General features: G+C 39.7%; 2 protein-coding genes across 3 annotated transcripts; one reads left to right on the top strand and one right to left on the bottom strand.

The window, feature by feature from the left end:
- Positions 1 to 30,917: 30,917 nt before the first annotated feature.
- On the bottom strand, positions 30,918 to 35,314 carry LOC105045529 (putative disease resistance protein RGA3). The gene is made up of 2 exons (XM_010923840.4): positions 31,684 to 35,314; positions 30,918 to 31,408 (listed from the first exon to the last, which is right to left on the bottom strand). The coding sequence occupies exon 1, from the start codon at positions 35,074 to 35,076 to the stop codon at positions 31,729 to 31,731; it is 3,348 nt and encodes a 1,115-aa protein (XP_010922142.1). The 5' UTR covers positions 35,077 to 35,314; the 3' UTR covers positions 30,918 to 31,408; positions 31,684 to 31,728.
- Positions 35,315 to 37,641: 2,327 nt separating this feature from the next.
- LOC105045484 (peptidyl-prolyl cis-trans isomerase CYP22) lies at positions 37,642 to 49,276 on the top strand. 2 transcript variants are annotated; one of them, XM_010923779.4, is made up of 7 exons: positions 37,642 to 37,998; positions 38,149 to 38,172; positions 42,070 to 42,157; positions 43,311 to 43,403; positions 48,040 to 48,072; positions 48,350 to 48,406; positions 48,913 to 49,276. In XM_010923779.4, exons 1-7 carry the CDS (start codon positions 37,787 to 37,789, stop codon positions 49,021 to 49,023), a joined length of 618 nt encoding a protein of 205 aa, XP_010922081.1. In that variant the 5' UTR covers positions 37,642 to 37,786; the 3' UTR covers positions 49,024 to 49,276. The 2 variants fall into 2 exon arrangements, with proteins under 2 accessions (XP_010922081.1, XP_019705911.1); XM_019850352.3 differs by lacking the exons at positions 37,642 to 37,998; positions 38,149 to 38,172 and adding an exon at positions 38,932 to 39,192.
- The last annotated feature ends 22,813 nt before the right edge of the window (positions 49,277 to 72,089 follow it).

Here is a 72,089-nt window from a genome sequence, read left to right as displayed (position 1 = left end):
GCTCCTACAACAGTGGTGTTGGTATCTCATCTTGAGCATGAGGTCGTAGGGGCAATAATGTCCAAAACCATGTAACAACATGAAAATGGCACATGCAAACGCCCTAATTCCGTGGGAAAGGGATCTATGAGGAATTTTCTTGTAATTTGTCCTTAACAAAGGAATGAATTTAAAAAAAAAAAAAAAGGAATAGAATTGTGAAATATGTCGATAAGTCCACCAAAATAACAGAAAGCAATCTGACGCATTATAGGAACAGAAAAGTGGCTTCCAATTAAAATAGAAATTTGGAACACTTGATGCAAAAACAATAATTGCTATGAATCTAATGAGAATTTAATAAGAGGTTTTATCTTAAATGGAGATCTAAGGATATATGTTTTTGATTCAAATGGAGTTCTTCAAATAAATAAATTGCCTCGAGTTTACTAAAATTTATTTCTGCAAACTTAAATTAACCTGGTAGAGGAGTATTGGAGAAATAATAATGAAGAAAGAAAAAAAGAATAATAATATAAGAGGTTAAGAAAATAGATAAACTGGTGCAGAGAACAGTGAACTGGCTCTTTAGCTCAACAAGATTCCGATCAGTTCATGTGTTATCACCTAAATCCTAGGTACCAAATTCCAACAAGAATAAAAATAGATTTTTTTTTTTTTAATTGCATACACGTTCGTCCTTTCCCATCCATGTACCTTTATTGCTCCTTCCATCTAGTCTCTCACAAGAACGCCATACTGGTATCCCTCATTATGGTAATCACTCCCTTATTACTCCTTATGGAATTTCCAACATTACAGGCAAAGAATCCAATCTAATATTAAATTAAGTTATAAAGCTCTAATTTACCTCATGTTGCAGCCAATCCCCTCATCGTCCGATCGTCGGGGTCGTGCACTTGTAAGAAAAGTCCTCACTGACCGGAGATGCCTCCGACGGAGACCCTCCGACGGTCAAGTCAGAGAGGAGACTAGGCAATAGTGGAACTCAGCGAGATGGAGAGAGAGAGAGAGCTCAAGAGCATAAAGACACTTCAGAGAGCTTGAGAAAGCTTGCTCAAAACTTCAGAAAGCTTACCAAGACTGTTGCCTTACCCTGTTTTATAGTAAAATGCGGTATGGTCCTGCCATTAATGGTGCAGACAACTGGAGAGTTGTCAAATCGCCGGAGGCTGTCAAATCACTGGGATTAATCCATGTCCTTGACAGGACAATGCCCCAGGACGGCTATACCGCATGTCTTTGATAGGACAACTGCCCATAGCGGTTGTACGGCGTTTGGGCGGGCTAGCCGACTATATGTCAGTATTCGGCTGTCGGGACATCGGGTGATGACTCGGAGACACCGTCGGCTGATCTGATGCCTTGCGGAAGTCGGACGTCGGCTGCCACCCCCAACAGTAAGTCGGTGGTACGGATTCGGCCGCTCGGTCGGTAGGAAACAGCATGGGTCTGTTCGGCTGACACACCTTCGATCGAATATTGTCGGTAGCTATTGTCGGCAGTCGTCCGTCGGAGTCGTTGTCGGAGTCATCCATCGGTCCGGTCGATACAGTCGAACGTCGGTCAGATCGGTCTGAGGATAAGTCGGCGTACAGGGGTCAGTCGGTATATCCCAACAGTTGCCCCCCCACTCCTGAGTCGGATGTTGTGTTGGCCAGCGTTTTCACATGGGCGACGGCTTCAGGCGAAAGGAGTGGTTTTCCATCACGTCATGCTCCGACTCTGGTGACCGTACCAACGAACGATCTGGTGTTAGATGTCCCATTGGGAACGCGAACCGTCGTCTCTTTGGGAATGCGAACCGCCATCTCCTTGGGAATGCGAACCGCCGTCGGTTAATGAGTTCTAAGACGTGGTTTTTTCGCCACGTGTCAGAGGGCTATTGGGCCGGAACTGTTCACGCGGATGGAGGCGATGTGGCTTGATCTGGGGGCAGGTGCGTCGAACCGTCGGATCGAGGAAGGACCCAAATGCCGCCACATATCGACATCCGAGAAACCCTCGTTCGGCATGCTTTCATCTCGACCGTCGAAGGGCCTTATATATATGTGGTCACTTACATCCAAAACTTCACTTTTTGCTGCAAATCTGTTCCTGGCGTTGAGGTCCTGTCGAGTTGTCCCCCAGTTCCAGGTAGTTGTCTCCGTCCTCTTCCTTTGAAAGCTCTTCTCGAAGTTTTTTCCGTGCCTGTTTCCTTGCATCCTTTCTCCTTTGCCATTTTTCTTTTTTGTTCTCTTTTTTGGGGCTAGCGTTATGACTAGAACCTCTCCACGAGGAAGTCAGTCGGGGAACCCGGCCGACGATTCTCGGTTGACCCCAGAGGTGAAGGTTTCTTCACTTTCGGGGCAGAACGTCGAACGGCTCAGGGAGCAGTACGGTATCCCGGAGTAGTTCGAACTCTTCGCCCCTGGGGCTGAGGGTCTGGTTAACAACCCGCCTCCGGGCCAGGTGGCCTTTTATGTCGAGGATCTTCGGGCAGGTCTTCGCTTTTCGATTTCGGAGTTTGTCCGGAATGTCTTGAATTATTATGGGCTTTGCCTGGCGCAACTGGCGCCGAATTCAGTCCGGTTGATAATCAGTTTTGCTTTGTTGTGTCGGCTTTTGCCGACCTTTCCCCGCATCTCTCTCTTTCGGGCGTTCTTCGTCCTCCGACCCCATCCGAAGGCCCGAGGGTGGTGGTTCTTTAATCCCCGGAAGGATCTTTCGTTCATCACCGATCTTCCATCGTCGATCCATGGGTGGAAGAACTAATTTTTCTTTGCTTCTTCTCCGCTATCTTGGGGGTTCCCTTCTCGCTGGGGCGACCCTCGGACTCAGCCGAACAAAAACAGTCGGGTGGAGGCTGGAGACCGAGAGGACTTTCACCGATTGAAGGATGTGTCGGTGCCAAAGCAGAGGGAGCTCGTCACAGAGCAAGCTCTGTACGACGCCAGCCTCAGTTTGGTTCTCCATTTAGGTACAGTTCGGTCTGTCGGTCGTCCTTTGACTTTTTCATCCATCTTCGGACTTGTGCTAACCCTTTGTTGAAATTGCAGGCATACCGCCGAGAGTGAGATTGACAGATGCCGACATTCGGCAACATGCGGTGAGGAAGAGACCGGCACCTGGGGCCGGGCCTTCACGGCCTCCCAAGAGGCTTCAGATATCATCCCCGACCGACATTGCGACGGCGGCAGCACAACCCGACCCCGAACGTGCATCGGGCTTTGAGTCGGTCATCGCCCTGTCAGCGTCGGTGGTGCCACCTGAGGCACCGTCCGAGGAAGGGGTGGCAGAGGGGGCAGCCAAAGGATCGTCGGTGCCACCGCCTGTGGAGGAGGTTCGGGCCGAAGCAAGTGATCCTGAACGACCTATGGCGGCTCCCGTCGCACCCTCGAGAGGGACCCAGTCGAGTTCGAGCTTCTTATCCCTCTCCGATCTTTGGGTCTAGGCGACTGATCGGGGGAAGGCTTCGATGGCGCCGACGGACGACACAAGGTCGGCGGACCGCATCGCGTCGTCCGACGTTTGGGTTTCCGAAGGAGTGTCGGCCCTAGCCAACCATAATTTTGCTCGGAGGTTGTGCCAGGCAACCATTCTCCCGGCCGATCAGGAGCTCTTGAAGAGCCGGTCGATGATCGAGATGCTCTCTTCCTTTTACCCAACCATGATCCAGGTGAGCTCTTCTTCTTCTTCTTCCTTCTTCATTATTATTTTTGTCATTTCATTTTTCTGACGACCAGCCTTCTACTTGCAGCTGATCTACAATATGTCCAAGCTGGAGGTCAGGTACCGGAGGTTTGGCGACATCCGAGTGGCCTGGAAGAATAGGATCGAAACCGTCGAGGCTGAGAAGGTGACGCTGGTGGACCAGCTGAAGTTGTTGGTCGACCGCGAGGCTAGGCTCGAGGAGGAGATCTCCCGACTCACCAACGGCCTAGCCATCTCGGAGGCCGAACTTCAGTCATCTCGCGAGCAGGTCCAGCGCAAGACCCGCTCCATTCACCGACTGCGGCATGAGCGGGATGGCTGCGTCAGGGAGCTCGAGGTCGAGCGCGAACAACTTTGGGCTAGCCTGGAGAATCTGGCTAAGGCCGAGGAGAACTTGTCCTCCGCCCAAGCCAATGCTGACATAGCGAAGGCGGAGGCGGAGTCGGCCAAGGAGGCACTGAGCTGGGCGGTGGAGGACTTTCATAGCTCGGACGGGTACCGGGAGGAGCTTCTCGAGAGCGGCTTCGCCTCCTACCAGGTGGGGTACGAGGACGCCCGAGATGCGATCTAGAGTCTGCACCTAGAGCTCGACCTGAGCAGCATCGTCCCTCCGAGGTCGGAAGACCAGGCCGCAGAGGAGGAGGCCGACCCACTGCCGACGGGATGAATTGCCGAAGGTGAGGCAGCTCCAACCTCTGATCCCTCCCCGACCCGAACGAGCACGCCGGTTGCTCCCGAACTCTCTCCGGTGCAAGAAGTCGACTCCGACAAATAGTCGGAGTGTCTGCTCCATTATCTTTGTATTCTTTTGTTTTTGTTTTGTCTTTGATATTTGTAATCGGGCTTCGTCCCAATTTTGTAACCGGACTTCCGCCCAATTTTGTAAGTCATTTCAACTAAATGAAATCAAAGATTTTTCAAACTTTTTCCTGCGTGCGGTTCAAAGTATTTGATTTACCGAGCCATCCCCAAGAGTATAGGTCGTAGCTCCGACATACCTCGTTAGGACGTTCGGTAGGATCAAAGTAGTCAGTGGTGTGCGCCGTGCTAAGGGCAGTGTAAGCCCCGACCACAGGCCGGCATCCCGATCGTCATACAGATAGCGTAGGATCCGATGGTCGAAAGTCATGCCGATTGTAAGTCGAGTGTCCACCGCCCGGACTTTGGTCGGGCGTGCACGTTAGACCGAGTGTCGGCCAATCTCCGAACGTAGCTCGTTGACATGATCATTCCGTAGAGTCTGATAGTCGAGTAGTGTCCAACGTATTCAGACAGGATAACGATGATAAGTCGAATATCCGTTGTCCGGCCCCTGATCGGACGTGCACGTCGGGACGTATGATAAATGGTAGCAAGCCGAATATCCTTCGATCGGTCATGATCAAGTCAGTATGTCGCAAGTCGAATATCCATTGCTCGGTCCTTGATCGAGCGGATACATCGCGGTGCATGATAAACGATGGCAAGCCGAATATTCTTCGATCGGTCGTAATCAAGTCGGTATGTCACGAATGCGACTGCGGTCGTCTTGGCATTTTGCCGTTCTTAGTCGAAGCTAAGTCGGCAAGTTAGCCAGCCGCATTGGTCGAAGCCCTTGGCCTTCAGAGGCGGAGACCGTCGTAGATATTTCGCCCCTTCGATCTCCATCGTAGAATCCGATAGTCGAGTAGTGTCCAACGTATTCGGATAGGATAACGATGATAAGTCGAATATCCATTGTCCGACCCTTGGTCGGGCATGCACGTCGGGACGTATGATAAACGGTGGCAATCCGAATATCCTTCGACCGATCGTGACCAAGTCGATATGTCGCAAGTCGAATATCCGTTGCTCGGCCCTTGGTCGGGTGGATGCATCGCGATGCATGATAAACGGTGGCAAGCTGAATATCCTTCGACCGATCGTGACCAAGTCGGTATGTCGTGAATGCGACTGCGGTCGTCTTGACGTTTTGCCCTTCTTAGTCGAAGCTAAGTTAGTAAGTTAGCCAGCCACATTGGTCGAAGCCCTTTGCCTTCAGAGGCGGAGGCCGTCGTAGATATTTCGCCCATTCGATCTCCATCGTAGAATCCGATAGTTGAGTAGTGTCCGACGTATTCGGATAGGATAACGATGATAAGTCAAATATCTGTTGTCCGGCCCTTGGTCGGGCATGCACGTCGGGACGCATGATAAATGGTGGCAAGCTGAATATCCTTCGATCGATCGTGACCGAGTCAGTATGTCGCAAGTCGAATATCCGTTGTCCGACCCTTGGTCGGGCAGATGCATCGTGGTGCATGATAAACGGTGGCAAGTCGAATATCCTTTGATCGATCGTGACCAAGTCGGTATGTCGCGAATGCAACTACGATCGTCTTGGCGTTTTGCCCTTCTTAGTCGAAACTAAGTCGGCAAGTTAGCCAGCCGCATTGGTCGAAGCCCTTTACCTTCAGAGGCGGAGGCCGTCGTAGATATTTTGCCCCTTCGATTTCCATCGTAGAATCCAATAGTCGAGTAGTGTTCGACGTATTCGGATAGGATAACGATGATAAGTCGAATATCCGTTGTCCAGCCCTTGGTCGGGCATGCACGTCGGGATGCATGATAAATGGGGGCAAGCTAAATATCCTTCGATCGATCGTGACCGAGTCAGTATGTCGTAAGTCGAATACCCGTTGCCCGGATCTTGGTCGAGCAGGTACGTCATGATTGTCTTGGCATTTTGCCCTTCTTAGTCAAAGCTAAGTCGGTAAGTTAGCCAGCTGCGTTGCTCGAGAGTCGACTGTGGAAGGAGTGCAGCTTCAACTTAGAGAGGTTTTATCGCTAGTGCTGACCTTCCGTTAGTGTAGACAGAATAGTTCTCGTAAGAGTCATGCATCATCGGTGATCGAGCTATAGATTCAACGATGATCGAGCCGTAGATTCGATGATCGAGTCGTAGATTCCCAACGAGATGTTGGGCCCAAATCGGGACGTCGAGGCTCGTACTTCTGGCGAGGGCTGACCCTCGGTGAAGAGCCAAACTTTGTAGACTCCGGAGATTTGAAATTGAATTGTATTCTGAGTAAGGACATACAAAATTCATTGATGATACAACTTCAGGTTGTCGGCATTCCAAATCTGGGGAATGGCCATCCCTTCTAGGGTCTCAAGTCGGTAGGCACCCGGCCTGCAGATGTCTGCTACCTTGTAGGGTCCTTCCCAGTTTGGGGACAGTTTTCCTTGATCCTGAGGCTTCGAGACTTCCGCCTTCCTTAAAACCAGGTCTCCGGGTCTGAAGGACTTTGGCCTAACTTTAGTGTTGTAGTATCGGGCCACTCTTTGTCGGTAGGAGGCCATGCGGAGTTGAGCCTCGTGTCGGAGCTCGGGTAGGAGGTCCAAGTCAGCTCTCCGACACTCGAAGTTGCCCGGTTCACAGTATTGCTCAACTCTAGTCGATGGTAGCCCGATCTCTAGTGGGATCATTGCCTCCGTCCCATAAGCCAAATTGAAAGAAGATTCTCCGATCGAGACCTGGAGTGTCGTTCGGTATGCCCACAGGACCGAGTGCAACTCTTCGACCCAGAGGCCTCTGGCTTCATTCAGTCGAGTCTTTAACCCATGCAGAATGGTCGGGTTGGTTACTTCGACTTTTTCGTTGGACTGTGGATGCCCGACCGAAGTCAGCTTGTACGTGATATGAAATCTCACACAGAACTCTTTGAAATCATTGTTGTCGAACTGTCGTCCATTGTCGGTGATGATGGTGTGCGGCAATCCGAATCTAAAGATGATGGACTTCTGGATGAAGTCTTCCATCTTGCGCTCGGTGATTTGTGCCAGGGGTTCGACCTCCACCCACTTGGTGAAGTAGTCGATTGCGATAACTATAAACTTTCTTTGGCCAGATGCTGGAGGGAAAGCGCCGAGTATGTCGATCCCCCATTGGGCAAAGGGCCATGGGGCGACGATGAAAGTCAGTTGGTTGGCGGGCCGGTGTTGCAAGTTGGCATACTTTTGACATGGCTCACACCTCTGAACCAAGTCAGCCGCATCTTTCTTCATGGTGGGCCAGTAGTAACCTTGCCGCAGGACTTTGTAGGTCAAAGATTTGCCCCCCAGGTGACTCCCGCAGATCCCTTCATGCACCTCTCTGAGTGCGTAGTCTGCATCCATCGGTCTCAGGCACCGCAGCAAGGGAAGGGAAAACGACCTTTTGTAGAGTCGTCCGTCCATCATTACATATTGGGAGGCCGTCCATCGGAGTCGCTTGGCTTCCGTGAGATTTTTAGGGCTGGTTTCGTCAGTTAGATACCGAACGATTGGGTCCATCCAGCTTGGCTCCGTCGTCAGTTGTAGCACCTCCTCAGCCCTCTCGATGCTCGGTTGCTCGAGACTCTCCATGAGTGTCCGACTCAAGGTGTCGTAGGCGGACGTCGCAAGCTTGGAGAGTGCGTCGGCCCAAGCATTCTCCGACTTGGGAATGTGGGAGATCTCGAAATACTTGAAGTGTACCATGAGATCTCTCACCGTCCGAAAATATTTTGCCATGGTCGGATCCCGTGCCTCGAATTCGCCTTTGACTTGCCCCACAATCAGCTGGGAGTCGGAGAAGACTCTGAGGCTGTCGATCCCGAGCTCCTTCACCACTCTCAAGCCAGCGAGAAGCGCTTCATACTCGACTTGATTATTGAAAGCTTTGAAGTTGAATCGGAGGGCATACTCGATAACCACTCTCTCCGAGTTGGTGAGCAGGAACCCGGCCCCGCTCCCTTGGGCATTGGAAGCTCCATCTATGTGTAACACCCAGGTCGACCCGGGATCATATTCAGAGGTCACAGCTTCTTTGGAGCTCCCGTCTTCCGACATTTGGTCGGCTGTCGGACATTCCACAACAAAGTCGGCCAGGACCTGAACTTTCAAAGCAGGTCGCGATCGGTATTGGATGTCGACCTCGCTCAGCTTCACTGCTCATTTCGCCAGTCGTCCTGATGTGTCGGGGCGATTGAGGATCGCCCTTAGGGGCTGGTCGGTGAGGACCACGATGGCGTATGCTTGAAAGTATGGATGGAGTCATTGTGCGAATATGACCAGGGCAAATATCATCTTCTCCGTCCTTGAGTACCGAGTTTTGGCCCCGTAGAGCACTTCATTGGTACAATATACGGGCTGGTGAGTTCAGCTCTCATCCTCCCGGATGAGTACCGAACTAACCGTCTCTGGGGCGGTAGCCAAATAAAGGTACAATATTTCTCTGACCTTTGGCTTTACAAGCAGGGGTGGAGAAGTCAGGTACTTCTTCAAGTCTTTGAAGGCTTGCCGGCACTCATTCGGCCAAGAAAAATCCTTCGTCTGCATCAGGGTTTTAAAGAACGAGAGGCACCTCTCAGCCGACCGAGAGATGAATCGACTGAGCGCGATGATCTTTCCATTGAGCTACTGCACCTCTTTTTTGGTGTTCGGATGCCGCATGTCGATGATCGCCTTGATCTTCTCAGGGTCGGCCTCGATTCCGTGTTAAGAAATGAGGAACCCGAGGAACTTCTCCGAAGCTACCCCGAAGGTGCACTTAGTCGGATTCAGCTTCATCCAATATCGCGAAAGAGTGCGAAAGGTTTCTTCCAAATCTTGGACATGACCTAAAGCATGTGCGCTCTTCACTAGCATGTCGTCCACGTACACCTCCATGTTACGCCCGATTTGGGCTTTGAAGACCTTATTAATGAGGTGTTGGTGTAGGAACCAGATCTAGAGTTTCAGGGTTAGATCTTGAAACTTTTTCAAGATCATGTAGCGGAAGACTAAAATAAATCAAAATTTATTTTCTAAAACCAGAGAATCCCTAGATCTAAGATCCTATTACATGATTATTACATAGCATTAAATCAGAAATTAAAATATATAGAGCATGAACTACATGTTGATCATATCAACATATTTCTATACTACATCTAATGTATGTATTAAACAATAGATCAGATCTATTACCTTGCAAGTTAAACGTTCTAACCTCGCTGATCCGAGCTTGAGGATAATGTTGCAAGTTGTACATGCATCCGACCTCTAGGAGTCGTCCACATGAGCCCATGAATCTCGACCAGAAGTCCTGCTTTAGAAAATCAGCACAGTATGCTAGTACTGCGCTGATCCTTCTTTGATGGTTGATCAGGTGCCTTCTTCTTCTTGATTTGGGCTCTTCCAAAGATGAGAAGTAGGAGGAGGAGTTTCAGATCTGAGACGCTCTCAGAAAACTCAAGATGGAGGAAGGAAAGAGATGAAAACAAACAACCCTAGAAGAAGACCCTCTTCTTTTTCTCGTTTCTCTCTCTAAACACCCTATCTTGTGTCTATTATATCTCCACGACCCAAAGATCTTTCTCTCTGATTTTTGGATGGCCCAAAGGTATCTCAAATCTCTGTCTTCATCAAAAATTTCATGAAGAAACTCATTTTATAGAGAGAGATATGATAGAGTCCTTGTCTAGGTCAAATACCTAGTCAAGGCTTATCCAAACATGGCAAGATAAGGGGTGCCCAACTCTTGAGCACCTCCTCCTTATTTTTGTGCATGGACCATCAGAAAAGGATGCACAATATGTACCCTAAAAGCAACAAAAATTTTAAAAAATTTGGATAAATTCGATGCAAAATTGAAAGAGTTTTGGATTTCTAAAACTCTATCTCATAGAATTCGAAATCCAAACTTATTCCTCTTTGATTTGATCCAAACCACCTTCCATGTAAGAAAGAAGAGAGAATACCTTTTGTGGACGTGGGAGAGACCTGGGAGAGGGCTTTTGTCGCACAAAATAAGAGGGGATTGGCATGGAATAAGAGAGAGGATGTGGGGGGGCTTATGTGGCGCAAGGTGGAATCCTAGTCTTACTAGGATTCTAACTCATTACTTGTTTTAATTTGGTTTCTCAAACCAAATCAAACCAAAATTAGATCAACCCAATTAAAATAGATCTTAACCTAATTAAGAACCTAATTTAATCAGATTAAATTAGATTTAAATCTGATTTAATTTTCTAATCAAATTAGAAATTAGGTTGACCCAATCCTAATTAAACTAAAACTAATTTTTTTCTTGCACTTGGCTTATCCAATAAACCAATTGGACTTGATCCAATTAAGTCCAAACTAAATCTAATTAAATTATATTTAATTAGACTTAATTTCAACTCATTGACTTAATCAAATTAAGCCAATTAGCAATCAAATTGCTAATCGATCCTCCTGCAACACTTGCACTGGGTTAAATGTCCATCGTATTGATCATTTAACCCTAGAACGATTCTTAATCGTTGATCAACCATCTGATTGGATCATGAACTCTAATGTGTGTGATCTCATAGGTCCGAACCTAAGTTGGTAGCACAAGAATAAATTTCTGTACCAATCGAAGTGACCATCTAGCAATGGTACCCAACGATCGGATAGGTCGAATGTGTAGAACAACATCCTTAGAACCCGTGATATAGTTTTCATATAATTCATTCCCATGACCAAAATGATCATAGGACATCTCAGAGTTCAACTGTCAACTCTGATCAGATTGTCCACATTGTATTTCAAAATATCAAATCCATCTGATGGATTACCGTGGCCAAGGTTTTGCTAAATTGAAATACAGTGACTCATTCTTCTCCAACTCTTGGAGTGGTCAATCCCATCTCGATCACACTCTGACTTTGCAAGTACTTGACTGTGCCCAGAAGCCTTCCGTTGCTGAATTAAAAATTCAGTTAGTCCAGTACCAAAGCACAGTGAATTGCTTGCAAGTCACTGAGGCGATCTCAGGTCTAAGGGATACTTATACCTATATCCCATCAGAGACATTCTCGACAGCAGAATACTCTGGAGTTGGTCACGTTCAATGATGATGTACATTTACATCTCACCTGTATGCCATACCAGTGTCTCTACACTCCTTGGTTAAGAGGACAACCAACCCATATAGCCTACAGTGACTTATGCTCGATAGAAGCTGTCGTCCTTATTAACAGCTTATCATTTGATCGTGAACAGTTTTAAGGACTAATCGATAAATCCTCTCTTTATCGAACTTAAATAGCCCTAAGGACTTCATCATAACAACGGAGTTCATTAGAAGATAAAGACTTATGATGAAAATATCAAAAATATATTTTATTTATTAACAAATCAATTACAATACTTGGTTGCTCAACCGTCAACAGCTTGACGATTGGCTTTTGAGACACATTTCCCAACAACTCTCACTTGTCCTAAAGCCACTCGGCACAGTATCTAATACCCATCTTCAACTTGTGGTTGTCGAACTCCTTTATCGTCAAGGCTTTAGTGAAGGGGTCGGCCAGATTCTCCTTTCCGTTGATCTTCTGAAGATCGACGTCACCTCGATCCACGATCTCTCAGACCAGGTAGAAGCGGTGCAAGATGTGCTTCGTCTGCTGGTGTGCTTTGGGTTCCTTCGCCTGAGCTATGGCATCAGTGCTGTCGCAGTAGAGCAGGACCGAACCATCGAGGGAGGGTGCTACTCCGAGCTCGTTGATGAATTTCTTCAGCCACACAGTTTTCTTTGCAGCATTCGATGCTGCGATGTACTCCGCTTCACAAACAGAGTCTGCCACAGTATGCTGCTTGAAACTCTTCCAGCAGATAGCTCCACCATTCAGAGTAAAGATATAACCCGACATGCTTCTGCTGTCATCATGGTCAGATTGAAAGCTGGAGTCTGTGAACCCCACAAGTTTCAGATCTAACTCGTCATAAACCAACCATTGGTCCTTAGTATTTCTCAAATACTTAAGGATGGCTTTAACCACTTTCCAGTGATTTTCTCCAGGATCAGATTGGTATCTACTCACTACTCCTAGTAAGTATGCCACATCTGGTCTTGTACATGTCATGACGTATATGATAGATCCCACGGTCGAAGCATATGGGACTCTACTCATACGCTCTCTCTCTTCAGGACTTGTCAGACAATCCTTCTTAGAGAGAGAAATTTCATGGCCTATCAGTAGATAGTCCTTCTTGAAATTCTCCATGCTGAACCTCTTCAGCACAGTATCTATGAACATGGACTGGGATAACCCAAGCATTTTTTTAGATCTATCCCTATAGATCTTCATCTCTAGGATGTAGGATGCTTCACCCAAGTTCTTCTTGGAGAACTGTGATGACAACTAAACTTTTATTCCCTGTAGTGCAGAGATGTCATTCCCGATTAAGAGAATGTCATCCACGTACAAGACAAGGAATACCACAACTAGACCATTTGCCCATTTATAGATGCAGGGCTCTTCTTCATTCTTAATGAAGCAATACGTTTTGATCATCTAATCAAAACGCATGTTCCAACTCCGAGAAGCTTGCTTCAATCCATAAATGGATCTCTGAAGCATGCATACCTTGGACTCATCTGTGGATGTAAATCCCTCAGGTTGTATCATATACACCTCTTCGGTCAGCTCTCCATTCAGGAAAGCTATCTTTACATCCATCTGTCAGATCTCATAATCCAGATGGACAGCTATTGCAAGCATTATCCGAATGGATTTGAGCATTGCCACAGAAAAAAACGTCTAGTCATAGTCAATACCATAACGTTGATGATATCCCTTGGCAACCAGACGGGCTTTATAGGTCTCCACCTTTCCGTCTGCGTCCCTCTTCCTTTTGAAGACCCATTTACACCCAATGGGTTTAACCCCTTCAGGTGGGTCAACCAATGTCCATACATCGTTGACCTTCATGGACTCCATTTCAAATTTTATGGCTTCAAGCCATTTCTTAGAATCAGGTCTCTGCATTGCATCCATATAGGTGATCGGATCCTCACCGTTCTCATCGAGTTCAATAGGATCACCGTCCCGAACCAAGAAATCGTAGTATCTGTCCGGCTGACGCGATACTCTACCGGATCGTCTTAATGGTGCAGGTATATTGGACTCCGAATCTGATCCAATCAAATCCGACTTAGGTTCAGCTATTGGTGTCGATCCTTCTACCTATTGAACTTCATCAAGTTCAACCTTAGAGGCAATGGTTCCTTCACCAAGGAACTCCTTTTCTAAAAAGATTGTTTTAAGGCTGACGAACACCTTTTGTTCATCAGCATGGTAGAAAAAATATCTTTTCGTCTCTTTGGGGTACCCAATGAATGTGCATTTGTCAGACCTAGGTCCAAGTTTGTCTGTGACTAATCGTTTGACATAGGTCGGGCACCCCCAGACATTAAGGTGTGAAAGTGCTGGCTTACGCCCTATCCATATCTCATATGGAGTCTTAATTACAGACTTACTTGAAACCCTATTTAACAGATAACAGGCCGATTCGAATGCATATCCCCAGAAGGATATCGGCAAGCTAGCAAAACCCATCATGGATCGGACCATATCTAACAGAGTCCAATTCCTCCTTTCAGACACACCATTATGCTGTGGTGTTCCTGAAGGAGTCCATTGGGAGAGAATCCCATTTTCTTCTAGATATGTGAGAAACTCATTAGAAAGGTATTCTCCTCCTTGATCAGATCGAAGAGTTTTAATACTCTTCCCAGTTTGTTTTTCTACTTCACTTCAGAATCATTTGAACATTTCAAATGAATCCAACTTATGTTTCATCAAATAGACATATCTATATGTGGATAGGTCATCTGTGAAAGTTAAGAAGTAGAAATATCCACCTCTAGTACTTGTGCTCATGGGCCCGCATACATCAGTATGTACTAGGCTCAAGAGCTTAGTAGCTCTCTCACCTTTTTCAGTAAAAGGTGACTTGGTCATTTTACCAAGAAGACAGGAGTCACAGGTTGGAAGTGATTCACAATCACTGATTTTGAGGATTCTCTCTTGAGTTAACCTGTTTATTCTGTTCTTGTTTATATGACCTAGCCTACAGTGCCATAAGTAGATATCTGACACACACTATCTAATCTAGGGTGCTTGCCAGTAGAATAGACTCTTATCGGGCTTGATCTTTCTGGTCTGGCCCTGCACTGATGTCCCAGCCTGAACTTGCACCTTCTTCACTTTCTTCTTCTTGTTCTTCTTCCCTTTCTTAAAAGGTCGAGAACCAGAAGACGAACCTCCCACTAAGTTCACCAACTCCTTGTGAAGTTGGTGATCCATCTCAAAGTTCTGAAGCAACCCCAGTAACCCGTGGTAGTTTACTTCAGGCTTTGTCATTCTATAATGAGTGAGGAATGGGAGATAAGACATGGGCAGTGAGTTCAGTATTGCATCTTTCCCAAGCTGCTCATGCAAGGAAAAGCTGAGCTTGCTCAATCATTCCATCAGCTCGATCATGTACAATACATGATCAGTGACAGAGGCACCATCCCGCATTTTGGCGTTGAAGATAGCATAACTAGTCTTGTACCTCTCCATGTCATCGGATGTACTAAAGGCATCCTCCAACACTTGAAGCATGTCCTTTGGCTGAGCCATCTTGAATCTGCGACTAAACTCGTCGCTCATGGCAGCCAGCATGATACAATGCACCATGGTCCGATCACTGAGCCACTTCTGGTAAGTATCTCTGACTGTTCCGTGCATTGGCAGCTGGCTCCTCAGGTGCAGGATCCATTATCACATATAGGATCCGTTCATGCTCCAGGACTATCTTCAACTTTTGGTACCAGCTATCGAAGTTGGGTCTCACCAACTTATCATTGTCCAACAATGATCGGAGCGATAGGGAAGTGGCTATATTTGGACAAAGGAGAACCATAACCTAATTAGTAATTGATTCATTAAACCTAAAGATTTGGACTTTAATCAAAAGGTTTCTCCTACTATTTTATTCAAATTGGTAGCCTCTACCTTCAATTTGAGGAATTACCCTAATTCCTTAGTGGGTACTAGAATCCACTTAGACTACACACAAGCCTAACTTTGGTTGGCCAACTCCTGTATATCTAAGGGTAGGTTCATAACCAATTGTTTCTCTAAATAATTTCTAGTAATTTTAATTTTACCCCAGAAACCTAATCAGTAGGCTCTGGCCTCCACTGTAAGGATCCGGTTAGGTCCAACTATTAACATGACCATACTTGATGCATCTAACCAACGAATGATTAAGCCCAACTTTGGTTGGCTCACCTAACCACCATTAGAGAGACCCTTCCAAGTCGTCATATGATGAGTGAAAATTCCATTAGTCAACAATCACCAGGCCTTTGGGTCTGCAATGATTATTGAGTTAATGGACTCATTATCAAACACCTTAATGAGAGGCTATGACTCAGTTATCTCCATAACTTTATCATTTTAAGGACTTAATAATTTTAGAGGATTTAAATGATTTAGAGGATGAGGTCAGATGAATCAATGTATCATGATCCTCCCACTGGCTTCACCAAGTCAGCTTAAAGGAGACCATTAAAAGGGCTGGTCTAGGAGCACCTAAATCAGTCACACTGATTTACCTAGCTGACATGGGTCAGCTCGAATAATCAATTGATCCGATCAAAATATAATTTCATCAAGAAGCCAGGTAAGTTCGATCAGTGGGAGGGTCGGCCAAAGCTTGCCTTAGACACCATCAGAAATGACCAGGTAAGCAGGCTCCCAATTAAAAATCATCGGTCTGGTTTACCTTAGACACCAACTGATTTAATTAGTTTCGATTAGATCAACCTAACAGTTCGTGCTAGACCGCTTAGCCAAGAATCAAGTCCATTTGGTTCTCATTAAAGACATGGTCTTGACCAACTACAACTATTGTAATTGATCTAGAAAATCCTTGACCTAATCTAAGACAACAATTGATTAGATTTAGTCAATTCTCTAATTAAGTCCATCTTTAATCTAACCATAGGTCTAACCCAATTAATGGACCTAATTCTCACTAACCCATTAACCCAATGTGTTATGGTTTGTGTCTTAGGTTCTTCAATTCACAATCCTAGAACCTAATCAAAACAACTTTTTAATTCTTAATTAAGTTTTGGGCTGAGGGTTGGGTTCGGCTTTTCAAAAAATAATTTTCATGTTTGTAAAATAATTTTACAATATGATTCTACCAACCATATTGCATGTTTGATTCATAATCAAGATGCAAGTGAAATAAACATGAAACTACTTTAGATCTAATCTAAACAGATTCATGTAATTGAAATAATTTTAATTTTAAATAATTTATTTACACAAAAATTATTAACAAAAAGATTTTATTTCAGATTTAAATATCTTTTAAATCTAATAAATTATAAATTTAATCTAGATCATATCTAACAAATTTATGATTAAAGACAGATCTACACGAACTAGGACAACCTTTGCACTGTAAGGAGTAAACCTTATAGCAAGACAACTTTGCAGTTCGTGATTGATCTAAAATTTTAATTTTAGATTTAATAATCAGATTATAAATTAGATCTAATCTAAGAAATAATCTAAGTATGTATAAATAATCATGTAATGAAGAACCTAGGCTCTGATACTAATTGTAAGAATCAGATCTAGGGTTTCAGGGTTAGATCTTGAAACTTTTTCAAGATCATGCAGCGGAAGACTAAAATAAATCAAAATTTATTTTCTAAAACTAAAGAATCCCTAGATCTAAGATCCTATTATATGATTATTACATAGTATTAAATCAGAAATTAAAATATATAGAGCATGAACTACATGTTGATCATATCAACATGTTTCTATACTATATCTAATGTATGTATTAAACAATAGATCAGATCTATTACCTTGCAAGTTAGACGTTCTAACCTCGTTGATCCGAGCTTGAGGATGATGTTGCAAACCGTACACGTGTCCGGCCTCTAGGAGTCATCCACACGAACCCACGAATCTCGACCAAAAGTTCTGCTTCAGAAAATCAGCACAGTATGCTAGTACTGCGCTGATCCTTCTTTGATGGTTGATCAGGTGCCTCTTTCTTCTTGATTTGGGCTCTTCCAAAGATGACAAGTAGGAGGAGGAGTTTCAGATCTGAGACGCTCTCAGAAAACTCAAGATGGAGGAAGGGAAGAGATGAAAACAAACAACTCTAGAAGAAGACCCTCTTCTTCTTCTCGTTTCTCTCTCTAAACACCCTATCTTGTGTCTATTATATCTCCATGATCCAAATATCTTTTTCTCTGATTTTTGGATGGCCCAAAGGTATCTCAAATCTCTATCTTCACCAAAAATTTTATGAAGAAACTCATTTTATAGAGAGAGATATGATAGAGTCCTTGTCTAGGTCAAATACCTAGTCAAGGCTTATCCAAATATGGCAAGATAAGGGGCGCCCAACTCTTGAGCACCTCCTCCTTATTTTTATGCATGGACCATCAGAAAAGGGTGCACAATGTGTACCCTAAAAGTCACAAAAATTTCAAAAAAATTTGGAAAATTCAGTGCAAAATTGAAAGAGTTTTGGATTTCTAAAACTCTATCTCATAGAATTCGAAATCCAAACTTATTCCTCTTTGATTTTATCCAAACCACCTTCCATGTAAGAAAGAAGAGAGAAAATCTTTTGTGGACATGGGAGAGACCTGGGAGAGGGCTTTTGTCGCACAAAATAAGAGGTGATTGACGTGGAATAAGAAAGAGGACGTGGGGGGGCTTATGTGGTGCAAGGTGGAATCCTAGTCTTACTAGGATTCTAACTCATTACTTGTTTTAATTTGGTTTCTCAAACCAAATCAAATCAAAATTAGATCAACCCAATTAAAATAGGTCTTAACCTAATTAAGAACCTAATTTAATCAGATTAAATTAAATTTAAATCTGATTTAATTTTTTAATCAAATTAGAAATTAGGTTGACCCAATCCTAATTGAACTAGGATTAGTTTTTTTCTTGCACTTGGTTTATCCAATAAACTAATTGGACTTGATCCAATCAAGTTCAAACCAAATCTAATTAAATTATATTTAATTAGACTTAATCTCAACCCATTGGCTTAATCAAATTAAGCCAATTAGCAATCAAATTGCTAATCGATCCTCCTGCAACACTTACACTGGGTTAAATGTCAATCGTATTGATCATTTAATCCTAGAATGATTCTTAATCGTTGATCAACAATCCGATCGGATCATGAATTCTAATGTGTGTGACCTCATAGGTCTGAACCTAAATCGGTAGCATAGGAATAAATTTTTATACCAATCGAAGTGACCATCTAGCAATGGTACCCAACGATCGGATCGGTCGAATGTGTAGAATAACATCCTTAGAACCCGTGCAGATATAGTTTTCATATAATTCATCCCCTTGACCAAAATGATCATAGGACATCTCAGAGTTCAATTGTCAATTCTGATCAGGTTGTCCATATTGTATTTCAAAATATCAAATCCATCTGATGGATTACCCTGGCCAAGATTTTGCTAAATTGAAATACAGTGACTCATTCTTCTCCAACTCTTGGAGTGGTCAATCCCATCTCGATCACACTCTGACTTCGCAAGTACTTGACTGTGCCCAGAAGCCTTCCGTTGCTGAATTAAAAATTCAGTTAGTCCAGTATCAAAGCACAGTGAGTTGCTTGCAAGTCACTGAGGCGATCTCAGGTCTAAGGGATACATATACCTATATCCCATCAGAGATATTCTCGACAGCAGAATGCTCTGGAGTTGGTCACGTTCAATGATGATGTACCTTTACATCTCACCTGTATGCCATACTAGTATCTCCACACTCCTTGGTTAAGAGGACAACCAACCCATATGCCCTACAGCGACCTATGCTCGATAGAAGCTGTCGTCCTTATTAACAGCTTATCATGGTCATGAATAGTTTTAAAGACAAATCAATAAATTCTCTCTTTATCGAACTTAAATAGCCCTAAGAACTTCATCATAACAACGGAGTTCATTAAAAGATGAAGACTTATGATGAAAATACCAAAAATATATTTTATTTATTAACAAATCAATTACAATACTTGGTTGCTCAATCGTCAACAGCTCTACGATTGGCTTTTGGGACATATTTTTCAACATTTGGTAGGTGGCTCCGGCATTCTTCAGACCGAAGGGCAGCATTCTGTAGCAGTAAAGGCCCTTGGCAGTCACGAAGGCCGTATGCTCTTCGTCCTCGGGCGCCATCTGGATCTGGTTATATCCGGTGAAGGCATCCATGAAGTTGAGCAGTCGATGACCGGACGTCGCATCCACCAGTTGGTCGATCTTCGGTAGTGGGAAGCTGTCCTTCGGACATGTCCGATTCAAGTCGGTGTAGTCGATACAGATCCTTCACTTTTCGTTGGCTTTCTTCACCATGATGACATTTACGAGCCAGTCGGGATAGGTGGTTTCTCTGATGAAGCCCGCCTCAAGTAGCTTGTCCACTTCCTCGTCAATGGCCTTCTATCTTTCGGGGGTGAAAGATCGCTTCTTCTGTCTCACCGGCTTCGCGCCAGGGATGATATTGAGTCGGTGAGTCATTGTTTTCGGGGGTATGCCGGGCATATCTGCTGCCGACCAAGCGAATATGTCGGCGTTAGCTTTCAACAGCTCTATCAGCTGCCGTCACTCTGGGTCGGACAACTGCGGCCCGACCCAGACGACCTGTTCAGGATTCTTTGTCATTGGGATGGAAATCAGCTGTTCAGCCGGTTCACCCCGCTCTTCCTCTTTTCGTTGGTCCAGCTTGTCGACCGTCAGAGAGTCCTTCGATTTATTGCTTTAAGTAGAGATTTGGAAGCATCGCCAGATGAGCTGTTGATCCCCACGCATTTCTCCAGCTCCATTTTTAGTTGGAAATCGGACCATCAAGCGGTATGTCGAGACTATCGCCCTGAGGGCATTTAGTCCGGATCTTCCAAGTATAGCGTTATAGGCCGAAGGTACTTGGACGACCGTGAATGTCATGTGGACAGTGCTTTATCGTGGTTCGGCCCCAGCTGTCACGGAAAGAGTAATTTTTCCTTCCATCGCGATGGCTTCCCCGGCGAAACCCATTAGGGGCGTAGTGACTCTCCTGAGTCGGTCGGTCGACAGTCGCATTCGGGAGAAGGCCGAGTAAAACAAAACATTAGTGGAGCTTCCATTATCAATAAGAATCTTTTTTACATCATAGTTCGCTATTGTCGCCGAGACAACAACAATGTTATCATAAAGAGTTTGGATTCCCCGAGCATCCTCATCTGTGAAGATGATTACATCATCCTGACACGGCCTCTTCGTCGGCTCTCCTTCAGCGGTCGTTCCTCGATCCAGTCATCTGGAGATCATGTTGATGACTCCAGCAGTAGGCTGGTTATTCACTGCCTCTTCAGTCGGTTGGGGTCGTTGGTCGGGAAGGAGTCGAGCAGCGGGTCTCTTCGGTACTTCTCGAGATACCCTCATCGTATGAGGGCCTCTATTTCATCCTTGAGTTGGATGCATTGCTCGGTGTTGTGACCGTAGCCCCGATGGAACCGGCAGTACCTTCTCTGATCGAGGCCTTTTGCCTTCAGAGGTGGAGGCCGTCGCAGATATTCTGCTCTTTCGATCTCCATCAGGATCTACGCACAAGGAGCAGAGAGAGGAGTGTAGGAGTCATACCTGCGATGCATTGGTCTCGGACTCCGCCGTCGAGGCGATCTCGGACTCCATCGTCGGGGCGAGATCCGTTTATCAGTGAGGGGCCTGCTGGGTTCAGCAGGAGCCCGATTCTTCTTCCACTTCTCCTTTTGGCCCACGCCCTCGGTCAGGCACCGGTCGGAAGCTCCTTCGTCCGTGCGCATGTATTTATACGCACGCTCCAGTAATTCGGCATACGTCCGGATGAGGATCTTGTCCAAGGAATATGTAAATCGGGACCCCCTTAGCCCCCTCTTCATGGCCGAAATAGCCATATCCTCGTTGAAGTCCCGGACCTCAAGTGTGGCCCCATTGAATCGGGCCATAAAGTGTCGGAGCGTCTCATTTTCTCCCTGTTTGAGGAAGAAAAGACTGATCGAGATTCGTAACGATTTTTGATTTGTGCTGAAATGGATCACGAAAGAATGCTCGAGCTGCCCGAAGGAGTGGATGCTCCTTGAGCGGAGGTCGGAGTACCAGGCCCTGACAGCTTTACGAAGCGTGGCGGGGAAGCCGATGCAAAGAAGGGCATCGGTTGCCCCTTGAATTGTCATGAGAGCCTTGTAGCTCTCCAAATGGTCAACTGGGTCGGTGAAGCCGTCGTAAGGCTCCACATGATGCATCTTGAACCGACTAGGGATCAGTTCGTCGAGGATAAATCAGGAGAGAGGTTGGGTGGTCCGGAAGTCAACATCGTTCGAAGACTTCTGGCCATCCGCCTAGAGTTGGTCAAGCCGACGGTCGATTTCTTCGAACTTACGCTCGTAGCTGTCCAACCGTCGGTGTTGTGAAACCCCAGAGGTCGAACCTCCCGACAAACTTAAGAGTGAGATGGATGGTGTCCGCAACCGCTTCTCCTTCCTCGCCTGCTCCAGCTAGGAAGGAGAAGGACACCGAGACTGGTGGGTGTTGCACCGTGGCCGCCTCGCTCCTTCTCGATGGGAGTGCTGAGATGGCTACTCTTGAGGAGAAGACGAAAGTTGACACGGGCGTCGGCGGCTGCTTCTGGACGGCATAAGGTGCACCGCCGGTTGTTCCGTCGGTGGTTGCGACAACTGAGTCAGTTTCTGTTGGAGGTTTTTGACCGCGTCCGTCAGAACGGTCATTTGCCACACGATCGTCGCGATCTACGCCTCCGTGGTTACCACCGGGTGCGGAGAGTTGGGTTCCGCCATGGAAGGTGAAGGAGGGGCCTCTTCCCGACGGAAAGAGTGCCTCGCCGACCCGGTAGCTCTCGATCGCTGAGCCCTGATTTTTGTCATCTCGAGAGATTTTTTGAGCTCTATGAAGCTCGCTGTCTTACCTCTGTCGAATAACTCCTCTTCCTGGCGTGCCAAATCTGTTGCGACCAATTTTCTCATCGCCCGATCGCCGGGGTCGCGCATCTGCAAGAAAAATCCTCACTGACCGGAGATGCCTCCGGCGGAGACCCTCCGATGGTCAAGTCAAAGAGGAGACTAGGCAACAGTAAAACTTAGCGAGATAGAGAGAGAGAGAGCTCAAGAGCATAAGGCGCTTCAGAGAGCTTGAGAAAGCTTGCTCAAAACTTCAGAAAGCTTACCAAGACTGTTGCCTTACCCCGTTTTATAGTAAAATGCGGTATGGTCCCGCCATTAATGGTGCAGACAACTGAAGAGTTGTCAAATCATCAGGAGCTATCAAATCACTGGGATTAATCCATGTCCTTGGCAGGACAATGTCCCAGGACGGTCATACCGCATGTTCTTGACAGAACAACTGCCCATAGCGGTTGTACGGCGTTTGGACGGGCTAGCCGACTATATGTCGGTATTCGACTACCGGGACGTCGGGTGATGACTCGGAGACACCGTCGACTGATCTGGTACCTTGCGGAAGTCGGACGTCGGCTGCCACCCCCGACAGTAAGTCGGTGGTATGGATTCGGCCGCTCGACCGGTCGGGAATAGCATGGGTCTGTTTGACCGACACACCTTCAGTCGGATATTGTCGGCAGCTATTGTCGGCAATCGTCCTCGGAGTCGTTATCGAAGTCGTCCGTCGATCCGATTGGTAGAGTTGGATGTCGGTCGGACCGATCCGAGGATAAATTGACGTACAGAGGTCAGTCAGTATATTCCAACACCTCATAACTGAATTATAACAATGAATCAAGTCACAACAATTCCAATGTGCAACTAAAGATATATATGCCTGCTGACTTTGATGTTAAAATTCTTTTTTCCCCCTTCCTTTCAACCAGAAACTGAAGAAGATGACAAATCTTTGTTTTTTTCATGTACTTTAATGCAATCAAATAATTAAGTGTATCTACAGTACTAAAGCAAGCTAAAAATTTCGCAGATTCAACCTCTATGAGCATCATAAAACATAAAACTAAAATCTTACGAAATGTTGCTAATCTATTATAAGAGAAGACCAAACTAAGAAATTTTCAGAGGAAGAAAAATGAATTTAAAGGAAAAGGAGAAACATTATATGGAAGAACCGAACGCATTGAAAGACCTTAAATTGAAATCAAGCGAGGGTTTCCTCTCTTGGAGAATATTTCGAGCTGGGAAGGAGAAAATAAGAACAGTTAACAAGAAAAAACAAAAGAGAGCAGTGGATTCCGAGAGAGAAGAAGAGGCGGTCGTGGAGGACGGATCTCTACCGCTCGTCCACCTGAAGGATGCAAGGAGGAGAGCTTCCATGGCCGGCCGCCGGCGAAAGCGGGAGCGGAGGAGAGTTGAGGAGGATTAGAAGGAGGGGCGTCGGAGCTCCCAAACTCCAAACAAGCTTCCGTGTGGTCATTCACTAGCTCATATAGTGTCTAATTGTGTTTTAGCTCAGTTCAAGCTTGATTTCAAACGTGGCCCAAGCTTGAATTCAAGGTTTGTTTAATGCTTGGTTTGAGCCTATCTTAAGATTTAATTGATTAGTTACCCAAAATACAGATTTAGTTGATTCAAAGATTTTTTTTTAAAAAATATACATTGTTTACAGCTTTGATCTAATAGTCCATCATCTATAAATATTTAATACAATAATATAAATATATTTGAGGCTTACAGCCAAGTTTATCCAATTAGATCAATTTTTGGCTATATATATATATATATATATATATATATATATATATATATATATATACAATCGGTATATGAATATTCAGTTAGAGCTATAGCTTAATTTAATCATATATAACTATCATGGACCTAAATTAAAAAAAAAAAGTAATAGCATTAAAATGCTTTTAACATAAATTACTTTCCATACAGCGATGTAATTGATTTGGTGGTATATAAGTTTAGTGATCCAAAGATGGGCCTTTTCATCCATTTTGTTAGATATAAATTGTAGCATGTGATCAATATCTCAATCTATGTTTGTAAATTATAAATAGACAAAGATATCAATATACTGATACTTGATTCCATCTCATCTATTTTCAGCTTAGCTATCATCAAATTTTGTCCATAAACCTCAAATGGTCCCAACTCTGACTTGGAATCAATTTTGAGCTGTTTTAAAAATTGAGGTTGGTTTATGTAGCTTCAAGCCAAGCTTGATGTATGCCATTCTTGGGTTGCTTTATTCATATATAGAACATGCAAAGGAAGAAGTAACGATAATTCTTGACAAAATTTATCATATCAATCGATATTGTACTATACTGTTGTTGTGGGATGGGCATCGGGGGCATTGAGCCCGAAAGTCCCATACCGGATACAATCAAGGGACTCTACTGCTTAAGTACTACCACTCCCCCTCTCCCACGTGAGGCGCCTTTTGCGGGGCAAAACCGTGCAGGGCGGAGTGTTAACCGGGTCAAAGGCTCGGGCCCCGTTCCAGAGCGGACAATTCCTCACGCTGGATGGAGGAGATGGGGTGTGTACGACTGGGCAGTAGACCTCAATAATTGGTGCCGTCTGTGGGAACCCGTCCCCTACCTGCGCAGTAGACCTCCCTTGCTGGGGGGCTCTGTTGTGGGATGGACATCGGGGGCATTGAGTCCGAAAGTCCCATACTGGATACAATCAAGGGACTCTACTGCTTAAGTACTATCACTCCCCCTCTCCCACGTGAGGTGCCTTTTGTGGGGCAAAACCGTGCGGGACGGGGTGTTAACCGGATCAAAGGCTTGGGTCCCGTTCCAGAGCGGACAATTCCTCATGCTGGGTGGAGGAGATGGAGTGTGTACGACTGGGCAGTAGACCTCAACAACTGTACAGAACATATTAGTATCAAATTGATATATAGTCTCATACCATGCCAATATTTAGTATATCTCACCATCTTTTATTATATCATACATTAATACTATAATAGAATGATATCAATGCAGGATACAGTACCAAGACAATAAAGGTTGATTCTCTCTTTTTTTTTTTTTTTAACTCAAAAAACAATGATCTCTTGATAGTTACTTTAAGCCATCGACAATGCTCTGCTTCTCCTCCTGTCTTTCCCTACCTCTCGCTTCATGCATTCTTCTTTCCGCTTCTTCTCCAATCCATGGTGATGCTGCTCTTGTTGAACTGAGGAGCCCTCTCCTATGGCCATAGCTTCGCTTTATTGAGGAGCAAGTAATGAATGGGTATCTTTGCTCTCCTTGATTGCATTTTGTCTAATGCTCTTCATCTAGATATCCGAACTGCAAAATGCTTTTTCTTCTTTCGTTCAGCGAATACATTTCAGATTGATCAAACTTTTAAGAAGAATCATATACTTGTATAAATATTGCCAGTGCTAGCTCTTTTGATGCTTATCTGAGGAGTTTTTGTTACTTTTATGATGTTTAGACTCAAAAGAAAAGGCCATGGTCCTCCACTTTAAGTTCTTATCATGGAATTATTGATTTGCAAGGTTATATTGTTCCAAAGCAGGGAATAGGAAAGATGAAATAATAAATTTGGTAGCTTAAGAAGATTCACATAGATCTAGGCAAGGGAAGGAAATGTTAAAACTACTCTAATTTTTAACTTCAATAATGTGCTGGCTAAATAACTTTGGCACTAGAAACTAGATAGGCAATAGGAGATATTATTGCAAGATAACCTGTTAATTAATGTAGAAGCCGAAATAACAATAAACAATCATATGCAGAGAAAATAAGACATAACAATTTACATGGTTCGACCTTTGGCCTATGTCCACAGATGAAGATGGAGAGAGATTTCACTATATCAAAAAAAGATCAAAATATCCAAATGGACCAACTAAAATCTAAAACAAATTGGTTTCATACTTGTTAGAAAAATATCTTGAGATTCGGTCCACAATAAGCCTAAAACGAGGTTCAAGATGACGAATGGAGTCCAATGAACTCAAGAACAGTCTAAATGAAGCCCAGACAGAAGAGATACACGCAATAGAAGACCAGCACAGAGGTTGGTACGGCCCATAGGCCGTCAGAAGGCCCATTAGGCCAGCAGAGGCCGATGATGATGCGGGCCAGCCATGCGCGGGTGCATGGCCCAACAAGCACATGACCCAGTGTGGGCGCATGCGCAAGCGCGGCCAAGGCAGAGTTGAGTACCCCGATCCACGATGGACCGACGGTCCATGGGAAGGTCCGTGGATCGAGCACCATATCCCACGTGCTTCTCACAGTCCATGGTGGATCGGAGGCATTTCCTCATGGTTTTCTCATGGTTTGGTGCATGATCGGATGGTTCGAATAGCATGCGGGCATGATCAGGTGATTTGGGATGCTGATCGAATGGCCGAGGTGTTGTTAGAGTTCTATTTCAATCCTATTTTCGATCTAGACCCGGATTGAAGCCTTTAAAGGGCCCTGTGCGGCGAACAGAGAGATGTGAGGGGCACACCGCAGATGTCTCAGCAGGAGGTCTGAGAGGCCGTGCAGCTGAGAGAGGCCTAGGCAACCGTCGGGAGAGTGTTCGGTGAGTGCCAAAGGTGTGCAGCAGGCAGAGCAGAGCGTCAGGTAGAGCAGCTGCAGTGAGGCATGATGTAGTGGTTTGCTCCACAGAAAGTATCTCGAGGTGTTGAGGACTCTGGTACTAGCAGGCCTGTGAGAAGATCTCCTTAAGAGATTTTGAGAGAGCTTTTGTGAGAGTAGCTTCTAGTTGAAAGATGTGTGTATATGAGAGTTGAGAGTGGATATTCTCCTCTTGTATTTGTTTCTTTTCATGATGAAGTGTGCATATCCCGTGGAAGTAGCACTTGGATTATTCCATGTACTTGATTATGCATTTTCTTTTCTTTTCTTTTCTGACGCAGCAAGTGGTATCGGATCCACAATAAGTGGTATCCGAGCAAGTGATATCACAACAGTACTATGGGTCACATCAAATTCAAGTCGTACTCAATAAATCTCCACTTTGATTCGAATTTCATCAAGCTACAGTATAAAATAATGAACTTATCTCCATCTCCTCCAATAATGCCCTTAAGAGCCTAGCTCAACATCTCAAAATATGAATCAAGTCCAAGCAGTGTTTGAACTTGAGAGTGATAAGTGGCTTGGTCATTATATCTGCTGGATTATCTGTCATAAGAATCTTCTTCAGTATAATAAATTAATAATCCCTTGTAATACAACATCCCGAATGGCTTGATGTTTGACATCAATATGCTTAGTCCTCTAATGATGCATCTGATTTTTGGTCAGATGTATGGCACTCTAATTGTCACAATAAACAATAGTTATTGATCAAGATCACCAACCAAACCTCATAACTAAATGACCTCCTTCACTGTGATATACTCTACTCTGTAGTAGACAAAGCAATAGTAGACTGTAAAGTCACTTTCTAACTGATAGCATAATCTAAGAGAGTGAAGATATAGCCTATCAAAAATTTTTTCCTATCCAAATTATCTGCATAATCAGAGTCCATATAACTAATACACTACTACAAGTGTCTGAACCCCGATGATATACCGAATAAACAACTGTAATACCTCTCAAAAAGTGTAAGATCCATTTTGCACCTTACCAATGGATTTCTCCTATATGCCCCATGTACTTGCTAAAGATATTGATGACTTGTGAGATATCTGAATATGCGTAAACCATAGCATACATAATACTTCCAACTACACTAACAAATGGAATACATGATATGTATTTCTCCTCCTCATCTGACTATGAAGACAAAGTAGTTGAAAGTTTGAAGTGTGTTATAAGTGGAGTACTGACTGGCTTGTAATCCTGTATACCAAAATACTTAAGCATCTTCTGAATATAATTTTTCTATGACAAGAACAATCTGCTTGTGCGCTGATCCCTATAAATCTTCATATTCAATTTTTTGTTTGCTGCATCAAAGTCCTTTATCTCAAATTTACTATTAAGCTGGGCTTCTAACTTCTTAATCTTGGACATATTCTTTACTAAAATGAGCATGTCATCAATATAAAGTAACAAATAAACAAAAGAGTCATTTGAAAGCCTTTTGTGATAAACATAACTGTTATAGTCACTTCAAAAGTAGCTATACCAATGCATGAATGCATTAAATTGCTTATATTACTGTCTTAGAGATTGCTTTAAACCATATATATAATGATTTCTTTAAGCAAACATGGTCCTTATTATCCTGAACAACAAATCCTCCTTGCTACTATATGTAAATCTATTCTTCAAGCTTATCATGCAAGAATTCTGTCTTGACATCATGCTGCTCAAGCTCTAAGTCAAACAATGCAATGATGATAAGCAACATACAAATAGAGCTATATTTCATAAGAGGAGAACAAACTTCATTAAAGTCTGTGTCCTCTCTCCGACTGTAGTCCTTTGCAATCAAACATTGTTTTAACTTTGCTGCTTCAACCTTTGGGATTCCTTCTTTCTTCTTGAAGATCCATTTGTCCCAAACAATCTTCTAGCCTTATGGTGGCTTCATGAGCTCTCATGTCTAATTTTTGGGAAGAGATTTAATCTCCTTACTCATCTAATCCATGCATGTGCCACAAACAAGTATTATCTGAACCTGATGAGGAAACTGATACAACACTAACAATTATGCTACCATAAGGCAAGTAGAGGTCATGAGACAATTTGTCTTTCAGCACAATAATAACATCCTTTGAAATCTTTTAAAATTGTACCTTCATCAAAATACTTAAAACTATGTGAATCAAGAGTGCTAAAAATAAATCAAGTTTTTCTTTAAATTTGGTACATGTTGCATTGGACAATGTCCTAACAATACCATCATGCATCTTGATCCAAATGGTTCTTATGCCAACAATCTTATAAGATGCATGTTATTCCCCATAATCACAAACCATCATCAATAAGGTGCTAAATGAAAAATCAGTATTGATGAGGATACATGTGATAAGAACACGTTGAATATTCAAGGATCTAAGTATCTCTAAAAAAATTGATAAATATTGATAGGATATCGGCACTATCAGAACTATCCTCTGCTATACTAGCCAAATCTTTAACATTAGAGATATTATCAGACTTCTCCTTTTTTTGAGTTTAGAATAATGTCCTTCCTTTTCAAAGTATTGTATTTTTTTTTTTTTCTTTAAATTTTGATCTACCTCTGTTTCCTAAACTTGAACCCCAACTCTTTTTTTTTGATCTACCTCTCCAACTCTTTTCTTTTGATCTACCTCTAACAACCAAACCATCCACCAGACATCTTTTCTTCGACTCCCTCAAGTTCAATAAAGTCCTCATGTTTCTCATAGAAAGAGTGTCCCGACTATATAGCATAGTATCAATAAAATGCTCAAACGAAGAAGGTAATGAACACAATAGAATAAGAGCTTGATCCTCATTGTTAATTTTTATATTAATATTTTTAAATCCAAAATAATTTTATTGAATTTATTAAGGTGGTCTATAAGGGGCATACCTTTATCTGAAGAGTGTAGAGCCACTATTTCAGATAGAGTCGATTTATTAGAGATTTGGTCATATAAATACTCTCAAGTGTAGGCCACAACATTGTAGTAAATGGCTAGTCTGTAACCTCTCGCAGAACCTTGTCTGCCAGAGATAGGTAAATCATACTCCAGGAGATCATCCTTATTCTTTTTTGACAATATTGTTGGCAAAGCACTTCTACCCTTTTGAACCTTCAATAATCCCTATCGAACCAATAAAGCTTGCAGCTTTATACACCAAAGACTCAAATCATTCTTTTCGTTAAATTTTTTGATTTTGAATTTCGTAGCCATCATGAAAAAATTACGAAGAATAGAAATAAAATCAACAGATAATCAAATATCCAAAATAGATCTGTCGAACAAATCTGAACAAATTTAAATCTCAGGCTCTGATACCAGTTTATTATAAGATTATCAGTTAATTAATATAAAATTTAAAATAATAATAAACAATTACACATAGAAAAAATAAGATGCAACAATTTATATAGTTTGGCCTCAAGCCTACATACATAGATGAAGATAGCATGAGATTTCACAATATTAGAAAGATAGAGTACAAAGAGTATGCGACGGCTTAAATAAAAAAAAATGATCCTTAAATAATAAAAAATATGATTATAATATATATATATATATATATATATATATATATATATATATATATATATATATATATATATATATATATATATATATATATATATATATATATATATATATATATATATATAGTCATTAAATCTTAAAATAATGAGAAAGATCAAAAATACCCAAACCGGCCAACTAAAATCCCAAGTGGATCGGATTCACATCATGGGTTACATCAAAATTCAAGTCACACTCAATAGATATTATGAACAAACATTGCTTTAGGTAATATATTATTTTGACAAGGGATATTACCTCCAGTTGAGAGGTGGCTATAAGAGATAGAAACAAAACATGGGCTAGTATAGTTCAGGAATGAAGTTGAGGTTATTCCTTTGATCATACAAAGCTGGCCAATATTTAAGATTGTCCATGAAATGAACAAAAACTTAGATTGGTTTACATATGGTTACTTGCATTTATAGTTGTTGTGCTTTGTAGCTAAAGCATCTCATTCTTGTAACTGTAAGATTCTATTTCACTGAACTAATTGGACTGACTGACCAAAAATGTATGTCAGGTACGAGCAGCATAAGTAAACTTGTGGAGATATTTCTGAGTTGCTAATGGATTGCTCAAGGGTTTCTTCACATTGACGAAAATCCAGTATCATGTCATTCACAGTGACTTGAAGAACTTTTACCGTGCTTTGGCCGTTCGGACTCCCTCTTGGCCAGAGACGTGCTTTTTCCTTGAATCAGGAGTATGAATGGGTTATGATCTGATAGACATCTTCTATTTCCATGAACATGTCATGACCTGCACATCAAGCTCATAACTTCAGAATCAGGTAAGTGACTTGAATTTAGAGGTCAACGTACGTAAATACTAATGGAAGAGAAGGGTATCTTTAAGATCAAAACTGATGTGATCATTTTTATGCTTTGCATGCCTGAAACATAAATGCCAGTGAGCATTTTAGCATCTCAGTACGAGCAGAATCCTAGAACATTTCAGAATATGTACTATCCTCAACATATAGAAAGGAGAAAGGAAAGCTCAGATGTAGGACTCACAGAGAGAAACATTCATACCATAATTGTTGGTGGTAGTGTTATAGAAGAATCTCCTTCCTCTTTTCACTCAGACATGATGTCTTCATCTATCTCTACCTTGACAATATGAGCTACCTTGGCCGAATCCTCTCTGCCCAGTTCACATCGCTCCTTCAGTGATGGGCATGCTTTGATGTACAATTCATGCAGACCCTTGGGCAAGCCCTCCGAAGGCAAGTGCGGGATCCGGGGACAGTTGCCGATGATCAATGTAACTAGAGAGGATAGTTTCCAAAGATCAGGAGGCAGGTATTGGAGATTGGCACAATCCAAAATCGCCAAGAATTTAAGTGTGTTAGGCAGGCCCTCCAGTGGAAAATAGTAGAGGTCAGGGCAGTTGGCAATCTCTAGATGAGTGAGGAAGGCAAGGTTCCTGAGTTCATTAAGCAGTGGGTTGATTAGCTGATAGCAGGAGCCAATCCGGACATCTTCTAGTAAGCTGGGCAGCAGGCCCTCCTCTAGTGCTGTCAATGGCACCAGCCTGGGGCACTTATGTATGTGAAGACTCTCCAGTGATGTGGAGTGCTGGAAACACTCTGATGGCAATGACAGGAGACCTTCACAATTATTGATCTTCAAATCCTTGAGAGCCCTCAATGGGTGGCTTAGCAGGCCTTTCTGCAGGGATGTTAGATTAGGACACTTGTCAATGTGCAAGGATGAGAGTGAGGATGGCTGATTCGAATCCCACAATTCGGGGAGAAGACTGAGCCCTGCTTCAGATATTCGGAGCCTTGTCAGGGTCGAAGGAAGGCGGGGCAGTGCTTTCAGCTTAGGACAGTCAATGACATCAAGTTCAGTGAGGCAAGGGAACAATTGGTCACCATCTGCAAATAGCCATTCTTCCAAATTGGGCATGTCATCAAGAACTAGTTCAGTCAATGATGGGAATCCCTTAGTTGCCCCATTGCCTGAGAATTCTTGGCTAATTAGAATCAGTTCATCAGCTCCTCTTATCTCCAGCTTTTTGAGGAATGGCAGCTGTCCCAGAGGTGGGAGGTGTATGCATCTTATGCAATTGGATAGATGGATGGTCTGCAGGCTGGAGAGTGGACTTGCTAGCCAACTTGGAAAATTGGCACCTGCATAGCCTGTGATTTTCATCTCTTTGAGTTCATGATGTGGGCTGAGGCCTTCAAGCACAACTTCATCGAGACATTCTTCATGAAGACTGATATCCCTGTTGTCTTCCCATACAAACTCTAGCAAACTAAGGTACTCCTTTGTGTTTAATTTAGCCTCATTCGCCTCTTCTCTGCGGGCTATGTTCTCAAGACCCGCAATGCAGAGACGTCCTCGAAGCTGCATCATGTCTTTCAGCTCTGTAATTTTGTGTCCTCCATCCTTCTGAACGACAAATTCCTCTAATTCTTGGAGGCAGGTGAGTCTTCCAATTCCAGCTATGTTGGCAATTAGTCTGGTATTTGCCTCTAAATGACGCAGGTTTATGAGGTTAATAATACATTCCGGCAGTTCTTGTAGTGAATTGCAATTTTTCAGTTTCAGCGTCTGCAGATTGTATAGCTTACTGACTGATGATGGCAATGTTTTGATTTTAGTACTCGAGAGACCCAAGTAGCGAAGTTGTTTTAGATTTCCAATAGAATGTGGCAGCTCTTTGATACCTCTGCGATATAGGTCCAGCACCCGTAGCCATCTCAGTTTCATAAAGAGATCATCAGGAACAGAAGTTATATTCGATTTGTATCCCCGCAACAATAGGAGTGTTCTTAATCTCTTAAAACTATAAAATGCCTCAAAGGAAGTGAGAATTGAATTGTCACAAGAAAATGATAAATGACGGATCTTATTACAGTTGTTGAGTCTCTTATAATCCTCTAATCTATGACAATCATCCATGGTTATATATTGCGCCAGATCATGGATTGCATCATGCATTACATAGTTGCCCTTGTAAGGCTGAAAGAAGGATCTACTCAGCAAGTCATCAAAGTAAGTATTTGCTATGTCTTCCAATCTTTTACTCCCTTGAGGCTGAATAAACCCCAGTGCCATCCAAATTTGGACCAATTTATCTCTTTCAAACATATAATCTTTGTGAAATACAGCACAAAATGCAAAACACTGCTTCAAGTGTGGGGGCAAGTGCTTATAACTCAATCTTAAAGCTGGTAAGATACTGTTCGTATCTGGTGTCAACTCCCATATCTCACTCCTCAAAATATCTTTCCATTCTTCTTCATCCACTTTCGAGTACAGGAGGCTCCCCACTGCCTTTGCTGCAAGTGGTAACCCCTTGAGCTTTTCTACAATTTTCTTACCGATTTCCTCCAATCTTGGATATCCACTAGAGTTGCCATCAACAAATGCACAATTTTTGAACAAAGACCAACAGTTGTTGTCCGATAATCGCTGCAACCGGTAGGAAGGGAACCCACCCATGATTCTCCCAACATTTTCATTCTGAGTTGTTACCACTATTTTGCTTCCTTTTCCTCCAGAACTTAAGGAAGCTCTAAAACTGTGCCATTTGTTGTGATCCTCATTCCACACATCATCTAAAACAAGCAAAAAACGCTTCCCCTTCAAATGTTCAAAGAGATTTTGTTGGAGAATATTCATGTTTGTGGTCATAGAAGAGTGCCCATTTATAGCAGAATCGAGGGTTTCTTTAGTTAACTTCCTCTCATCAAAATTCTCAGAAACACAGACCCACATTCTTAATTGAAAGTGTTTTTTGACCCTCTCATCATTGTAGGCTAGTTGGGCTACAGTAGTCTTCCCAAGGCCTCCCATACCAACAATAGGGAGTACTGAGACATTTTGAGGACTAGATTCACTAATAGATAGCAAGATATTCACAATATTATCCCTATCCTCCTCTCTACCAAACACATTCAACCCATCTACCAGTGAACTGGTTTCAGTTCGCTCTGTGATCTCAAGTTTGCTCATCCCACCTAATGCTTGAAGACCGAGAACATCTCGCTCCTTAGCCATCCTAGCTAGCTTTTCCTGCACCCTTCTTATCCTATGTGCTATGGTGCAATGAAACAAACCTTTCTGCCATAAGGTGCAAGATAAGAAGTCACATACCTGCCTTTTCCAGCGGCTCTGTGATTGGTTGCCCTCTAAATTTGATCTCAAAGCCTCTGCTGCATGACCATCCAGCAAGTCATCCAAATCATAGGCAACATCCTTGAGCTTCGCAAGCCAATCTCTCACTCGTTTATCCTTCAATTGCTTCTCCTCGGCATCTTCTAGCAGCACTTGTATTGTGGATAGTGTACTTGAAAGATTTTCTAACTCATTATTAATACCTCGTCCTGATCTGAACTCATGCAAGGCAATTGTGGACAACCTTTCAAAAAGAACCTGCATGAACGCTGATAGAACTGCTCCTCCTGCCATGATGTGTCCCTCTTTGTATTGTCAGAGAAAGGAAAGAAAGGCCCAGCGAAGGGAGGTGGAGAAGCTTGAGCTATTTAAGGAGTCTCCAACTTAATGCTCAGGTCTTCTCTCATATCAAATTTGAGGTGCAACTGGGACCGCAGGCGGTGGCAATAAGCTAGCTTGGCCAACCTTGGAAAAATGGCACCCACTTGTTTCATGGAAAATGGAGCCTCTTTAGATTAATTAATGGATACAATATTAGATCAAGCCAAAAAAAACCAACTACCATGCCAATAATTTCTTCTTTCTTTGGGGAAGAATATCACCAGTATTTTCCTTTAAATTGTACTAGCCGCGTTGCCGGCAATCTCATCAAAAAAAAGTTGACTTGGTGTATGAAAGGGAGCTCTAGAATGGTGGCTATGGTTGTTGGTGACTATGACAGTCTATTATTGACCAATTATTGGGAGAATGCGGCATGAGAATAACCAATGATAAATTTGGGAGCCACGTACTACTTCAGATAAAGATAATAGCCAACTTCTTGACTAAAATTAATTTGAGGTTGGTAGTAACAGGTGAGATGAAAAAACTGCAGAATTTTTTCATTTTCTTTCAGATAGCAGGTAGCTCACAAGATGCGAATGTCCAGATTATGCGCAAGTTCTCGGTGGAAATTAGCTTGAGATTGTAGCAATAGGTGAGATGACAACATTGACAGAAATTTTGGCTTTCATTTTTCATCTCAACCAATCAAGCTACCAGCTGCAGTTCTACATCTTTGGATTAAGTTCTCCTTTTATTAATTGTTGAAAGAGATACCATGGGATAGTCATTCCAGATGGATTTTCTTATTGTAAAATAACCTTTGAGAAGGGTGGTTTGGGAATATGAATACTAGTGCATAGTCTCAAATAAGCCACCAAACATATTTTCTATTCTGCTATTTATAATTAACTATTAGTTTAGGCCAGGTCTCCACTTTGAATTGAATAGTTTGTAGTCTACATAGCAGAAAATTCTGTGTAATTGCTGCAGTGAGTCAAGGTGGTGGATTTTAGATACAGTGGAAACCATAGGCAGAAAAACAAGTGGCTAACTGAAAAGAATGCTTCCAATGCCAGAAATGTATGAATGCTCCTAGATAAATCTACTCCTGTGTCTAGTATATCCAATGGCTGGGGAAAGGGAATACAATTGTTACTTCTGTTCTGAACTGTCTGCAGGGACTTGTCTAATCCTATGCTCATCCACTTCTAAGTATGAATGGCAATCGATCACATCTTGGTGACTTCGTAATAACTTAGAAATCTGAAGCTTGTAATTGTGGTTCCTTCTGAAATTTCGCTCCTTGCTAGATTCCAAAACCTGTTTATGATGCTCCTCGCTGATCAAGTGTTAACCTTAGAGCATTGATAGCTATATATATTATTAGTACTTTTGTTCCTGAAGAAATGTAGTTTTTGTTCCTTTGTTTGCTTCTACATACTTAGCAATTGGTTGAATAAAGCTTTACTCATCTTAACCTTGATATCTAAGTGAAGTAGTTGCTTTTTTGTTGTTTGTTTCAACATCAGTTGGGTAGTATCATCTCTGTGTCACTGGGTGCTAAAGCTCACTTCATGAAGGATATATACCTGCTGGAAAATATCAATGTATCATAATATTATAAGCAACCATGAACATCCCAATATAGACATTGCAAACAATGATAGTATCCTCCCATTTTGTTTGTGAGTTCCAGGTCTCAAAGTCATCATTGGTGCAGTAAATCAACTGCTGCTGCTAATCTGCTTCTCCTATTATAGGAGATTGGTAAATGGCTTGGCCATGAGAAAAGGCATGTTGTCTCAAAGGAAGCTTTGCTAGTATGTCCACTGATAGGATCAAAAATCCAAAATTGCCCCAGAATCTAGAAAAATTCATGCAAGGTAGCTGGAGGGCATGCAGTAATGTGTTCAAATTTCGAAAATGGGATTAAATATCGAGGCCAATTGCTATATTTAATTTAAGATATGGTTAGATTTAGAATGGGATATATAAGACTGCGCCATTTGGTCTCAAACTCTTGGTTGGCACGTCTAATTGGAGTTATTGTTCATAATATCAATTTGGTAAATATCAACTCCATCATTTTGATGGATGACTCAGGTGTTGGTGGAGTATTTGATGAATAATAATTATTTTTTAATACTTTGCCAACTGCATTAGTTAACACTCTAATAAATACATAATAAATAATTACAATTAATTAATAAATAAAATCTAATATAATAAAAATTTTATGTTATCATATATTGAAATGCATTTAGTTGTGAAATAGGCTGGTATAACCACCAATACAAGATGTGGTTCACGAATACTTCATGAACAAATTTGTATAACTGAAACAGATTTTTAATATTCGCAAATAAAAGGGGGAAAAAATTTTTAAATATCTATTGAATATACTAGATTGCACTCATATATTATTATTCTATTAAGAATGAGAATTGATCCAACCTGAGCCTGTCGTATGATACTTTCAGAACGAAAGGTTAAGAACCAAAATATCAAAAGATCTTTTATTCCCCTAGCGCGCCCTAATGGCCTCTCCAAAATAAACTCCACTGTATAGAGTCCAGAACCATCCTTCGTTACGGTGGCAGTAGGAAACTGATTCTATTCTCTCGCAGCTAGCTCTCTCGCTCTCACTCTCGCTCTCCTGCCCCCACCCCACACCTTCGCAATGGCTTCTGGGACCGGGTCGAACAATAATAACAACACTGTCGTTGCTCCGCCGGCTCCTCCTCCGCCGGTGGCTGTGGAGTGGCACCAGCGGCCACCCAACCCCAAAAACCCCATCGTCTTCTTTGACGTCACAATCGGCACCATCCCCGCCGGCCGCATCAAGATGGAGCTCTTCGCTGACATCGCCCCCAAGACCGCCGAGAACTTCAGGTCTGGTCCTTATTCTCTTTCTCCTTTCTCTCTAAGAAAAGAGAAATCCTAATCCTGATGAACCGAGCTTGGAGGGTAGAGATAGAAACTCTAGCCAAGATTCCTGTTTGAACATGGATTGATGGATAGTTTGTATTTCTTTTCTGGCAGGCAGTTCTGCACCGGCGAATACAGGTAGCCTGATCTCTGTCCATTGGACTGTGAGTTTTCTGAATTTATGCCGTGTTTTGGTAGAAATGCTTTTCGTACTGATTCTATTCTGGATTTGTTACTTATGATGGTCAATGTGTTCCGATTATATTTCTACTGAATGATGGGTCCAACAAGGAAAACCTAAGGCTAGGGTTTTGAGATTTGGAGGATGGATGGTAGGGTTTGTTGCCGCAATGCTCCGGGCTGAGGTGGAGTAGCTTGATTGGCGGCGGTCCAAGGAGGAAGCTTGGTGGTCGGCGGTGATCCGAGGACAATTTGTCACTCCTGGGACCTGCAAGAAAAATCCAGTCACCGTAGATTCTCCGGTGGATGATCCTTTCATGCTTAAGTTAGCCGAAGCTTTGGGAATAGTGAGGAAGAATCTGGCAAGAGAGTAGTGTTTCTCAGCCCAAAAAAGCTTATTGGAGGGTCTTCTGTATATCCTTTTATGGAGGGCAGAAATGTACGTTACCTTGAATGTTGGTAGCTGTTGTGGAGAATCATTGGCCATGATGCATCGTGGGAAGTGGATGATTAATGGCACTAACTGTTGGGAATAATTGCCCGTCATTTGAGGGACGTGGTGCTGGCCCGTATTCTCCTTGTAACGGCAGTGTCTCTAGGTCTTCTATAGTTGTCGGCTCAAATCTGACCAAAAGATCGATTGTTGCATGACGGAATCCTCGGCACATAGCTGAGGACGATGTCTATAAGTGGAGTGTGATGCGGTCGTCTACTTCCTTCTAGCTCTCGGGGATCTGAATTGGGGCTGTAGTGGCAAGGGTCCTCTCACAGGAGTAGGACATGCAGATAATGCATACCACCAAGGTCCTCCTCGATGTTGAAAGAGCAGGACATCCAGATTATGCTTGTCATCAAAATCCTCCTCGGTGCAGAAAAAGCAGGACATCCAGATGATGCTTGCTACCAGTGTCTACTGAAGGATCTCGGTTATTGGCCGATGTATATTTCCGCGGATGAGCGCCAAAGACAATGGCCAAGGTGGTATGACCTCATAATAGGATTGATGTTAAATTGGCGTTCAAAATAACATTTTGCTGTGCTGAACCCTTGTTGAAAAATTTGGGTTAGGAAACATGGAGAAGGCATAGAGGAAGGAGTCATGTATAATTCTAAGGTTTGACATAATGGTATTGATAGCTTAAGATTGAAAAGGATGGGTTTTTATGGTCAGATGAGTAAATTTCGATGCGAAGGATAAGGAGAATATTTAGAGAAATCCAAGCTATACAGATTTTGGGTTTATGGGGGATAGTTCTACTTCTGATTTTGAAAGTAAAAGTAATAACATAAAGAAGAGGAGAAACCAAAGAATATGGATACAAGGGGTGAGGTGGGAGTGATAATGCAAAACCATCATTCTAAAAGCTAAAAGTTTCAATGTCATTAGTTGCTCACAACCTCAAAATGAGTCTTCAAAATCTCTTAATGCTTTAAACTTAATTCCTTGAAATGTTAGGCATCCATTTAGGACATGGTGTAGCTATTCTTTATTACAATGTGAACATAACCATAGCACCAAAAAATAAAAAATAAAAAAGGAAAAGACCTCGTGTGCATGTGTGTGTGCGTGCGTGGGGTTTGGAGGGGGGGGGGGGGGGGGGGACAATGTAGTTTTTCCTAGACACTTAGCATGGGAGCCAAGTAAGCAGGTGTCCTTAAGTGTCAAAAATTGTAGCTTTAAAAGAAAAAAAAAAATCAAGGCATAGGGATATAACATATATACGTACATTAACCTTTGTTATGATGCTAATCTAATGAAGAGAAACTAAAGAGGGAAAAGGATAGAGGAGTTATGTCACTAACAAACTAGATAATATATTATCCTTGAGTTTGTATGTTAGGTTCCCTAGGTTATTTAAGATGTGTCAACATACATAAATTTATAAATAGCCAATGTAGCTTTACATTGAAAATATGTTGATATTTTGCTTAAAGTGTCTAGCACTTGAAAATAAGAGTTATTCCATTCATCATGCTCCAAAAAAAAGTATCAAGTGTTAGAACTTTCTGCTGACATCAATAGCACACTTCTAGATGTGTTGTCTAGCTGTGTCATGTCCTGCCATGTCCAAGTGTCCAAAAGTGCCATTACATACAAAAACATTACAAAGGGAGTATCTAGGAAACATGGACCTAGTGGCTGCAGTATTCTGCTTCCACTTCACTAAATTAGTTCTTTAGCCTGTTCTAGTGCCAAAATATAACTAAAACTCTAGGTTGAAGAAATGAAAAGGAGCCTTATCAAAAAAGAAATGAAAAGGAAAAAAGAGATGTAATTCTTAAACCTTAGATACAACGTGGTGGTTTTTATGTGTCACACCTGAAGCCCTTCTTTTGTCCAGAATGGCTTTTTATCACTGCAATATCTTAATCATACATTGGGACTCGGTTGAAATCACATCATACATTGATACTCAGTTGAAATCAGTTCCATCTTGGCATATAGCATTCATCTTTAGAAAAGCCACCACTTTGTTGCAAAGAGACGTAGAATCTTATTCCCATGACAAAAATCTCCATAAGTTTGTGGCACAAAAATAATGTCATAAGAATTGAAGCTGAATTCTTGATGGCATTGCTTTAATGGCAGTTGTGGTGAACAACTTTTACAATACTCAAAACATTATAAAAGAATTCTTTTCGGTTAAGGGAATACAAGAATCTTCATTGTTCATCTTTCCATCATTGCAAGTACCTTCTTCACAATTTTGGATGATGCTGAAGAATAAAATGGTTTTGCCTTCTAGGTGTGTTCTCTCAGACATCTCTGTTAGGGAATGATTAATTTATTAATTAGTTCTTTAATTTCAATGAATGAAGAAAGAGGGTCAGATGAAGGGGCATATGACAAAAAGAACCTTCATCAAATCAGTTATTTTTCGTGAGTTGGGAATTTGGAATTCAGGTGTTATTTTCATCCTGTTATGAAGAATATCTAACTTCTGATCAACCATCAAGGTTTTAACTTTTAAGATTGGAAAAGGTGAGGGTTTGTAGGAAGCTTATGGTTTTGAAAGATATAGTTTTCTATTCAGCATGATAAGAGTTGTGTGTGAACAGATTTTTGATAAGAAGAGGAAGAGAACATGGTTGATAAGGTTTCTAAAGTTTAGTGCAGTATTTTTTTTTTTTTTATCTGACCAGATTTTAAATGGAAAAGATGGGTTTTGAACAAATTTGGTCCAAATTAGAGTTGGAATTTGGAGTTTTCTTGGCATTGTTGCTGTTTGTTCTTGGTTTCAGAACTGTAAAAAAATGGAAATAAAAAAGGCTGTAGAAGAAAACAAAAGGTGAAGAAGATGTTAAGAGGAATATAAGCTTGGGAAATCCATCATAAGTTTTAGTGTTGAGATGGAAAACTGAAATCCACCATTGAAAATGTAAACATCATTTTATAGTCCAATAGTTCTTCTTAGGTTCTCATAAATATTCATCATAAAAATTCAATGCTGTCTAATCGGACAATGACAAATCAACTGGTTAAATAAAGGTTGTGGTTACCTGTTTATGCGTTCACCACCTAAACTTTATGGGGATCATGAGTTTTCTAATGAGAAAATGCACAAGATAAAAGGAAAAAAAAATTTTTCCTGTGCATCAACTCGATGTCTAAAGAAAAGGATTCAATTCACTTGTTATTAATATCACTCACGAAATGTCTCTCCGTAGATTAAGATGTAAAAAGCTCCATGAGCCCATACATGCTTCAGATTGTGCCACTGAAACATTAATTTTATTCTTTTTCACTAAAACATCATCACCACTACAACCATCACCACCATCATCATCATATTTGTTGCTATAATTATTTGATAAAAACACTGATGTGCTTTCAATCTTGTGGATCATTTGCAGAAAAGCTGGGCTACCAGTTGGTTACAAGGGATGCCAATTCCACAGAGTAATCAAGGATTTTATGATCCAAGCGGGTGATTTTGTGAAGGTCCATTTCTCTTGAACTTTTTGTGCATTATTTGGGCTTATAGCTTAACAGTAGTCTCTTGTGATATGGTTTTTATTATTTATATCCTTTATGACTTTCACTTTTGTAGTTTAAGATGAATTAGATTCTTTTTTTTTTTTTTTCAATTCTTTGACCAACTATGCAAAACCTTGTGTTAGTATTCTGTATTGCATCATGGAAAGGTAAACTCTGAAATGGTTTAATTTCATTAATAAGTATTTGACCATCATTATTTTCATTTAGTACAAATCATTTCTTTACCAAGTGACATATTATAGATAGGAGTGCTATTTGATAAGGTTGGATCTGGGTTTATTAAACTTAGACCCACTTCCATTGGGGTTTCTAGCCTAACTTTTGTTCCATACCAGATCCATTAAAAGTTCAGGTTGGATCTAAATTCGGGTAAGAAAAATGCACATCTGGTTTGTCTGGCGGAGATCAGGTCTGGCTACCTATCAAGTATCAAACATTATATATTGAATGTTAATCAAGATAGAATAATCTATGCCTTTGGGAAGTTTATCGATGTAAGAATCAATACATGCTTAGAAAATTAAATCATGAACAACAAGCACTCGATGGTACTAAAATAATTGACTAAAAATTGAAAAGATACACTTTACTTATGGTAAAGTATAAACACCCAAGCAAACATGTTCTCACATGTCATTATTTTTTTATTCTTTCTGCCCCTCCAATTTTCAGAACAATACTTCATATGCTAAAAGTTTAGAAATTGAAGGATATACAAATAGAACTTATATTATATCTGTATGTTTATGTGTATGTATACATGCATATGTATATACATGTATATATAAATATGTATATGTGCTTATGTATGTGAACTAGCTAATTTATGTGGGTTCAGGTCAGGTTGGGTCTAAAAACCTCAATCTATACCCAACCTGAAAATTTCAATGGCTCTGACTTTGGACCTGTACCCCACCCATTCATTGTTGGGTTCGGGCTGGGTCCAAGTCGGTCGGGTACTAGTTTTGCAGGTTGGAGTGACAGCCCTAATTTTCGATGATAGCATTTTAGAATGCAATGCAGTTATCGCTGCATATCATCAGTTACTTGGAACTAGTGTGTAAGTACTCTTACCAGCGAGTTAATTGTTATGCAGGGTGATGGCAGTGGATGTGTAAGCATCTATGGAAGCAAGTTTGAGGATGAAAATTTCATTGCAAAGCATACAGGTCCTGGCCTACTATCAATGGTAAGTCACTGCCTTTCTACCCAGTCACCATTTCAATATGTGTGGAACCATGTCCATTTCAAGCTTTATGTTTTACAAGGTCTAGCTGCCTGCTTTTTAGTTTTAATCAGTTCCTCATACATCATTTCATGCAGGGTTTGCCGTACCGGCCCAAACCGGCCGATACGGGGCGAACCGAGCTGGATTGACAACTAGCCGGTCCGGTTGTTCGGGCCGGTATGGGGCGAACCGAGCTGGATTGACAGCTAGCCGGTCCGGTTCAGGCTGTTTTTTTGGAAAACAAGGGGAGCCGGACCGAACCAATTGGTTCGGTTCGGTACGTTGCCTGAACCGTCCGATCGACCAGTTTGGTTCGGTACGTTGCTTGAACTGTCCGATCGATCGGTTCGGTTCGGTACAGATCCGGTTCGGTACGGTTCAGCGCGGTTTTTCTTTTTTCTTTTTTTTTTTAGTGGTGGTGGGTGAGAATTTTTTTGATTTTTTTAATATCGGCACAGATCGGTATGGTACGTACCATACCATACCGTACCAAGCAGGAACCGATATGGGTCTTGGTACCGGTTCTTTTCTTTCTTTATTACTTTTCTATTACAAAATGCAATTCTACCCAATACTTATTTAGTCTTACTTTAGTCATTATGTTGGTAATTAAAGTTAATGTTTTTGTGTTAATTAAGGAAAAATTCTATGCTTACTGATAAAGCTGATAGGCTGAGTTTGATTTGCAATCCAAATTGGTCTACAGATGAAATGACTTTGAACATAGATACTTTCTTTTAAGTTAACAAACAAGAATAACTTAGCGCACAATTTATGCGGTGCTATAAGCTTGTAATTGCACAGAACCATTTCTTGTGTAGAGACCTTTATCCTTTCAAAATCAATAAGAGCCCAACACCAGTAATTTTTTGATAAAATAAAGGTTCCGTCATACAAAGATGGAGACTAACGAGTCTTGTATCATGTCCAAACTAGGAGATAAAAGGTCAAAAGGACAGGCACACTTGGCTCAAAATGCAATGCAGGTATCTGGGATATACATAAACAAGGAAATAAAAGCCACAAACAACACAATACCTAATCATCTATTAAGCACCTTGTATTTTACTTTTACCATGCTTCATATGTGCATTTTCTCTGATAATTTTCTTCAATTAGGTTTTTCATGTTTTTCCCCCCTTGATGAGTCTCATGATTTCTCTTGATCTAAAAGAACAATAACAGATTGATAGCGCAAGAATCAGGTAACTCATTTTCCTGTAGGCTCTTTTTGTTTTTCCAGTGGGAAACCAATTGGAACAGAAAATGAGGTAAATTTTCTTGTCACTAGGATATGATTTGAAAGGAGAAAATGGAGTTGTGAGTGACCAAGGTGCCCTAAAGGCAACAAATGTTTAGTGAAAAAGATTAGCAGGGGCAATCTAGCAAAGGAGGTCATGTAGTGGTTGTACAAGTGGGGTAATGTAGCGATGAGGAGGTGTTGATAACATGGGTAAGAAAATTAAAGTTTCTTCTTGTTCCCCCATCCCCACACCCAAAAAAGAGAACATTTTTTTGGGAAAAGGAGAAGGACCATCCACTGGAATCTAGAGAGCTTCTCACATAAATTTGCAGATTTCTCGGAATTAGAGCAGCAAAGTAGCATAAAATTTCTGTTATTTGTAGAGTTTCAGGAATTAGATGTTTGTATACATATATTTGAAGTTAAGCTAGCTAGTCCTAAAGATTGGAGGAATTCTTGATCTTATCAATGCAAATCATTGACAAGTATTCTGCATGCAAGATATTCAGTAATACCTAAATAATATTATATATATGCTTTTTTTGACAACATATATATACGTATGCATGTGTATGTATATATAGGAAGTCACTAACACATAGATCAAATGGACAAAAATGAATGGTACCAAAGGAGCCATGTTTTAGCATATATCCAGGAAATGTGAAATGCAAATCTACATTTTTTATCATGGTTTACACATCTCGGACCACATAGGAGCCAAAGATGCCATATTAAAGCATTGTATCATGAGTTTCCCAACTTGTGACCATGTGTTCATAAGATGTATTTTCCATTTCTAGGCACTTTTGATGGTTTTGTTCATGTTTAGTGGTGTAGCTAGTCTAGATTATATGTTAATAGAATGAGGTTTCAACATTTGCAGTAGGATTCTAGTGTATATATATTTGATAGAGAGAATAAATCTCCATAATTGTTAATTTATTTTAAGCATATGTAACATTGTAGATAGGGCTACTGATGTGCCAGGCTTGGGCCTAATTACCTTAGCATTGGCTCGGTCTAGATTTATTGTTCAACAAGCCTTGGATGGACCTGAGCCCAAACTTAGAGAGCCCAGCCTGGCCTAGCTCATTTGGATGCCTGAAGTAACCTTACAAGTGTGAAGCAAGCATGGAGCGGGTGTACTTGGAAAGGATTGGTGGTTGCGGTGGGGGGAGTCTAATAGCAACAAAGTAGAGGGATGGCTTCAGCTGGATTATTAGCCTAGGATTGGCCCAAGTTTATGAGTCTACAGGCCTCGGATTGACCCTAGAGTAAACTTAAATGCCCAAACCAACCCGAACTCACTTGAGGTTCAAAGTAACTTTACAACCCAAACAACTACGTACAAGACACTTCGAAGAAATAATACAAGACACTGCAAAGAAATAATACCTTTTCTGCATAAAACACACATAATATTGTGTAACTACATCCATTTTATTTAATAGCCACTTCACCTCAAAATGTGAAAATTCGATATATTTGTTAATTGTACGAGAAAATGAAGAAAAAAATGAATGCATTTTACGCTAAAAAGCTTCAATGTTGCCAGATATAATGGATTTTCAAACAACTAAAGTATAATAAGTAAATGATACATATTTGTTCATAATAAAAAATACATGTGTATTTCACTTACACTTGATACCAATTTGAGGCCAAAATTTTTGAAACTCTAGAACCAAAGCAACCATTGAACACAAAATATACTTAAATTTTTAACTTATAACTTTCCTTAACTTCTTTTGTTTTCTTCTCTTTTTTAATTTTTTTCAAATTTTTCTTGATTTGTTTGACCAAACTTCAAAACTTGGACCAAAACGGTCAAAATTGTCAAAACTGAAACTCCACTGACCTGGCCTAGTCCAAAGCCAAAACCAAGTTTTTAAACCTTGATCTGAGGGAAAATAGGTTTCGACTTGGGCTCACACTAGGCTCAAGCCCAGCTTGGATTTAGTTTATGCTCCAAGATCAGGCTCAGTTACAGCCAGAAGGCAGTTTTCTTCAAAGACAGCCTTCGCCCAACCTGAAGCTAGCCTGACCTAGTGGACATAAATTGACCCTAGCGCATCACCAGCCCTCCATGTAGATCATGAATGGTGTGGGCGAGCCATTTGGATGTCCAATTATACATCTTGTTCCAAGTATCAATATGGGATTTTTGCGTTTTTTCATTACATGGTTTATCTAAACTCTTCACTGATAATAGCAAGAAGATATTTTGAGTCCAATGGCTCAAAGAATATCCGATCTTCAATCCCTGTATTTCTTCTTTAACAAGAATGAGTTGGTGAGTTTTTTGTCACGATAAAAAGAACATGATGCTAAATACTAACAAAGTAAACAAATAAGGGGATGATTGAAGAGCAAAGAATGCTAGGGCAGAAAATTTGAACACAAAAATGTCGGGCATGTAATTGGTTTATTTTCTTCTGATAAGTGAGGCATCTTATTCTCTATTAAAACTTTACCAGTGATATTTTCCCTTTTCCACACAGCCAAGGACTTTGCTTTTTTTCTTCTTAGTTTTAGCTTCATTGCATTGCAATGCCATTTTGCTGTCATCAGGACATCGTCCAATCAAGGTTTGTTGTACCACCCTATGCCGCTCGGTACGGGATGTACCATACCATACCGATATGGTATACCATCTTGTATCAACACTGTACGATACTGAATCATGTACTAATATTGTAATATGATGGTACTGGTACTAGTACCGAGTCTGGTACCGACACAACAAACCTTGCCTCCAATAATTTTTTGTGCCAACTATTCCTCCTCCATTGCAATTAGGACCAATAAGGTATACATGCTTCTATTTATATTATCGACTTAGTTGACATTAACTATCCATATTGAAGGGGATTGGAGGGAACCAAGATATACTTCATGCTTTATGGAATTTGACATTCTGATACTGACATCTCAAGCTGGTTGCCATTCTTTCTATATGGGAGCAAAAGGACTTTTAGATGGTTCTTGGTTGGACTGTTCATGGAAGTCAAGAAAACTTGGCTTTTAGTAGTGCTTTTTCTTATTCCTTAGTATGTAGTATGCATACTTGTGGCAAATAGTTTGTATCCTAGAGTCCACCTCCGTGGCCCTCCTAGAAAGTGTTGGCTGTTCGGGCAAAGCACTTCGCATTCTGTTGTTCAGCATTTTCATATTTGATGTTGTGCAAGAATGATGATATTGTCATTTTGCTTAAGCTGAATATCACTCCTACATATCTTTCTGTAACTTGTTCGACACAAACTAACAGCTATATATTGCAAACTTGTAGCGATCATGTTTTGTCTGTATTGCTCTTCTTGACTATGTAATCTTTTGTTCTGTCATTTTCAGGCAAACAGTGGACCAAATACTAATGGCTGTCAGGTAATTCTCAATTTGAAACTTGTTTGGCTAAAGAATTTTATAGAATCATGGTATGATATCCTTAAATGTATCGGATAGAGGGGGGAAAGGTCGATAATGTAGAACACAACGTGTATTTCTACTAAGAGCAAGCTTTGTCTTTATGTAGGCAGGTGGTTTATCCCTTTTTCAAAAAAGTTCATTCAGAATGTATATCCATGATTGCAGTTTGAGCCAAGGACATTAATGAAACTTTTGTCTACTTCTCTGGTCTAATCCTATTTCTGTTTGGCTGCAGTTCTTTATAACTTGTGCAAAATGTGACTGGCTTGATAATAAACATGTGGTTTTTGGGGTAAGTTCTTCTGGTCACATCAGTTTCATCAAATACAATATTGTGATTCAATAATGGCCTATTCATTCATTCATACATACATACATGTATATAGACATATAGATATGTATATATACATACATCAGTTTCATCAAATGCATTTAAGGGCATGGCCTTGTATAGGGCTATGGTGATGCAAGTACCACAAGCTCAGCCAAATGTGAAGGAACAGAGCTTGTCTATATCCATAGTTCGCTTGCTATGAGCCCTGCCAACCCTGTCAAAATTTCGGTTTGATTTTGGAAGGAGGGCTCTTTTAACGGGAAGCCTCTCTGGTGGTTCATGTGGTGGTCATTGCTTATTAGCCTCATGATGTTCCTCTGGTGGGCTTGACTTGCCCTATATAAAGTTCTAAGTTGTTGTCTTTGTTGCAGAATTTCAATTATGCGTTCCAATGTTTAAGCATCTATAAATTACTTTTTCACTTTGGTTCTTTTCTTGCTCTCTTTCCCTTCATCTTACCGCAGAAAGTGCTGGGAGAAGGCCTTCTGGTTGTCAGGAAGATTGAAAATGTTGCTACCGGACCCAACAATCGGCCAAAGCTTGCATGCGTCATAGCTGAATGTGGTGAGATGTAATAACATATCGAGCGTATAGCTTCCATTGTCTGGATATTCTAACAGGATTTCTATAGCTTATTGCTGTGAAGAATTATTAGCAAAGGAGAGTAGGTTTATTTCTGTCTGAAACTAGCAAAAAAGAACACCAAGCTATGAATCAACAGGATGCAAGAGTGCATTGAAGAGCTTTTGTTCCTGCAATTTGTACCTTTTAAATGGAAATATAGATAAATCTTGGAGGGTTCAAATAGTGACAATATATTTTCTTTTAGTTTGTGTTTTTCAATTGCATCACAATTAATAGCAGGGTAATTGTGATGCATACTGCACCAAAGGACTGTTTGACGACAACCTTGGTTTCATTGACCTTCTTCTAGTCCCATGTAACGGATCAAACTCTCACCCATCTCCAGATTGGCTGCATGCACGAGTGTTGAGCTGGTAGCCACAGTGAGTTTGGAGGGTCACGAAGGAGCTGTTTTTCTAGTTGCTCAGAAAATCTTGCAGTATTTACTCTTTAGCCTAGAAAAGGTGCTGACTTCACATCCAATACCAGTAAATCATGAAATGCACATTGACAGTCTGGAACTAAAGAGTGTTTTCTCTCTGCAAGGAGCTTTAGGGCCTATTCTTTTATAAATAAATATTATGAAATAGTTAGTCAACTTTCTCTCATTAACCAACTTATTAACCAACTTATTATGTTTTGATGTTTTTTCAGATGAGTAATTTATTTTTCATGGATAGCATTTATCTATGAAAGAAGAGAAAATTTTATCTATCTAAAAGGTGATTAAATTATTTTTTCATCAGTTAATAAAGTGAATATTCAATTTTATTTTTAAGATGCTTCATCTTTATTTTCAAAGCCTTCATCATTTAATGTTCAATAATTTAATTATTTATTTTTTTAAATCTAAAAAATGTAAAAAATATTATGAAAAATATGAATAAATTTTAGTAATTTATCTAAAAAAATAGTAATGTAAAAAAGTATGAATAATAGATTTTGAAGATATTTTTTCATGCATAAAAAGATATTGATAAATTATTTTTTATCTAAATATTAACTAAAAAATATTTATTTAGATAAATATAGATTTTTAAATAAATTTTTATCCATAAAAGAATAGAATTTTAAGAATTTGCTTGGATCGTTGGAAGCAAAAGGGAAAGTGTGGTCGATGAAAAAAAATGAATAAATTTCGTTTGTTTGCTTGGAGTTTTCAAAAAAAAGATTGAAAAATGGTATTTTCATCGGAATAAAATTTTGATGTCCATGATAAAATAAATTTATGTAGGATATGGGTTTTTTGCTTTTTCATGCATTGGTAATTGAGTTTTTTTTTCCTTTTCAAAAGTATCCGAAAAGATATAAATAAAATAGGATAAGATCTTTCATTTATAAAGAACATAATAGATATTTTATATAATTTTTGTAGAAAAATAAATATTTGATCAAATATAAGTAAATTTGGAATGTGCTATCTTTTTATGGTTAATTAAATATATCAAAATTATTTTTTTAAACATCATATTTTCAAAAATCGATTTCTCAAGAAAATATTTCAGTAAAAGAATTCTCGTCATAAATCAAACAAGCTCTAAGATAATTATTCCCTCCCTCGAATGCTTTAAAAAAAAAAAAGAAAAGTAGAAGATTAAGATAGTTATAGGTCAACACTGCCATTCTCGTAATGATAAGATGGAGAAAGCGATTTTGTTTTATCATATTGCATATAATATTTGGCAAGGAATAAGCATATTTTTTAGAATGTGAAGCATAGTGCAAGATTAATCTTTCTGAAAGCTTCTACTTGGGCTTGTGATTTTCTTCAAGTGATTGCTGCTGATGATTCTTTGACGATAAGAACAATCTATGGCTCTGGTAGACTCTGCATCTCCATACATAACATATTTTTTTTTGGAGCCACCACCTCCTTGTTTCTTCAAGATAAATTTTGATGGTAGTACAAGAGACCGAGGATTTTTAGATGGAGAGTTTTGTTGTTTAAAGTGTTGTTGGTGTTTTTATTGTGGCACATGGAGTTAGAATCCATGATACCATAGGCGCCTATAGCAAATTTACATGTGGCCTTGGAAAGATTGAGCTATGCTATATATACTTTAAGAGCTTCACATGTTTTCTTTGAGGGTGAACTTACGATGGTGATCCAATGGTTTGCTACTCAACCAACTGCTGATGGAGGTTTTCACCCTTTACTAGATAAATGTTAGGTGATGTTGCATCACTGATCTTAAATATCATTTCACATATTTTCAGATAGATTATTAGTATTGCTGATTGGATGATATCTTATGTGGTGGATCTATATGGGTCAATTTTGTGAACTTCTTCGACTAATCTTTTAGCTTAATTTTTAAATATTTTATTTTTGGATTCTCATGAATGAATCTGTTCACACATTTAGTTTAATTTAATGCTTCCATTTTAGCAAAAATATTGCTATTAGGTTAAAAAATTTAATACTTGCAAAGGTATCTAATTATCTTGGTTTAGGTATCTCTAGCTCCAAGAGTCCGTTTGGATGCCTGGGCCGAAAAACCCATGAGATTTATAGGTCAGACCAAGACAATCAGTTAAGTCAAGTTGGGTTAAACCTATATTTATAAGAACCTAGAGAATCATTGGAATAGGAGTCTAATCCAGTCTCATTTAGGTGGTTGTATTGGTCCAAATCTATGATTTTTATGAAATTTTAAACCCAGTCATCCAAATAAGCCCCCAGATTTTTGCGGTTCCAACAAATCTTGCCTACCAAGGTTCTTTGGGGTCCCAGCTAAAAATTACACATGAAACAGAGAATCTGGCTGCAAATCTATTAGAAGGGCCTGAGGACAAGTGTGCTGGATGGTGAGTCAGGATGGTCTGCAGAAAATACTCTTTGCGGATAACCTTTTTATGCGAACGCAACACCGCTTGTCTGGTCCTTCCGAGCAAGGTCTCACCATGTGGAATTTTCCTGCAGGCTGTACAGGAGCCTTTGAAGGATCATCCCTGCAAAACCTTGCCAAAGAATCCTTACACAGTTTAATGTTGTTCTAAATGAATTGAGAGATGGAAGAGCAGAGATCAGCCATGGGGAAGGACTCCCAAAACCACACCACTGCGTTCAGAGCCAAAACTAGTACCTTAACAAAGATAAGAAGCAAAAATAATGGAAGACATTCCTCTCAAAAGGGGAAATAATAGGACCAATGATGATGATGATTAAGACTGATGCGTTGAGCATAATTTTTGTGAAGATGCAAGTAGCTAGCTTGCAGTTTACAACAGCATGAAATAAAACTACAATATGACTATATCTACCTTAAAAAAAGCTGACAAATAAAAACAATTATGCATGCTTTACTTTGTCCAACACATTGAAAGTGAGAGACTCGAGGAGCAACTCTGAATGGTATACAAGATTGAAACACAATCCAGACTGCAGGTGGCAATCGCCAAGAGAAAGAAAAGGTGGCCAGTGGTGGCAGAAGACAATGTATTGATTTCATCCCAATATGTGTCTGCAACATTCCTTCCTACTACGCAAGTTCCATTATGAGCTTTTTGTGAACAACATGCTGCCTGTCCAATTTCAGGGGTCAAGGGAAGTATGGGGGTTTTGTCTATTTCTTCAGAATATAGTGATCATGAGCTAGATGTGTTAGAAGATTAAAAGCTTTCATTCGGAAGGTTGCATGATCCGATGACTCATGGGGTGATATCGTCTATCCTGATAACACCATTCTACTGATTACACCCCCTGCAAGATTGTCTTAATACCACATTAGCCTGAAGGAGTTTGGCAAGATTTTAAAGTGGAGATATATGAGTCCAGGTGCAATACCAATATGACTGAAAGTGGTAAGACAAGGCACTTGCGTGTTGACTGGAGGGCAATCAGCAACTCCACTTTTAGGTTCATAAATCTAGTTTCTTTAAGACAATATGCAAAATATGTTGCATATATGATTTCTTAGATTTTTGTTTTTCCTCCACCAAGTGATTAACACCCTCTCTGATCTTCAAACTTCTTGGAGTTGTCATATGGTCTGCAGCACATGAAAATTTGATTTGAAGTCTATAGAGTCTAATTTTTTTTTTTTTTATTAGATAAGTAATCAAATTGAACCGTGACTGTTAGGTTTACACTCATACTTTTAAAATATCTTTGAGAGAAAGTTTGAAATAAAAATTTAATATATGGAGATCGTGCAACTTGTTAGGCCAATGGTTTGTTTAGTGCCTCAATAAACTTTATGAAATTGCATAATGCTGCATGTTAACATAGCAAAGTTGTGGTAGGAGCAAGATTTTTCTTAATTTTCTTTTTTTCTGAGAGAAAACAAGGGAGACACACCTTCACTTTAATTACCAATGTCTCTCAACTTGAGGATGCACCACCCAATATTTAAAACAAAACATGTGGTTGCTAAGCAAAAGAGTATGATAACTAGGCCAAGTCCTAGTTAACCAAATGTAATCCATCACTTGTGGCTTTGGACCATGGAGGATCTTCAAATCAGGTTTGGACAAAGTCCAAGTTTCGGATGTTGATTTAAATTCTTTGAGGAAGTGTTTGGTTGGGGGAAATGGGGGTCTGGAATCAGAATCAGATAGGTGACTCCCATTCTAACCGTTTGGTTGGGAGGAGTCCCATTCCGATTCCGATTCCGGGGTGGAATGAGAATGGCTCAATCTATATAGAACTCAATCCCTACTCTCCTCTATGGATTCAAATTTCAATTCCGATTTCGATTCCGATTTCGATTTCGGTCACAAACCAAACACTTTGGAGGATTTGGCCATTCCGATTTCGATTTCAAGCCATTTCGATTTCCATTCTCATTCTGATTTCGGTTGCAAACCAAACACCCCCTGAATTTCTTGGAGCGTTTTTGCCTTTTTCTTCAGTTGAGTATCTCGATGTTATAATTATGAGCTTGATGCTGGTTTTCATCCTATTTACATATAGAAAAATAGTTGACATAATCAATTAATTTCTGTTTTAATAGGAAGACAGGAGAAAGGGTAAAAGAAAGAAGCCACACTAGAGATAACTAGCTGGCAAAGAGCAATAAAACAGCAAGAAGGTAGAGAAGTGGAACTTTTTGCACCCTCTTTCGCCTTTTATGCATGTTGCATTACCAAAGAAAAATGAAAGTATATGCAGCTTGGGTTTTGTCATGCAAGATTTCGACTTTAGGGAGATGTTCTGAAGTAAAAACCCTGGCCTGGTCCAAGCACTTCTTCTTCTATTGGGTTTCCCTCCTCTATCTGAAAAGAAAAAAAAGTTTGCTAGAACACGTAGTTTTGTATATCTAATTGGCCCATACTAAGACTAAATTTATTGCACTAGTTCTCAGTTCATCCAAAAAAAGAAAAATTACACTACTTTTCAGGAAATAGTTCCACGAAGCTCTTTATGGAGGCAAAGAAGGTAGAGAAAACCATATTAAAGCATTGCTTATTTGTTTAACCTAATACATGTATGCAAAAATGACATTCTTACAAAGGATTTATCTTTTAGAAATTACAGTATTTTTTTATTTGTTAAGATTTAATTATGCTCTTGGTGGGAGGACAAAGCAAGAGAAGCAATCTTCTTGAAATGATGAGTTCAAGACCATTGGTGGATGAGAATTAAGCAAATCAACCACTAGCTCTCCTTCAGGAAAATCACTAATAATATGCCAATTTATTCAGGGTTGGCATTTTTCTCCAATCAATATGATCCACAAGTTTGATGACACAAGTCAAAGACTGATCATCACATGGAGAACATATATCAACCAAGTAATTTAGAAATTTCATGAATAAGAAAATACATTGCTACTCTTTGATAATTTAAATTCCATGTAAATTTTCATAAAAAATCTTGGCAATGGCTTTCTGACCACTAGCTGAGAACTCTATATGTAAATATCTTTCTATTGGCTGAGCAAATCATGAAGTGTTAAGTTCTATGATATTTAACCTACACATGGTGCTGGTTTTTATTCAGTAACAATAAATCATGAAACTCCTGTAAAACCAAAAGAAATCACATATTAAGTTCTCTCTCAAACCTATGAAATTATGTCAGCAATATTAAACACAAAATCAATTACAAGATCTCTCTCGAAGCTTCAGGTTCATCCACCAAAAATAAACAATAAACCAACTGATATTGATACACGTATAAAATTGCATCCACAATATTAATGCAAAACTGAATGCTAGCTTCCAGTTCTTTCACAAAACCAAAAGACAAATCAATGGCAAGCTATCAAAAGGCAACAAAGAATTTAGTGTGAAACAAATGAAACCATGTATTGCTATTACTGGTAATGCACTCGATGCAGCACTAAGTCCTCCCTCAAATTTGTAAAATCGCACTCCCAAAATTAATGCAATATTAAGTGTGAGCTCTTTCTCAAAGCTTCAGGTTCATTACCAAACCCAAACGACAAACTAATGGCAAGTTATAAAGAGGCAACAAAGACTTTGGTAGGAAACAAACCAAGCATTTCTATTACCCAACAGGGGCACTCTGTATGAGATTTAGTCCTCTTTCAAATCTATGAAACTGCACCCACAACATTAATGCAAAATTGTATGTGACCTCTCTCGAAGCTTCCTGCTTATTACTAATGCAAAACGACAAGCTAATGCCAAGTTATATAAAGATAACAAAGAATTTAGTAGGAAATGAAATAAACCATGCATTATTATTACTGATAGCAGCACCTTGTATGAGATATGTCCTCTCAAATATGTGAAATTGCACCCACAATATTAATGCAAAATTGAATGCAAGTTCTCTCTCGAAGCTTCGGGCTTAATTACCAAAATCTAGACAAACAAACAGCCAGCTTTATGAAGGCAACAAACCTATAAAGTGAAAGAAATCATTTATTCCTATTACCAATAGCAGGCGCTCGATATGAGATTAAATCCTCTCTCAAATCTGTGAAATTGTATCCACAACATTCATGCAAAACTCCATGTTAGTTTTCTCTCAAAGTTTCAGGTTCGTTACCAAAACCAAACAACAAACTAATAGCAAGTTATATAAAGGAAACAAAAAATTTAGTTCAAAACAAAAGAGACCATTCATTTGTACTACCAATAGCGGCACTCGGTATGAGATTAAATCCTAATGTCAAATCTGGGAAATTGCACCCACAATATTAGTGTGAAAGTGAATGCAAGATATATCTTAAAGATTCTGGTTTATTATCAAAACCAAAGAACAAACTAACGGCAAGCTACATAAAGGTAACAAAGAATTTGGTATGAAAGAATAGAAACCACATGCACTCCTACCACCAGTATCAGATTAAATCCTCTCTCAAATGGGTGAAAAACTGCACCTATCAGTGTGAAATTGAATGCAAGTTGTCTCTCGAAGATTCTTCATTGCCAAAACCAAACGACGAGCCAACAGCAAGTTATATAAAGGCAACAAAGAATTTAATACGAAACAGAAGAAACCATCAATTTCCATTACCAATAGAGGCACTATGTGAGAGATTAAACCCTCTCTCAAATCTGTAAAATTGCATCCACGACACTCATGCAAAACTAAATACAAGAACTTTCTCAAACCTTCAGGTTCATTACCAAAACCAAATGACAAATTTACAGCAAGTTATGTGAGGGCAACAAAGAATTTAGTACGAAACAAAAGAAACCACGCATTTCTATTACCACTGACGGCATCTCGTATGAGATTAAATCCTCTCTTGCACTCACCATATTAATGCAGAATATAAGCCCAACAACAAACCAAACAACAAAATTACCGGCAAATTACGTAAGGGCAACAAAGAATTTAATACAAAATTTATATTTTTCTATCAACAATAGCAGCATTTGGTATGAGATCAAATGGTCTCTGAAATTTATAAAACTAGTTTTGAGCCCGCGCATTGCACGTGGGTTCTAGGTAATTGATCATTTTTCTCAAAAATTATTTATAAATAAGAACATAATGTAGATTCAAATTTCTGATGTCGATCCATATTCTAAGTGGATTTTAATTGCAAGAGTACAATAATATCATACTTTCATAACAAAATTTAATACATATAAATAAGCTTCAATGCACTTTTTTTAATAACATAATGCTATCATTCAATACTTAAAGATTGTTAGATAAAATAATCGAAGACACATGGCATACTGAAAATTAATATAATCTAGATGGCATTCATAGGTGAGAAGTTGCTCCTTACGTGGACAGCTTCAATTGTTAATAAATTTTCTTTCAATTTCTACTTTTATATATATATATATATATATATATATATATATATATATATATATATATATATATATATATATATATTAGATTGCATCTATAATTTTAATGCAAAGCTGAATGCGAGCTCTCTCGAAGCTTCGAGTTTAGTCACCAAAATAAAACGACAGAACAACGACATCCTACATAAAGACAACTAAGAATTCAGAAACTCACCCAACCGAGCAATAGACACCTCATGAAGCCCACAGAGTCCCCACCACTCTCCCTTCCAGGAAAACCCAAAGCCGAAAGGAAGAATCCTCCATCGACATCCGTCTCATACCACCCATACCTAAGAAACGGGCTGCCAGGACTCGCTACAGCTCCCAGGGGCCCGAGCTTCTCCTGAATAATGGGCGCCGACGGCTTTCCACGACCTGGAAACCATCCATCATGTCGTCACGAAGGTCGTCTGAAGAACCCACAGTCGCCTTAAGCTTCAATCCCAGCAGGAGAGCAGCCCCGGTGCGAGATACCCACACGCTTGTGCTTTATTGAATGAAGAGCTAACCCAGATCCACACCACTCTACATTTTGATGAAGACATGGAATCAAGTTGGAACAGGCATGACGATCATTCCGGTGCAACATGGGCAGCTCTATCATCTTTGGATCCAGCACTTGTAAATGTTAGAATAATTTTAGATCATCGCATGATTATAGATGATCATATCACTTTAGAAATCACGTAACAATCCATTATATTAAGTCTTTTATCAAAACGATAAGATGCATGCCTCCACAACATTAATATGAAACCAAATTCAAGCCCTTTCTCAAAGCTTTGAGTTCATTCACAGAAATTAAACGATAAACAGATACTCAGCTTGGCACGAAGAGAAGAAATAACAAATTTTTTATCACGCTTCCGATCTGAAATTGTGAATCGCGGATCATGGCAACCACCGCATACTCATAGGAAACTCTTTCTATAAGCATCCAAGACATCTTATCATGATACCAATACTTCACAGCGGAATAATTAGTCAATAATTTAAATCGAAAAATTAACAATCCAAATTTCAACTTTAATATCTCAATAACTTTCACAATGTTCAATAAGCCTTACATTAAATTCAATAAAACTTTCAGTATAAATAAAAGTATGAAAGTTTTGCTTCTACTCACTTTTCTGTTCCTATCTTGTATCATCTTAATTCTTCAACATCTGTAAAAACAGTAAAATAGGAGGTAATGAGCTAGACAGTCCAGTAGCAATGATCACTTTCAACAGATTTTATCAAGCATTTAAGTAAATAATCATTTATAAAAAATAAGCATATAGAGTTCATCAATTTGAAAGTAATTTCGATTATGCAATATAGTTCATGCCAAATTTAACTTTTTTTCAAAAATTTAAATTTTTTTCGAGATTTTAATTTTTTCATTCTTAAATTTTTTTCATCAACCATGAGCTATGACCATATTTTTCCTGTGATAGGATCATAACATCGCGTATCTTCTTGCGGTGAGCTACGAATCATCTGATAGCAAAGTCCTTCAGAACCACTGGTCTCTCTGACGGTTTGTCACTGGTCTCTCTGGTGATATGTCGCTGGTCTCATTGGCGACATAAACTATCAGGACAAATTAATTACCAACGTATATGCCTCCATTGGTGGGATCCTTTACATAGTCTGGTTGTCAATTCATATTGTTCTTATATCAGAATTCTTCATAAATCATATTTCATATTTTAATTTTGATAAGAAAATATATATCATGTAGTATCGAAATCAATCAATATAATGCATCATGAAATCAATATGTCCAATCATGCTTCATCATAACATTTCAAATAAGATATTTTCATAATAAAATATCATTCATCCAATTCATGCATCGTTTTACAAATCATATCAGAAAAATATATTATAATTTATCGATAAATCTAAAAAAAGTGAAACATTACTTACCTCGAATGCATTCCAATAAATCTACATAATTCTATAAATTTTCTTCCAAAATTCTTCAGTTCATAAATCATATCACAATATCGGATTATCAGGTATCAACGATACTTATACGAGATCAAATTCGATAATAAAAAAGAATACGAATATCATATTTCAACGGTTTAGATTGAGTCCGATCATTTAATTTCATCTAATCAAAATCTAATTATGACATAAATGATCCAAAGTTTGACTATCAGATCAAATCGGATTCGAAGTGATAGGATCAAAATTTTTTTATTGATTTTATAAAATCAAGTAGAGAGAGAAAATCAAAGGCGAGAGAATTCATAAGGTACAATCCAAATTAATCAGATGCCATAGTCCAACATCTCGATTGGTGTGATCAAAATAATCTAATCAAGTCATGGTTAAATCGAAATCATAGATGATCAAATTGAAAAATTTCGATCTAATCAAGACGAGTACCAGCACGCTGTCCGACAATCATGGATCAAGATTCTTCATTAGAATTAGATCAAAAATATTAAAAAAAATTCTTTCATTGACTAATCTTTTTAGAAAGAGAAATCAATTAAGAGAGAGAGAAATAGTTTTAGAGAGAGAAAATTCTAGAGAGAAAAAATTTATCTTGGACTCTTCAGACGATATGATTCAACAAATCCGATCGATCAGATCAAATCATGTTAAAATTATCATATGAATAATTCAATAAAATCATGAAAAATAGAATCTTAAAAATATTAGGTCTGATCAAGGTGGATGCTGGTATACCGTTCGGTGATTACAGATCAAAATTCATCATTAGGATCAATTTCAATTTATCATCCTTCTTTTCAAAATTTAAAAAAATCTTAGGAGAGAGAAATAATCTAGAGAGAGAAAGTAGAGAGAGAAAGAAAAATTCTAGAGAGAGGAGAAAAGAGGAAGAGAGAGAGGAGAGAGTCTATATTTTTTTTCTTTTCTTTTCCATCTTCTTCTTCCCGCAGCTTGCCTTGGGCCGAAATAGGAGATCTCAAATCCCTTCGTTGGCCGGCCGACTGACGGTGTAGCCGGCATGGGGGCGGCCATCGGCAGAAGGGCGGTGACTCACCATCCAAGGAAACACAAATCTGATAGCCAGCGGCGACCACCGGCTCTCAAATCCAAACGAAATTGAAACCCCTTTCTCAAAGAAATCCGATGACTCCGATCGCCGGCGAGCATCGACACTGGCACGGAAAGAAAGGAGGAGAAGAGAGGAAGGGAAGAAAGCTCACCTTCGACACCGGCGAGGCTTTCCGGCGAGAAAATTGGACGGGCACAGAGTCAGTCTTTCGCGATGATTTTCCGACGATTGCCGTCGATGAACTTCAGGATTTTCAATGGAAGAGAGAGAGGAGGGATTCTCTCCTTAAATAGAGCTGGAGGGGGCCTCTTTCTGACTCCGGTTGGGAGTCGGTGAGAGGAGGGAGAAGACTCCCAGAGTCTACTCTATTTTTTTCTTCCTTCCTTTTTTTTTTTTTTTTTTTTTTTTAATTTTTTCATTTGTGTATTGTGCTGGGTTTAAGGTTCAATGGGCCGGGCCATTACATTTCTATTACTGGGAGCCACACTCAGGATGAACCCATCGTTTTCTCTTTGCAAACAGATGAGTTGCATCAACAATATTAATGTAAAACCAAATTTTCTCTCTGTGCTTTAATCCAATAATAAAAGGTAAATAAAAGCAATAGCAATAGCTAGCAGACTTAAAATACATGCACATCAATGCAACCTCGATCACTCAATTATGGGAAGAACAATGCTATCTCCTTTCCCCGAACTTCAACTTCAATGTCTAGCTCTCCATTGTTCCCTTCATCTGCTGGATCACCTGGAAGGAACGTAACAAAAGAATTTTCAGGTTTGAAGCTTTTCTCCCAAGTGCGGTTTACAAGACCTTCGTTCTCCAATTCGAAAGTTGGTTCTCCTTCAACAGATGGAACCGTACCTATCTCAAACCGCTGAAGGAGATAGGAAGCTAGTAACCTCCAGAGTGATTATGACCAATCACCAGGCCTCATACTTCCTCCCCTCATGTTGGGCATCTTTCAAACGATCAAAGAAGGCGGCAGCGCTCCTCACAAGGCCGTAGCGGGATCCTGTCTTCCACATAACACTATAGTGCACCTTGAGGTTATTTCTTAATGCCTGGGTCGTGAACAAGTGCAAAGTGCGATTCTGTGTTTTGGCTGCAATTTCTCCTTTCGTTTGTGTCTTTATCTATAATTTTTGACTTTCGGTGGCCCCTGTACGTCCTCTTCCCCACCAATCCTATAGCTCTTCGTACTCATCGTGGCCACGGTCTCACTGGGTCCCTTCTCTCCTCTTTTTCTTTTCACTTTTTTTTTTATTTTATTTAATCTTAAGCTTAGTTGCTCTTCTTATGCAACCAATCCTCTGTATACGAAAAAAAATTTTATAATCAAATCAATCATGAAAAGAATTATGATCAAACTATCGTCATTTATTGTATATATATATATTAAAATATTTATAAAAAAATAATTATATAATATTTATTTAAATTATTTAAATATCTCTAAAATTTAACTGTAATTTTTTACTTTTAGTGATCTCTGTACATTCTCTTCCTCACCAATTCTATAACTCTTCATACTCATTGTGGGACACGGTCTTCTTGGGAGCCTTCTCTCCCATTTTTTATATTTTCATTTTAAGCTTGGGATTAGTTGCTCTTCTTGTGTAACCAATCCCCTGTACACCCTTACTCTAATAATAATTATAGGGTGGCTCATTGTAACACCCGGCCCGTTGGGCCTTAAACGCAAAAGTCCAAAAAAAAAAAAAAAAATTGAAGAAGACTCCCTGCGGGAGTCTTCTTCTCCTCCGATTGGCTTTTAATCGGAGTCGAAAAATCTTACCAGGGAGGAGTCAAACTTCTCCCTCCGGCTCTATTTAAGGGGGAGACCCTTCTCCCTTCTTTCTATCAAAATATCTCGGAGCGAAACGGCGAGGATCACCAGAAATCGCTCACGAAAGCTGTCACCGTGCTCGCCTCGATTTCTCATTGGAGAGGTCACTGGAGCTCGAGGTAAGCCGTGATTTCTCTTCTCCTCTTCTCTCCCTTCCTTCCTTTGCCTATGTGCATGATCGTCGGCGACTGGATTCGTCGAATTTTGTTGGAAAAAAAATCTCCTGTTTTCACCCCTCTTTTCTTTGGTTTTCCGATGTTGGTAGTCACTGCCGACTGCCGGTCTGACTTCTTCCGAGCTGCACCTTCGCAGCCCCTCCTACTGCCGGCCATCGCCACACTGGCCACGCTTCTGATCGGCCGAACAAGGGGGGACCACACGGTCCCTGTTTCGCCCAAAAGAACCACAAAAAGAAAAAAAAAAGAAAAAGAAAAAAAAAGAGAGAGAATTTTCTCTCTCCTCTCATTCTCCATCTTTTTCTCTCTCTTTCTTCAGTCTGAACCCTTATTTTCTCTCTCTAGAATTGAACTTTCTCTCTACTTTCTCTCTCTAGAATTCTCTCTCTAGACTGTTTCTCTCTCTTAATGGATTTCTCTCTCTCAAAGTTATTTTTTCTAAGATTAACATAGTGAAAGGCTTCTTTTTTATGATTTTGATCGAGTTTAGTGAAGAGTTCGATTCTAAGTGAAGTTTTAATTTAGAATTTATGTAGATCTAATTTTGAATTAGAATTAATGTAAAAATATAATTTTTGAATAATAGGTACCGAAGAATCTTCTAAAATTTAGTCGATCGATTCGCTTAGTGATCTGTGAAAGGTAAGTATTGAATCATCTTCTCGAGATATTTCATATTTATTCTAAAGTTAAATAATTATTCTTTAGAATTATGCATGATTTATAAAATTATGTTTTGAACGAAAAGTGATTCCGAAATACTATGGATTATTGATTATGCATATGTTCAGTGAAAATTATAATACGTTACGATATAAAAATATTTTAATACATCGAATTTATACTCTCAGTCTAACTATGTTTCAGTGGGGCTCCGTCAATGGAGATTATACGTTGGTACTCAGTGGATCCTATCAGTGGAGGTTGTGCCTGGTATTTAATGGACCCAGCCAGTAGGAGTTGTGTGCTGGTATTCAGTGAACCCCGTCAATGACGGTTAAACGTTGGTCATAGTCGAGACTGTTGAGTTACGAATGTTTTGATTCGAATCGGATTTATAATTATGTTATATGAATATTTGAAAAGATTGAATTTGTATTGAATTAGCATGAAATATATTTTTATATTTATTCACAGTATTTATTTTTGAATATCATATAATATCTAAAATGTCTAGTTGAGATATTTATTACTTACTGGACTATCTAGCTCATTATCTTTCTTTTTATTTTTCAGATTCAGATAATTAATTGCGAGCATGAAAAATAATATTGGGACTGAGTTTTTAGAGGTGAGATTTAGCATTGTTAATTTTATTAAAATTAGATCTATTATTTTATTTTTAGTAAAATTTTATTAGATGTAAGACAGTTGATTTAATTATTTAAATTAAAGTTGAATAATAATTATTTGATTTTATTCCACTATGATACATTGATATCGTGATGAGATGTCTTGCATGCTTGTGGAGAGAGTTCTTCATAAATATATAGTAGTTGCCACGATCTTAAACTCACGATCTCGGGTCGGGGCATGTCACTCATCCTCTCTTTCTATCAAAAAAAAAGATAAAAATGATGACAAGATTGGCATGAAACCAAGAAAACTGCACATTTATGCTACCAAGGGCTAACCCAATATGAACCCACCGCATAAAGAATATGTTTTGTGTTGCTTCTGCTTTTTAGAAGGCTTTCTTGCAAAAAGACGTCATAAGCCAGGTTTTCTAATTCATCCAAGAAGCATTTTTTTTTTTTCTTCTGATAGAACCACTTCTCAGATTATTATCGCACTTGTTGTTTTGTTGAAAACACCTAAATTGTTAGGTAATACGTTTTTTGCTTTGGAGTTTGTTAAGCAACATGCAACCATTACATTAATACGAAACCTTTATATAATACTTTTTAGGTACTTTTAAAAAATCTTGTGTAATACATTTTTAAGCACTTTTTAGAACCTTTTTCCCAACCTTTTTTACAAAGTGCAATCGTGACATTAATGTAAAACAAAATTCGAACTTTCTCAAAGCTTCGAGTTCATTCTCCAAAAATAAAAAATCGTATTTGGTTTGAAGAAGAAGCCACAAATTTTTATTACTAAAAGCTGAACTCGATATGAGCTCACTACTTCGAGCTTTATTTTAAATCTAAAAATTATGCCCAAGATATCGATTGTGAGAATGAATTCAATCTCTCTCTCTCTCTCTCTCTCTTAACTTCTGGTTTATTCATAAGAGGTAAAAGGTGACTTGACATTAAACTTGGTATGAAATAAAATAAATCACACATTTCTATTACCAGGAGCCATACTTAGTACGAGCTCACCGTGTTAAGTATTTTCTCAAACCTACAAATTGCAACCATGACATTAATGTGAAACCAAATTCAAAGTCTCTTGAAGCTTTGAGTCATACCCAACAAGCAAATAACAAGCTTACAATGACAGTCATATAAAAAAAAAAAAGAAAAAACTTGTATTTTTATTACTAAAATAGTGCCCTCAATGTCAATGTGAAACCAAATACAAATTCTCTCTTGAAGCTTCTTAGAGTTCATTCGCATAAAATGGAAGGCAAAACAATGATAAATATAGTATGAAATTACAAAAAACAGGTTAAACCACATTTTTCTATTATTGGTAGCAATATTGCTCATAGTGTTAATGAAATTTGAATTCAACCGCTCTCTCTCAACTCCGAGTTCATACAATTTATTGTGAAATTTATAAAAAAAAAAATCATGCATTCCTATTCTAGCAGCACTTGGTATTGGATTATTGGCGGCAAATTTATTATGAAACAAAAGAAATCGTCATTCCTATTACCAGTAACAGCACTTGGTATTAGTCTATTACTGGTATCAACACTTGGTATTAGCCTATTAATAGTAACAGCACTTTGTATTAGAATATTAATAGTGAATTTACTGAGAAACGAAAAAAAAATCATCATTCCTATTACTGGTAGCAACACTCGATATTAGACTACTGGCAGCGAATTTATTGCAAAAAAAATTATATATTTATATTATTAATTAGGGATGGCAACAAAATTTAAATCCATGGATATCCGATCTGATTGGATCGGGTGGTTAACGCATTGATTGGGTTTGAGCTGGATTTGGATAAAATTCAAATGTTTAATTTTACATTCGGATCGGAATTGGATAGTTATGCACCGAATTCGATATCCGATTCGAATCCGATCTGAACTATTTTAATATTTTAATATATATATATATATTATATTAAATATATTTTATCAATTAACACCTACTAGTTACTAAATGCTAACTTATGTAAAATATTTTATTCAAATAAAGACTAAAAAATATACATGTAATCACAAGATATACCAACATGATTACTATTTTTGATATATTTTAAATTTGAACTTGAATTTTTGATAACAAGTTTAATTATTATTTAAATTTTTTTGAAATTTAAGACTTAGATGTATTTTTTTTTAAATTATATTTATATTTTTATTTACTTCAAAAATATTGGAATTAAGTATTATTGTTGATTATCTTGATATGTTAAATTTATATTATATTTAAATTTTATTTAAGTTGAATGTAGAATTAAGTATATGAAATTTAGTATTGTTTAATTTTATTTATTTAAGATGGATATAATTTATGAAATGATGATATAATTTTAAAATTGATAAAAAAAAAAAAAAATACTCGATATGGAGCAAAAGAACCATCATTCCTATTACTGATAGCGGCACTTGGTATTCGACCACCGACAACGAATTTATTTGGAAACAGAAAAAATCATGCATTCCTATTAGTGGTAGCAGCATTAATGTGGTATCAGACTATTCATAACAAAGTTATTATAAAGAAAAAAACCACCATTCATATTACTGGTAGCAGCACTTAGTATTAGACTACTGACAATAAATTTATTGTGAAACAGAAAAAACCATGCATTCCTACTAGTGGTACTAGCACTCGGTATTAGACTACATATGGTAAATTCATTGTGAAGCAAAAAAACCACCTTTCCTATTACTAGTAGCAGCACAACGTATTAGACTGCTGGCAGCAAATTTATTGTGAAATAGAAAAACCATATATTCCTATTATAGGTAGGAGCATTTGGTATTAATCTATTGTTGGTAACAGCACTTGGTATAATTAGACTACCAACAGTAAAAACTTTGTGAGTATAAGGTTGCTTTCTCTGTAAACGAGGATTTTCTGTGGTATGTACACAGCACTATAGATAGCGGTGTACTCATGGATGGCTACCATCCGAAGATAGACGATCATCAAATAATATATGTACAAATATGGGTCATGGAATACACGTCGTATGTTTTGTTTGATGGCAGTCTATGCTCTGATAGTGGCCATTTACGAGCGCACCACATCCGATGGTGTCACATGCGCCATAGAGGATCCATGCGGTTTCTCTACACCCTCTTGGACTCTTAGTGTTTATAATTTTCTATTTATCATCTCATTAGCATGTGAAATTAATACAAAACTGAATGCTCTCTCTCTCATACGTACACCTTCGGGTTCATTCACCAAAACCAACCAGGAGCCAACAAGCCTTCAGATGAAACACACCCAACCAAGCCACTGCGATAGACACGCATGAAGCCTAAAGAGCCACCATCAATCTTCCTCCAGGCATCGACGAACTCGAAGCAATTAGAGAGGATCCAATCGATGCCATCCTCCGTCCCATACCATCCGTACCTAAGAAACAGGCAGCTCGGCCTTCTCCCACGGCTTGCCCGAAGATGGCGAGCCAGCGGCTTTCTTGGACCTTGCAGCCACCCATTTTGCCGGCAGGGAGATCGTCTGGCGAAAAATCTCCGGGTCAGCTCCTCGCCCGAGGAGATGCAAACAAGATGGTGTCACCAGACGGCCGGGGGCTATGATCCCACTCGGTGCAACTGCTGGGGGCTGCAGTGAGACTAGCTGGGAATGGCCAACGCCATTTACGTGGGGATAGGACAGGTTTATTTCATCGGATTCATAGAAGCTCTTTTTTTTTTTTTTCCTTAATTATTTTCCATTAATACATGTTTAAATTTTTTTTAATAAATAGTTCTCATAAAGCCCATAAGTCTAAATTGCTCATGTAGATACCAATACAATAAATACAGTAGAAAGCTTATGATGACAATGATGGATGGTACTCATAAGGAGAGTTTACAAATATTGTTTGGGTTCAGTTTGTATCTTCACAAAAACAAATCCCTCTAAGGTGCTCTTAATCAATTTTGATTCTGGGTTTGAGAAGGATTTTGTTGACAGGAATAACTCCATCCCTACGGTCTTGTCTTATGCATCTTCATGGCAAGACCTGTTGTGTACAGAATGCATGAGTGGTTTTTCTTACAGTAACAAATGAATTGCATGGCTAATCAAGTTAGTAGCATGTGAATGGTTTGAGCTTCAGTAATGAAAAAAACAAATGAGGTATTCATAATTTGGGAATTATATGTAGTTAAGGAGTTATATATGATTAAATAAAATTACTGTATAAAAATTAGATATTGGACTTTCATAAAAATCTTTACTAGAAATTTTGCATGCATTAGAGATGGAAAAGTGGAATCCGATAAATTTGTGTTATTTATTGCTCCTCTTGTAACATGTTCTTTGCAAATGATATTTTGATCAAAAGCAAAGCGAAAAAGAAAAGCATTACTCAAACTTGTAGCCATATGAGATTTTCTAATCACAGATGCTCATCCTGTTTCTTGCTTTACAACAGAAGGGAAAGGGAGGTGAAGTGTCTGGAGAGAATGTGGAATGATATATATGCACGCTGCTCAGGACAGAACATGGCCATGAAGTGGAAGGAGAAGAAATGGGAAGGAGAAGGATTAGTGCACGCGAGACATGTTGCAATGAAGAAGACATGATCAAGGCTATAAATGCAAGCGTAGAAAGGATGTGATCAAGGCTAAGTATTCTTGCATAGCTGCTATGGCTAGGAATGGAGCCATGATCGACTTGGGATCTTTTTACTATTGGCAATATCCAAAAAAAAAAAAAAAAAATTCTATACAAAAGAATGCAAAAGAGAAAAGGTGACAATAACTGGCTAGCTTTTGTATATAATTGCTGCAAAAAACGTGAATAAATTGAGTCTATGATTGCATAGAAAGATAATATTGCAAGAATTTCCACAATATTTCTCTACAAATTACCTGTCAAAAGTTTGTTAAACAGGGATCCTTGCTTTGATAATAATGTAAAAGAAAAGGGAACGTGTACAAAATGTGTGGAATGACACTACAAATTCCTTGATCAAATATCTAGTTCTTTGTACCTGCAAACTGTCAAAAGATGCACCATCCTTGTCCCTCTTCGAGAGGGTCATGTACATCGAATAGAATCCTTAAACTGGTGAGAACTCTACTTGGAATCAGTTCATTACCACACGTTCTTTCTCGTATTTCCAGCCCCTTTTTTTTTCTTTTTTTCTTTGGGGGTATATTGGGAGGTCACAGACCTTAATAACAGTTTAAAGAAAAAGATACCCTCAGAATCAGAAAGGCATGGGCCTGCTGGTAGCGTAGAAGAAATGGAATCGTCCTAAGAGCATGATGGTGTTACGAGATTCCACATCAGCATTAAGAAATGGATCAGATGTTTGTAAATTTTGACATTAAAATTTATGTTTCGACTTCTGGATACGAACCATAAATCAAGCACAAGAACAAAAGCTAAAAATTAGGCATGTAAAGAAACCAATACATTATGGGCGTGTTTGGTGGTATATTCCTTGATGTGTTTGGTTCATGACCAAAATCAGAATTGAAATATGACATCTGAATATTAAGGCAGAATGAGGATGTGGTTTTGAGGGATTGGGGCTCCCATTCTCTTTGGAATTGAAATAGTAATAGAACTTTCCTCAGTCAGATGACTAAAATAAGAGTCACTCGTTCCGGAGTCCAACTCTCCCTAATCAAATATGTCATACTTGTTAACCCAGATATGTTCTGACAAATATTTTTTTCCAAAAAAAGAAAAGAAAAGCAAATATAAGGAGAGGAAAACATGTTTAAGCTTAGATTATCGAAGTTTGTTAAAAATAGCAAAAATAGAATTCAATGTTTTTGCTGAAGAACTTGACAAAATTTAGAAGGCTATTAAAAATTCAAAACTTTTTCACCTCAAAATGGATAGCTTGCATATTTCTTTCATATATCTATTCCTCCTAATTACTCGATCAAAATTTTTTTTCCATCTGTCTACATTCATATATAAGCCACCTCCAATGCTATTTCAGGTTTCTTCATATCCTTCCTCTCAGTCTATATCTATATTAATTTTTTTATCAATCTAAGAATAAAGAAACAAAATTAGATCCAACAAGCATGCCACATTGTATGTCAAGTGGGAAACTTAGGGCCAGGGGACTATTTGGCTAACTAATTTTAATAAATATGATTTATAAAATGTTCAAAATAAATGAGTTTCATAAAAATGATTGTTTGGTTGTTTTTCCAAGGAACATGTTTTGGCAAAATTAACCTCATAAAACTTGAAAGGTGAGTTTATGAAAAATAAGTCTGCCATTGTTTTCCATATAACATGTTTTATACAAAACCATATTTTATGATTATCTATTTTTGAAAAGCTAAGCAGTGGGCAAGTTAATATTGTTGGAGTTGCATGAGCATCAATACAAGTTTGCATGCCTCTAAATTAAAGGGAACACCAAAAGGAAAAAAGTTATGGTAAAGGCATGATGTTTTATCAGCTGGTAGCAGAAAAGCTGTAATTGCATGTTAATGCACTAACGGTGCTTAAACAGATAAAACACCCAGTGAGATGAAGGTCACTCATCATACATGGAGGAAAAAGCATAGAAAATATATAACTCTGAAAGTATAGATTTAGAGTGCCTCAGAAACACCAAATGGTGTAAAATATATATATATATATATCCATCAACTAGTGGGTCATATTTATCATTTTCGGAGTTTATATAGTAGCTTGTTGTTCCATAAATCAAAATTCATTATTAAACCAGAAAGGATACCGAGAGTCAAAAATAGCCAAAGCCTTACCAAGTAATTATTTTAGGAAATCCCAAGATAATCAGGTGCCTTGATTTGTGGACATACCAGTGAAGGGCACTGGGCCATGCATAGCCCAGCACAACCCAGGCCCACCAAGCCTGAGCCTAAACGGGCCATGCCTGGTCTATTATTAAACGGCCATGCCAGATAGTACAATTAGCATTAGCCCCAACCCGGCATGGTCCTAGGCCCAATGGATGGTGGGCCATGTCTGGCACGGCCAGTTGCCCCGAGAGCCTCTGTTTTAAAAAACAAAAAATTGCAAACGGGTTGTGTCAGAGGTGGCCCGTTTCGGTCCGTTACGGGCGTGAGGTGCGGGTGCAGCAATCAGAGGAGGGCAGAGGGGCTTCCAGGGGGAGGGCAATTTTAGCGCAGAAGGACGTCGGGGCCTGAGAGGAGGGGAGGGAGGGTGGTAGTCGTGCAGAGCCGGAGGCGGATAGTGGGTGCGGCGCGGACGGCAGTGGGGCGGGACTGCGGTGGGTGCGGCGAGGACAGCCACAGTGGGTATCTCGCGAGAGGAGAGGGAGGGGAGGGTGGAGGAGTTTTCGGAAGGACGGCTTTGGTACAGACGACATCGGGGCCCAAAGGGAGGGGAGGGAGGGTGGTGATCGAGTGGAGCTAGAGGCGGATGGCGGGTGCGGCACGAACGGAGGCGGGATGGGGCCGCGGTGGGTGTGGTGCGGATGATCGCCCCCCTAGAATCCCCTCCGCCCTCCCCCGACCGCCACGCCTACATCCCACACCCCAAATGGGCCATGCCATGGCACGGCCCGTTTCAAAGGATTTGGGTTGGCATGTGGGCTGTATCGTGCCTGGCCCAAGCCCTTATGGGCCATGCCGGGCCTGAGCCGTGGGCCAAAAAACCCCAGCCCAGCCCGGCTTCCTCTTATGGGCTGTACCATGCATAGCATGGCCGTGCCATGTCATAGATGGTTCGGCCCGTTGTCCATCTGTAGGACACACATAACCTCCACTATGTTATGGACAGTCCGACCCATTGTCCATCTCTAGAATATTCATAACTTCTAACGTGAATGGCCCGGCCCATTGCCCATCTCTGGGACATATACAACCTCCAATGTGAACCATCCACAAACTTATTGATACCGTCACTTGGGCAGCCAACAAGACCTAGGAACCAAAAGATAGTTGAACAAACAGCGATTCTTATAAGTACCGAGTGACAACCTCCAAAGACACCCAAAACATATTTGACATCCAGGCGAATAAATCATATTACAAGAATTTGCTTGGCTTTCTTTTTCCAAATAGATTACATGCATTGAGACGTTAGGGCATCATTTGGATACCCAGAAAAAAAAAATTGAAATAAAATCTAGTTTAACATAAGGAAAAATCATTATCTTCTCTCCAAATCATAATATATAATTCATTTGTTTAATTGGGAGATGACTCCTTTCAAAATATCATCTCTCTCTTCCTCAACAACCAAACAATACTTTTAAACAGTTTAGCTCAAAACAAATAAGTATTTTATAGATCCTGTCCATAATTGAACTTCTAAAATACTTGAAAACATATCATCATGTCCTCTCACATCCCAATCCAGTAATGAAGTATATTCTTCAAAAGATATATCAATTAGAGGTCATCATGCTTGCATTTACGATTTACTTGGGAAGGGAGAGATGGTGGTGAATATCTTCGGACTGAAA

This window comes from Elaeis guineensis, chromosome 5 (assembly GCF_000442705.2).
Source record: "Elaeis guineensis isolate ETL-2024a chromosome 5, EG11, whole genome shotgun sequence".
NCBI lineage: Eukaryota > Viridiplantae > Streptophyta > Magnoliopsida > Arecales > Arecaceae > Elaeis > Elaeis guineensis.
The sequence above is the reverse complement of the archived record's forward strand: the minus strand, read 5'-3'. Positions and strand labels throughout refer to the sequence as shown.

Excerpts from the sequence above, each read along its gene's own strand:
- LOC105045529 (XM_010923840.4), bottom strand. The coding sequence starts at position 35,076 with ATGGCAGGAGGAGCAGTTCTATCAGCGTTCATGCAGGTTCTTTTTGAA.
- LOC105045484 (XM_010923779.4), top strand. The coding sequence starts at position 37,787 with ATGGCTTCTGGGACCGGGTCGAACAATAATAACAACACTGTCGTTGCT. Across the intron at positions 37,999-38,148 it reads AAGACCGCCGAGAACTTCAG|GCAGTTCTGCACCGGCGAAT; the intron begins GTCTGGTCCTTA and ends CTTTTCTGGCAG. Across the intron at positions 48,073-48,349 it reads CAAATACTAATGGCTGTCAG|TTCTTTATAACTTGTGCAAA; the intron begins GTAATTCTCAAT and ends GTTTGGCTGCAG.